Raw genomic sequence first — 72,089 nt, 5'->3', positions numbered from 1 at the left:
TTGACTGCCTGAAGATGAGTTTCCTTTGGGTTGGCTTGAAATCTTCCAACAATTCCTACTGCATGTGTAATATCTGGTCGGGTACCCGTCAAATAAAGCAAACTCCCAATCATGGATCTGTAAGTGGGTTGGTGAACTGCTGCTGATTCATCATTTGCACTGAGGCTGCATCCTGTAACCATGGGTGTACATACTGGCTTTGACTCTTCCATGCCATACTTCTTCAAGATATGCTTGAGGTATTTGGTTTGAGACAAGAAGATACCTCCTTCATTTTGTTGGATTTGCAATCCAAGAAAATATGTCAATTCTCCAAGTAGTGACATTTCGAATTCTTTCTGCATAACCAAGGCAAAGTTTTGACTCATAGTCTCTTCATTGCTGCCAAAGATAATATCATCTACATAAACAACAAGAATTAGCAATTTGTTATTTTCAACTTTTATATAGAGATTGCTATCTGCTGATCCTTTTGAAAAGCCTTGTTGGTGAAGATATTTGTCCAACCGATAGTAACAAGCCCTTGGAGCTTGTTTGAGTCCATAGAGAGCCTTTTTCAATCTGCATACAAGGTTTGGATCATTCCCAAGAATGAAACCATCTGGCTGCTCAAGATATACTTCTTCTTCTAAGTCTCCATTCAGAAAGGCTGATTTCACGTTCATTTGAAATACCTTGAAGTTTTGAAAGCTTGAGAGAGCAAGGAACATTCGGATGGCCTCAAGTCTTGCCATAGGAGCAAAGGTCTCTTCAAAATCTATTCCTTCTTGCTGCGCATACCCTTTACAAACAAGTCTGGCCTTGTTCCTAATTACTTCTCCATTTTCATTCAATTTATTCTTGAAGACCCATTTTGTTCCTATTACATTCTTATCTTTTGGTCTAGGAACTAATTCCCAGGTGTTGTTCTTTTTGATCTGCTCAAGTTCTTCATCCATTGCTTTGACCCAACATTCATCTTTGCATGCCTCTTTCACATTTTGTGGTTCAGTGGAGGAGAGTAATGCCAAATAGCTTGAAGCTTCTGCAAGTGTCCTTCTTGTTTGTACTCCTGCTTCTTTCTGCCCCACAATCTGAGATTCTGGATGATTCTTTTGAACATATCTGGATGGAGTCTTCTCTTCTATTCTTGTCTGCTCCTCTGGTTCTTCTTGAGGTTCTTCTTCTTCATCATTCCGTCTTTGAGGGTAGCCTTCGTCTTCTTCAATGTCTTCATGATGAACTTGCCTAGGAATATATCCCTTCTCATCAACCACTACATCAATGCTGTCAACAATTCTGCCAAGTCTTTTATTGTAGCACTTGTATGCTTTGCTATGTGGAGAATAACCAAGAAGAATGCCCTCATCTGCTCTTGGTTCAAGTTTGCCAAGTTGCTCATCAGTATTCTTAATATAACATTTGCTCCCAAAGATTTTGAAGTGCTTCACCGAAGGAGTCTCACCACTCCAGAGCTCATGAGGTGTTTGAGTGCTGTTTACTCGGACATTTGTTTTGTTAAGAATAATAACCGCAGCATGTGCAGCTTCACCCCAGAAGGTTGCGGGAGTACCTGATTCATCAAGCATAGCACGAGCCATTTGTTGGATTGTTCTGTTCATTCTTTCCGCAACCCCATTTTGCTGAGGAGTTCTAGCTGTAGAGAATTCTCTTCTTATCCCATGTTCTTCACAGAAATCGAAAAATTCGTTTGAGGTAAACTCCCCACCTCTGTCAGATCTGAGGCACTTAATTTTGTGTCCTGATTCATTTTCAACCAAGGCTTTGAAGGATTTGAATTTTTCGAATGCTTCATCTTTGTGCTTCATGAGCCCTAACCAAACAAATCTGGAGAAATCATCAATGAATAATATCAGATATTCTTCTCCTCGAGGTGTCCTCTTCCTAAATGGACCACATACATCTGTATGGACTAGCTCGAGAGGCATGCTAGCTTATCCTTCCTTCTCTGGAAAGTTAGTTCTGGTTTGCTTTCCAAACTGACAAGATTTGCATATGGTATTGTCTGGAATTTTGATATCTGGAAGACCACGAACTGCCTGATATTTGCATGCTTTCCTTATTTGTGAAAAGCTTAGATGCCCCAACCTCCGATGCCACAGCCAATGTTCATCATCCTTGCTTAAGTAGCATTGTTGTCTTTCCTCAAAGATATATAGATTATTTGGAGTCCTTCTTCCTTTGATCACTGTTTCACCTGTATCAAGATCGCGAACACAACATCCATTTGATCTAAATATTACCTCAGTTCCTTGATCGCACATCTGACTGACACTCAGAAGATTATGCTTCAATCCATCAACATATAAAACATTTCCTGCTTTGACCTTCTCTTTCAACGGAGCAACACCTTTTCCTTTGATGGCTGCAGAGATATCGTTCCCAAAAGAAATTTTCTTCCCCTTTTCTAATGAGGTATATGACTCAAGCTTTTCTTTGTCCCCTGTCATATGCTTCGAACATCCACTATCAATGTACCATAAACTTTCTTGACCTTCTGCATAAAAGGCTATCCCACATCTTTCTGGTTGTGATTCTTTTATTCTCCATGTTCTAACATTTGAGGTTTGTTCCTTCTGAGTTGTCTTCCGGAACCTGCTCCTGCATTCAGAGTCTTCATGACCAAAGTTATTACAAATAGAGCATTCAACTTCATTTTCAAGAACCGAAAAGTTGTTATAAGTCCTTTTCATGGTTCCAGTCATTCTCCCTTGCTTTTGAGCTTCTCTAGTCATGATTGTTTTGTAGGCAACACATTGAGCTGCTTTGTGACCGAAGTTATGGCAAGAAAAGCATTGGCCATTAAAGAAACTTCTGCGATAATCAGATCTATCATCCAACCGATTGTAGCTTCTATTCATCCTTGGAGCAAATTGGGAAGATTTTACCTGTGGCTGATTGTAGCTTCTGTTTGTCCTTAAGGCAGTTTGTCCCCAAATTTCTTGATGGTCTTTATTTGTTCTTGAGGTAAACTGTCCCTGATTCACCTGATGACTTTTATTTGGCCTTTGCTCGCTTCTCCTTGCTGCATCAAGATAACTTTTAGAGGTAGAGGCTTGAGATGTTTCTCCATTATATCCAAGACCTGTCTTGATCAGAGGAGATCGCTGCACATTGATAATCTCATCCAAGGTTTCAGATCCTTTAACAAACTTAAGATTAATTGCTTTGGTTTTCTCAATCTCCTTTCTAAGACAAACAATCTCACATTCCAAATTTTCAAGATGTTTTTCCTTTTCAGCTAGTTGACATTGTAGAGAATCAATAATAGCACTCTTCTCTTCTAAACAAACTTTGAGATCTTTCATTTCTTCATAAAAGCCTTCTTCATCTATAGCATCCATGTAGTCATCATCTTCAAAAGCCATTAAAAGTTTATATCTATTACCTCGTTCATCTTCATCACTATTTGAAAGTCCATCACTATCTTCATGAGTGTAATAGCTTTTCTTCTTTTCATATTGTTTCTTGTTCCATTTAATAGGTTCCTTTCCCTTGTCATTCTTATCTTTGTGAGGACATTTGGCAGCATAATGACCTACTCTTCCACAAGCAAAGCATTTAAAAGGTAACTTACCTCTGAACCTTCCAGAACCCCTTTGAAGATTTCTGACAAAATTTGATTCCTCTTCTTCATCTTCTGGCAGGTGACTTGCTTCATAATAATCTTCTTTGCCTGAAGCCTTGAAGGCAGCTTCTCTTCTGTCTGATGGACCTCCCTTTCTCATTTCATAAGCGGTTAGAATTCCGTGAAGCTGAGACATAGTAAGAATTGGCAAATTTTCCTTTTCTTCTATGGCAGACACTTTAGATTCAAACTTGGGGGACAAAGATCTTAGAACCTTTTCAACCACAATAGCCTCTTTTATTTCTTCACCCAAGTTTTGCATGCAATTGACAATCTCATCTACCCTAAGGAAGTAGTTAGCCACACTTTCATCATTATACGTTCTGAGAGTCTCATACTTAATCCTGAGAGTTTGAAGTTTAGCACGCTTTACCTGATCGTCTCCTTCATAGCTCGTGACCATTTTGTCCCATATTTCTTTTGCAGATTTATAGTGCATTACCTTCATGAATTCTGATTGAGAGATGCATCCCAAAAGAGTATTGACTGCTTTCGCATTTGTTTCATATTTCTTTTTCTCGGCTGCATCTGTAGGAGTAGCTGAAGGAAAAGTGTAGCCTGTCTCTACGATGTTCCAAACTTCTGTACCAAGAGATTGAAGATATGCAGTAACTCTTACCTTCCAATAATTGAAGTTTGTCCCATCAAAAACCGGTGGCCTGATTGATGCTTCTTTCTCGTAGTTGCTCATGATGAACGATCTACCTTCAAGCGATCAAGCTTCTCTGAAGAACCTGGCTCTGATACCAACTGTTGGAAATAATACTGAGAGGGGGGGTGAATCAGTATTATCAGAACTATAAAACTTTTTCAATGCTCAGAAACATATACGCTACTTTCGTTAAGTGAACCAGCGTGTACACGCAACTGTGTCTAAAGAAAACAGCGTATAACCAGAAATCTTATAATTCAGTTAGTTTATCTTCAGTTAAGGACATTATTCACCATATTAAGAGTAAACAGATGCAGTAGAACAGATCACACAAAAACCACACACATGAACACCATGATATAAGGTGGAAACCCAATGTGGGTGAAAACCACCTGCTGCAAGTCGTCTCTATCTTTCTTTAATATGAAACTTCAGTTTACAATCTTTTTGTACTGGTGCAGCCTTATACCAGTACGCAGGCTACAACCTGCAGAAGGCTACAACCTTCTCTCATTCTCCAAACTTCCTTGGAAGGGAGCTCCAACCCCCTTTGCTCTTGTACTAGCCAAGATACTAGTACGTAGGTGCAGGCCTACAATCTTCTTTCTTTCAGGTACCACCTTTCATACATTTTCAGACTGGATATTCCTGAAGCATAACGTTACAATCTGAAGACCACAATTCATTCAACTTTCACAGCAGATCATTGAAGCACAAAACATCCAATACTAGCATCATCAATCACTGAACCACTGAAACCTTGTCAATCACCAGTTACCAGAACACAGAGCAGACTACAGAACTCTGCAATAACAGTCAGACCCAACTGTAAACCCAAAAATCAAGCTTCAAAATATATACGCTACTTCAATGAGAGAAACCCGCGTATACATGCGTTTTTACCGAATCCAACCTGCGTACAGATCTAAAAATAAATTCTCTCAACTTGCAGCTGTACCAGACATCAGTTAGACCCAGAACATAACATTGCGTCAGTATGCAGATCTAGAAATACGCATAATCAACCATATCATAATAGTACATTTCAAATCATTAGATCTCGATCTATCCTTAGATCTAGTCTTCCATCAACCGAAGTGATCTCTCCTTAGCTTAGATCAAGCAACCCAGAACCTGCATACCAGATCTCTTTCTTTTCAGATATTCAAGCCTTTTCCAAAAGATGTATTTGCCTAATGATCTTCTTCTCCTTATATAGCATTAGGCCTTGCTCAATACCAAGGGCCAAACCATAGAAATCCAATACCATCAACTTAGAAACTAGGGATCAACACGTCTGTCGAGATACTTTGGTCCAAATACATAGGCTCAAGTACCGAGGACTAACTACCACGGACCAAAGGGAAGCTTCCCGACATATACGCCCTTTTCTGTTCATATATCTGCGTGTATACGCGCCTTCGTATATATTTAACCTGCGTATACGCGACTTAATATGCAGGTAGACGGCGTGTATACATAACTTGGACTTAATTAACCTGCGTATCTTCATTCTGTAGTCTGAACGGAGATCTGTCATCAAAGAGAGTTGCCATCAAGGACAACACCTGTATCATAGCGCCACACCTGTGCCAAAATGCCAACATTAGAATTCATATGTAGGTAATTTCTGTACGGGGTTGAAACCTACATTTGGTATCAGAGATGTTTTGGCTTCAAGGGGACACCTTTGTTGCTGAGGGGTTTCGCTTAGGCCTGTGGTAGACCCTGTTCAGTGGGAGATATGCGGGATCGATTCTGGTGGTGAAAGAAGATGGCGAGCGGTGGAAAGATAGAGATCGAGAAATTTAATAGTCAGAGTTTTGAGTTATGGAAACTCAAGATGGAGGATCTGTTGGTGGATAAATATTAGTGGGTCACGGTAGACCCAAGTACTTAACCAACGGGAGTGTCCAACAAAGAATGGAAGAAGTTAGATTGGAAGGCTAAGAACACAATTCGATTATGTGTCTCAGATTCAGTATTATTGAATGTATCAAGGGAAGCTACGGCGAAGGCTTTGTGGGACAAGTTAGGGACTTTGTACCAATCTAAGTCTCTGGTAAATAAATTGTTCCTATGGAGAAAGCTATATAACCTAAGGATGAAAGATGGAGACTCAGTGACAGAACACCTGAATGCATTTAATATTATGGTAAGTCAGTTATTATCTATTGATATTAAAATTTCAGATGAAGATAAGTGCATCAATTCGTTGTGTTATATACCACATTCGTGGGATAGAATAGTTATTACAATAAGTAGCAATGCAATTACCTTGCAGTTTGATGAAATAGTTTCATCCTTGCTGACGGAGGAGATGAGACGGAAAAATATGGTGAGCCAGAATGGTGATGCCTTGTCTATACAAGGATAGTCCCAGAACAGAAAAAAAAATAAGTTATCGAGTGGGAGATCTAAATCTAAAGGGAAATCTAAATCTCTAGGAAAACCTGTCAAAGTGGTGTGCTGGAAATGCAGAAAGAAAGGGCACTACAAAATGAATTGTAAATCTAAATCTCCTGACAAAGGAAAGGGATTTTATGATACTCCTTCTGCAGAGGAAAAAACCACCTCAGATAAAGGTGGGGATGTGTACTTGGCTTCTTCAAGTACACATGTAGATCATGAGGCATGGTTGATTGACTCAGGTGCATCCTTTCACTTCACTCCCCATAGAGAGTGGTTCTGTGAGTATGAGAAATATGGTGGTGGTGATGTATTCTTGGGAGATGACAAGATGGCTAGAATCATTGGTCACGGAAAAGTAAAGTTGAAGTTGCAAGGTGGAAGGGTTAGAACACTTCCGGTTGTTTTGCATATTCCTGCATTGGCCAGAAATCTGATTTCCGTAAGCAAGCTAGACGATGCAGGTGTAAAAACAGTGTTCGAGAAGGATACCTACAAAATGGTTTGTGGAGCACTGGTATTGATGCAGGGAGTTCAGATTGAAACCCTGTACAAGCTGCAAGGTAGCATTGTTGTTGATGGGTGCAACAGTTCTGTGGTTCCTGAAAGTGGAGCAGAAAATCTAGTGGTCTCTGGAGAGAAGACCATGATGTGGCATCAAAAGCTTGGACATATTGGAGAGAAGGGCCTTCGAATACTTCATGGTAAAGGTATGGTATAAAGTATGAGTAATAGCTCTCTGGATTTTGATTTATGTGAAAATTGTGTATATGGGAAGCAGAATCAGGTGAGTTTCCCTTCTGGTGGTAAGAGGGCGAAACATATATTAGAACTTGTGCACAGTGATGTGTTTGGACCTGTGAAGGTTCCATCACTGGGTAAGTCTGTGTAATATGTATCATTTATAGATGACTTCTCAAGGAATACATGGATATATTTCCTTAAGAAGAAATCTGAAGTCTTTGACAGGTTTAAAGAATTTAAGGCTCTGGTGGAAAACCAGACAGAGAAGAAGAATAAGGTGTTGAGAATAGATAATGGTGGAGAGTTTTGCAGCAAGGAATTTGAAAAATTTTGTAAGAAGTGTGGTATAGCATGGCAGAAGACTACTCCATACACAACTGAGAAAAATGGAGTTGCATAAAGAATGAATAAGGCGTTGATGGAAAGGGCAAGAAGCATGCTAAGTGGTGCCGAGTTAGGACAAGTTTTCTGGGCAGAGGCGGTGGAGACAACATGTTACCTGGTCAACAGATCACCTTCATCAGCGTTAGAGGATAAGACTCCACAAGAGGTATGGACTGGTAAGAAACCCTCTCTTTCACATCTAAGGGTATTTGGATGTGATGCATATGTTCCAAAGGAGAAAAGAACCAAGTTGGATAGTAAATCTGAAAAGTGCATCTTTATTGGGTATAATGATAGTTTAAAGGGTTATAAGCTTTGGAACCCAGTAACAAGGAAGGTTGTGTACAACCGAAATGTGGTGTTTAGAGAGGTGAAAGATGTTATTAAACATGAATTCCAATCAAATGAACCTGAGAAGATATAGTTTGAGCTTAAGAATCGGACTCTACAGCAGAGGAGGAATCAGAAGATGAAGAGCCACAAATCCGAGTGTGAGAAGATTAGTTCAAGAAAGAAGGCAACCGGAAAGGTATAGTCCATCTTCTTTCTGTTTAAATTTTAATTTATCTATTACTCATGATGATCCTAGAACTGTGATGGAAGTAGTAGATTCAAAGGATGGCAAACTCTGGAAAGAGACCATGGTTGATGAAATGGCATCTTTACACAAAAATGAGGCTTGGGATCTAGTGGAGTTGCCGGGTGGAAGGAAACCCATTGGAAGAAAATGGGTGTTCAAAAAGAAGACAAATGCAGAAGGAAAGGTGGAGAAATACAAAGCTCGGTTGGTAGCAAAAGGTTATTCCCAGGTGTTGGGAATTGATTTTGGTGATATTTTTTCTCATATTGCCAAAGCAGATTCTATTAGATTACTTTTATCTATTGCTGCTACTTTTGATTTTGAGGTAGAATAGATGGATGTGAAGATAACATTTCTTCATGGGGATCTAGAAGAGGAAATCTACATGAAGCAACCTGAAGGTTTTGTGGTGAAGATTAAGAAAGAAATGGTCTGCAAGTCAAAGAAGTCTCTATATGGGTTAAAACAGTCACCAAGGATGTGGTATCAGAAATCTGATACATTTATACAAGGACTTGGCTTCACCATAAGCAAAGTAGATCACTTTTTGTATTTTAAATTAATTGGTGACCGTGTTATTTATTTGGTCTTGTATGTGGATGATATGTTGCTGGTTGGAAATGACAAAGAAATTATCCAGGATTTGAAAACCCAATTGTCCTCCAAATTCGACATGAAAGATCTTGGTGATGCAAACTATATTTTGGGCATGGAAATTAAAAGAGACTGAGCAAAGAGGAAGCTCTGGTTAAACCAGAGGAAGTATTTCGAGACAATACTACAGAGGTTTAATATACAGGATAGTAAACCAGTGAAGGTTCCTATTCCTGTAGGTGTGAGGTTATCTAGTGAACAATGTCCCAAGACACAAGAAGAGGAAGAGGACATGTCCCGTGTTCCATATGCAAGTGCAGTCAGTAGCCTAATGTACGCAATGGTCTGTACTAGACCAGACATTGCACATGCAGTGGGAGTATTGAGCAGGTTTATGTCAAAACCAAGGAAGGAGCACTGGACAATAGTGAAGCGGGTTTTCAGGTATTTGTGTGGCACTAGTGATTATGGTTTGTGCTACCAAGGAAGACTAGGATTGGACAAAGTGTTGGATATTCATGGCTTTTTTGATGCAGAATGGGCTGGATATTTGGATCAGAGAAGATCTACAAGTGGGTATGTGTTTAACCTATTTGGAGGTGCAGTCAGTTGGATGAGTAAGAAACAATCTGTAGTGGCACTATCAACTACAGAGGGAGAATACTGTTGGGTTGTGTTATATTCTTTCCACGACTAACCCATTTAGTTAACCGAGGGTTAGAGGGGGGGAGGTCATAGGGGGTTTTAGGTGTACCCGTAACCCCACTTTATGGGGTCCAGAGTAGCGCCACGCAAACTTTTGGTTTTGGACCCTATGTTAGGTTGGGCGGACCCACCTATGGTTTTGTGCATGATTTTTGCACGTTTTTGGATGCGATGGTTTTAGGTCCATGGTTTTGGACGCAATGGTTTTCGGTCCATGGTATTGGATGCTTCGGCATGTATAAATATGTATTATAACATTGAAAGGAATATAATGAAAAATCAAGCTGGCAGTCCCGGTTTTGGGATCCAGGGGAAAATCTCTGTGTATATTTTTTTTATGTGTTATGCTCTTGCATTGTTCATTTTCTGTGTTTTAGAATTCGTATGCAGGTAATTTCTATATAGGGTTAAAACCTACAGTTGATATCAGAGTAGTTTTGGCTTCAAGGGGACGCCTTTGTTGATGAGGGGTTTCACTCGGGTCTGTGGTAGACCCTATTCAATGGGAGATCTGCGAGATTGATTTTGGTGGTGAAAGAAGATGGCGAGGAGTGGAAAGATAGAGATCAAGAAATTTAATGGTCAGAGTTTTGAGTTGTGGAAACTCAAAATGGACGATCTGTTGGTGGATAAAGATCAGTGGATCGCGGTAGATCCGGGTACTAAACCAACAGGAGTGTCCGATGAAGAATGGAAGAAGTTGGATCGGAAGGCAAAGAGCATAATGCGATTGTGTGTCTCAAATTCAATATTGTTGAATGTATCAGAGGAAGCTATGACGAAGGCTTTGTGGGACAAGTTAGGGACTTTGTGCCAATATAAGTCTCTAGTGAATAAACTGTTCCTGTGGAAAAAGCTGTATAACCTAAGGATGAAAAATGGAGACTCGATGACAAAGCATCTAAATGCATTTAATACCGTGGTAAGTCAATTAGCGTCTGTTGATATTAAAATTTCAGATGAAGATAAGTGCATCAGTTTGTTGTGTTCTCTACTAGATTCGTGGGATAGTCTAGTTATTGCAATAGGTAGTAATGCAACTGCCATGCAGTTTGATGAAATAGTCTCAGCTTTGCTGACGAAGGAGATGAGATGGAAAAATATGGAGAGCTAGAATGGTGATGCCTTGTCTGTACGAGGAAGGTCCCAGAACAGAAACAAAAATAAGTCATCGAGTGGGAGATCTAAATCTAGAGGGAGATCTAAATCTCCAAGAAAACCTGTAAAGGTGTTGTGCTGGAAATGCGGAAAGGAAGGCCACTTTAAAAGGGACTGTAAATATAAAGCTCCTGACAAAGGAAAGGGATCTGATGAGGCTCCTTCTGTAGTGGCGAAAACCACCTCAGATGAAGGTGGGGATGTGTACTTGGCTTCTTCAAGTATACATGTAGATCATGAGGCATGGTTAATTGACTCAGGTGCATCCTTTCACTTCACTCTCCATAGAGAGTGGTTCTGTGAGTATGAGAAATTTGATGGTGGTGATGTCTTCTTGGGGGATGATAGGAAGGCTAAAATAATTGGTCGCGGAAAAGTAAAGTTGAAGTTGCAAAGTGGAAGGATTAGAACGCTTCCAGGTGTTCTACATATTCTTGCATTAGCCAGAAATCTGATTTCCATAAGCAAGCTGGATGATGCAGGTGTAAAAACAATGTTCGCGAAGGATACTTGAAAGATGGTTGGGGGAGCACTGGTATTGATGCGGGGAGTTTGGATTGGAACTCTGTATAAGCTGCAAGGTAGCACTGTTGTTGATGGGTGCAATAGTTCCGTGGTTCCTAAAAGTGGAGCAGAAGATCTAGTGGTCTGTGGAGAAAATACCTTGTTGTGGCATCAAAGGCTTGGACATATTGGAGAGAAGGGCCTTCGAATACTTCATGGTAAAGGTATGGTAGAAGGTATGAGTAATAGCTCTCTGGATTTTGATTTTTGTGAAAATTATGTATACGGGAAGTAGAATAGGGTGAGTTTCCCCTCTGGTTGTAAGAGGGCGAAACATATATTAGAGCTTGTGCACAGTGATGTGTTTGGACATGTGAAGGTTCCATCACTGGGTAAGTCTGTGTAATATGTATCATTTATAGATGACTTCTCAAGGAATACATGGATATATTTCCTTAAGAAGAAATCAGAAGTCTTTGACAGGTTTAAAGAATTTAAGGCTCTAGTGGAAAACCAGACAGAGAAGAAGATAAAGGTGCTGAGGACAGATAATGGTGGAGAGTTTTGCAGTAAGGAATTTGAAGAATTCTACAAGAAGTGTGGTATAGCACGACAGAAGACTACTCCATATACACCTCAACAAAATGCAGTTGCAGAAAGAATGAACAAGACGTTGATGGAAAGGGCAAGAAGCATGCTCAGTGGTGCCAGGTTAGGACATGAATTCTGGGCAGAGGCGGTGGATACTGCATGTTACCTGGTCAACAAGTCACCTTCATCAGCATTGGAGGATAAGACTCCACAAGAGGTATGGATTGGTAAGAAACCCTCTCTTTCATATCTAAGGTTATTTGGATGTGATGCATATGTACATGTTCCAAAGGAGAAATGAACCAAGTTGGATAGTAAATCTGAAAAGTGCATCTTTATTGGGTATAAAGATGGTTTAAAGGGTTATAAGTTTTGGAACCTAGTAACAAGGAAGGTTGTGTACAATTGAGGTGTGGTGTTCAGAGAGGTGAAAGATGTTATTAAACATGAAGTCCAACCAAAGGAACCTGAGAAGATAGAGTTTGAGCTAAAGGAGGAAGAATCGGACTCTATAGCAGAGGAGGAATCAGAAGATGAAGAGCCACAAACTCCGGCTGTGAGAAGATCAGTTCGAGAAAGAAGACAGCCAGAAAGGTATAGTCTAGCTGCTTTCTGTTCAAATTTTGCTTTGTCTGTTACTGATGATGATCCCAGAATTGTGAAGGAAGCAGTGGATTTAGAGGATGGAAAACTCTGGAAAGAGGCCATGGTTGATGAAATGGCATCTTTGCACAAAAATGAGGCTTGGAATCTGGTGGAGTTGTCGACTGGAAGGAAACCCATTGGCATCAAATGGGTGTTCAAAAAGAAGACAAATGCAGAAGGAAAAGTGGAGAAATACAAAGCTCGATTGGTAGCAAAAGGTTATTCCCAAGTGCCAGGAATTGATTTTGGTGATATTTTTTCTCTTGTTGCCAATGTAACTTCTATTAGATTACTTTTATCTGTTGCTGCTGCTTTTGATTTTGAGGTAGAACAGATGGATGTGAAGACAGCATTTCTTCACAGGGATCTAGAAGAGGAGATTTACATGAAGCAACCTGAAGGCTTTGTGGTGAAGGGTAAGAAAGAACTGGTATGTAAGTTAAAGAAGTCTCTGTATGGGTTAAAACAGTCACCAAGGATGTGGTATCAAAAATTTGATACATTTATACGGGGACTTGGCTTCACCAGAAGCAAAGCAGATCACTGTGTGTATTTTAAATTAATTGGTGACCGTGTTATTTATTTGGTCTTGTATGTGGATGATATGTTGCTAGTTGGAAATGACAAAGAAATTATCCAGGATTTGAAGACCCAATTGTCCTCCAAATTCGACATGAAAGATCTTGGTGTTGCAAACTATATTTTATGCATGGAAATTAAAAGAGGCCGTACAAAGAGGAAGCTCTGGTTAAACCAAAGGAAGTATGTCGAGACAATACTGTAGAGCTTTAATATGCAGGATAGTAAACCAGTGAAGGTTCATATTCCTGTAGGTGTGAGGTTATCTGCTGAACAGTGTCCGAAGACACAAGAAGAGGAAGAGGACATGTCCCGTGTTCAATATGCAAGTGCAGTCGGTAGCCTAATGTATGCAATGGTATGTACTAGACCAAACATTGCACATGCAGTGGGAGTACTGAGCAAGTTTATGTCAAAACCAGGGAAGGAGAATTGGACAACAGTGAAGCGAGTTTTCAGGTATTTGTGTGGCACTAGTGATTATGGTTTGTGCTACCAAGGAAGACCAGGATTGGATAGAGTGTTGGATATTCATGGCTTTGTTGATGCAGACTGGGCTGGAGATCTAGATCAGAGAAGATCTACAAGTGGGTATGTGTTTAACCTATTGGGAGGTGCAGTCAGTTGGATGAGTAAGAAATAATAAATAGTGGCACTATCAACTACAGAGGCAGAATACATGGCAGCCACTCATGCAAGCAAGGAAGCAGCTTGGTTGCAAAGATTGTGTTCAAGTATGGGGTTAGTACAGGAAGCTATAAGGATAGACTATGACAGCCAAAGTGCAATTTTCTTAGCAAAGAACCCTGCATATCATTCAAAGACAAAGCACATTGATGTTTAGTATCACTTTGTCAGGGATATGATAGAAGACAAAAAGGTGTTGTTGGTAAAGGTGGACACTTTGAAGAATACTGCAGATGCATTGACAAAATCTGTGAGCTCTGAGAAGTTCTCTTGGTGTAGAGAAACAATGGGCATTGCAGGGCTGGATAAATGACTAAGCTCTCATGTGGCCCCCTGTAGAAAGAAAACAACAAGTGAGAGAATGTTGGGTTGTGTTTTATTCTTTCCACAACTAGCCCACGTTGTTAACCAGGGGTTAGAGGGGGGAAGGTCATAGGGGGTTTTAGGTGTACCCGTAACCCCACTTTATGGGGTCCGGGGCAGCGCCCTAGAAAATTTTGGTTTTGGACCCTATGTTAGGTTGGGCGGACCCACCTATGGTCTTGTGCATGATTTTCACACATGTTTTTGGACGCGATGGTTTTCGGTCCATGGTTTTGGACGCGATGGTTTTTGGTCCATGGTATTGGATGCTTCGACATGTATAAATATGTATTATAACATCGAAAGGAATATAATGAAAAATCAAGTTGGTAGCCCCGGTTTTGGGATCCAGGGGAAAATCTCTGTGTATATGTGTTTTATGTGTTATGCTCTCTCATTATTCATTTTCTGTGTTTTAGAATTCGTATGCAGGTAATTTCTATACAGGGTTAAAACCTACAAATACATGGCAGTCACTCATGCAAGAAAGGAAGCAGTTTGGTTGCAAAGATTGTGTTCAAGTATGGGGTTAGTACATGGAGCTATAAGGATAGACTGTGACAGCCAAAGTGCAATTTTCTTGGCAAAGAACCCTGCATATCATTCAATACAAAGCACATTGATGTTCAACATCACTTTGTGATGGATATGATAGAATACAAAAAGATGTTGCTGGTAAAGGTGGACACTTTGAAGAATATTGCAGATGCATTGACAAAATCTGTGAGCTCTAAAGAGTTCTCTTGGTGGAGAGAAACAATGGGCGTTGCAGGGCTGGATAAATGACTAAACTCTCTTGTGGCCCCCTGTGGAAAGAAAACAATAAGTGGGAGAATGTTGGGTTGTGTTATATTCTTTCCACGACTAGCCCACGTAGTTAACCGAAGGGTTAGAGTGGGTGGGGGGGGGAGCCCCACCCTTCATTACGCCAATTGCGTAGTGGGGGGCTCACAGGGGGTTTGAGGGGTGCAAGTAACCCCACTCTATGGGGTCCGGGGTAGCGCCCCGGAAAAGTTTGTTTTTGGACCCTATATTAGGTTGGGTGCACGGACCTATGGTTTTGTGCATGATTTTCGCACATGGTTTTGGATGCGATGGTTTTCAGTCCATGGTTTTGGAAGTGATGGTTTTCGGTCCATGCTATTGGATGCTTCGGCATGTATAAATATGTATTGTAACATTGAAAGGATTATAATGAAAAATCAAGCTAGTAGTCTTGGTTTTGGGATACAAGGGAAAATCTCTGTGTATATGTGTTTTATGTGTTATGCTCTCGCATTGTTTATTTTCTGTGTTTTAGAATTCGTATGCAGGTAATTTCTGTATGGGATTGAAACCTACGTTCTTGTCAAGAGTCAATATTGTAAAAGATCATCATTGTAAAATTGTAAGAGAGTCATTATTGTAAAAAGTCAATCTGCCTATAGTTGAAGAGGCATTGTTGGGAGGTGTAAAAGTCATTGTTGGATGATGTGATGGTTAGATTGCAGGTCATAGTGTGATTGGGTAATCAATCAAGTACAAGAAAATCATTGTAAATTATATTGTATGGTGGATCATTGTCCCTGGTACGGGAATCCACACTCTTGTTTCAATTATGGTCATTATAGGGTGGGAGGGAGGTGCTAGGAAGGTGCATGAAGTCACCTACAAGTTGGAGCCTGTGAACAATTTAGGGTGGTAGGTTGGTCTAGGATGTCGGAGCATCCATTCAGTTGAAAACTGAAGAAACCAGTGCATTGGGGTGTCCTTTCAGTGGCAGTTGGAGAATAATGTTTTTTAGAATTCTAAGAAGTTGTAACTTTCATTTCAGTTGGGGCTGAAGATTAAAGAATTTATTAGAAAATCGTTGGGTGGTTTTTGACCTGGAGGGGATTTTCTACCTAAAATTCTTGTGCCTATTGTGTTCTTTTGTTTACTTTTGTTATTGGATAAACAATAATAATAATTGAAGATTAACTAATGCTTTGAAAATATTTAAAAGTGTTAATTTCTAAGGAAACTTGATTCACCCCCCTCTCAATATTTTCAACATTTCAGTCCCCACCAAGTCATTGGTTCAAACCTCATGGGGTGTGGGTTGAGGATAGAAGTTAAAGGTTCAAAACTCATGGGGAGGGGTTGAGAATGAAACCCAATTTGTAGAATTAAACTTCCAAAAGAGCACAAATCATAAAAAGAATAAATTCATTCAAGCCATTAATTGCATGCATATTTGATCATGTATATATATAGAGTTTATCAAAATGCTAGTGTATTTGAATTTTCTTATAGATTAATTTTTTTTAAGAAAATCATATTTTTATAAGTTTATATTTAAATCAATAAAATTGTAATGTATTTAGGTAAAATTGTAAAATTTCATTTTTTATTATGTTGTATGGTGTTCCCTCTGGGAAGAACTCCCCTCCCATGCCATATGTACCTTCATATGCCATTGATTTGGGTGTTATACGATAGAAATAACTTGGGCCATTGGATTAATTTGACTAATCAGTTAAGAAATGGTTCTGTCAATTAAGAAATGGTTCTGACGACAAGAGAAATATCCAAAAAACCTTGGAAAGGATGGCACTGTTTACTCCCTACATTAAGTTCTACATTACCTGGTTCTGACAACAAGAGAAAGATCAAAACATCCTTGGAATGGATGGCGTTATTTTCTCTCCCGTGTTCAGTTCTGCATTACCTGGTTCTGACGACAACAGGAATATCGAAACAACCCTGGAATGGATGGCATTGTTTTCTCTTCCGCATTTAGTTTTGCATTACCTTCGCTTACCTCCTTGTTGGTGGTTGATCACTTATTATTTCCAACTCGAGTGGTCAAAAGGAAGAACATTACCATGGGAGAAAGCACTAATAAATGCCTGGGTGGAGGAGAGCAAGAAAAGACCAAGAAAATGGAGATTAGAGCAAAGGCACTTTATTACCTAGATACAGGAGTTATGCAGAGACATAAGCCCATCCAAAGGCATGCATAAGGGGAAAATTTATTTGAAGTAGAAAAATCATCGTACGTTGTCAGCGAATAAAACATCCTCATGTCCTCTAGTGGAGTTTCAGTTGACCAGAAGGCCCAATGGGCCAAAAATCTCTTTTTAGAATTTCTTAATAGGTAACTCCATCTCTGCACTAACTTATGTTCAATTTGGTCTCTAATTGTTGGTTTCGTGTTTTCTAAAATGGTTGTTTCTGGTATCAGGTTTACGGTGAACATCGGGGCTTCTGCTACAAGTGGAGAAGCATCAGGGAGGTAGAAGATGTACGAGGCAGAGTTGGATTCAATGAAAAGTATGGAGTCCACCACTTTATATGTTGATTTCAGTCATGTCATGCAGTTTGACAATACGCTGCAGCGAGCCATCTCGGACAAGTATTTAAGGTCTGTAAAAGAGGGAAAATGTTATTTTTCTCATTTTTCACGTATTTTAGCTTTTCTTTTACTAGGGGTTTGGCTTTGAATTTGGATGTGTTATTTAGTTGTTGGTATACCTAGCTTCTTTCATTTCATTGTCATGGATTTTATTTTTTTCGTCTTCGTTCTGTTAGGTATTCTAGGGTTTTGTTTCCTTATCTTTATTGTTTTGGACATTTTTTTTATTTAGAGCACTATTACAGTTACAAATCTGAGCACATCGTTTAGGCATTTATTTATTTATTTTAATATTTCTCCTTTAATTTTCTGTAATTTTATTTTATATAAATAATATTATGTACTTTTGTTGTGTGAGAGTATCATGTTACTTCTCCTCAATCTGGTTGTTTTGGTTCCTTACACTATGTCAGCTGTTATATTTTTTATTTTCAATTATTCACAATTTTTTACCATTTTTGTATTCAAATCTAAAATGGTTGTTGGTTTTTCACTCGTTCAACGTGTTGTAGGTTTGAGCCATTCCTGAAAAATGCATGCAAGAGGTTCGTAATGCAACATAGGCCTACATATATAGCAGATGTCGATCCCAACCAGGATGTCAATATTGCATTCTACAATATTCCTACTTTGAGGAGGCATATAAAACTCATTTTCGTTTCCCCATTGTGAATGATATTATGTACTGGGTTCTTGTCAAAATACAGAGTATCTTGCCTTAAAAATAAGTTTGTTAGGTCACATTTCCCCCAAATTTTATGTACTGTATTCTTGTTAAAATACAAAATATCTTGTCTTGAAAAGAAGTTTGCTTTAATATTTACCCCCAACCTGACACACATGTTACTAAAAGGGATACAGTTGCCATCCCTTAATAGATTACATGCTAAGCTTGGAGCCATTTTCACATCAAAATAACATTCTCCCTACCTATCCATGCAAGTAGAGCATAGGCATGGGGTCTTGATTTTCACAATCTCTTCTTAAATCAAATATATGAGCCAAATATTGGATAGCTATACTTCCGAAATCAAGAATCAATTAGTTTCAATGGCCCTTTCTCTGGGTAAAGCTTCCAAAGTTCTAGCACATCTTTGTGACCTTGGGAAGTGTAGAATGGCCATCGCAATTACCCGTCAAACTCTCCGGATAGATTTGTGGCAACATCAAGCACCCCAATGATAGTTTACTGGTAAATTTATGACGTGATGATATTTGTAAAACTATCTATCCAATACCAAACCTCCTTAGTAAACAGACAACTCTACAAGTGGCCAACATCTTTCAGTTTTTTGCAATATCTGCAATTTGTGGCAACATTATGATAATCCTTCTATTTAGAAAAGTTATCTTGTTATCTTGATGAAAATTTTGGTTTAGACTTGAGACTACTAGCATTTCAGCTCTTTTAATGCTTTTGAATCCCATGGTCACTCCACTTGTGCATGTAGAATAGATCTAAACAAAAGGTGGCATGCTTCTCTCATCATTTAGTGAAACAAGAGATTGTTTGGATTCTTACAATGGGGGTTTTGCATGTTGACAGGCTAAGAGATTTAACCACTGCTAAAATTGGGAAACGGGTATCTGTAAGTGGGGTTGTGACTCGAACTAGTGAGGTTCGTCTAGAGATTTTATAGGGAACTTTCAAGTGCTTGGATTGTGGAGTGATAAACAAATGTGGAACAATAATTTAAATACACATAGGTAGTACAATTCATTTGTATTTATCTTTTTCGCTATGAATTTTTGTTATTTAAATCTAGTTGTCAAATAAGACAGTGAGGACCATAGAGGGGAACTTCAAATGGTTTGGAGTCTGCTCCCGAGTCCCAATGCATGGTTGATAACATAATAATCGATGCTTATTTAATGCTAATATCTAGCACTTGTTTATTATTCCAATAAATCTAGTGGTAATTTGCATTGGCATATCAGTTGTTGAAATGTGTATTTGTTCATTATGTCACAATCCCTACATAGTTCACTGAAGATCTTCAGAATGCAAAGAATTTATATGAGAACAACTCACATTTATTTGAATTGCTTATAGAACATTCTGATTTTTTTCCCAAATTTATATTATATAGATATTCTATCTATTTGCAATTTCTAACCATGATCTTGCTTTTCATCCCATTATTTGTGTGAATGCTACTTATTCAAATCAAGATAGATGGGCTCTTCTTCGTCAAGAGAGCAAGTTTGCAGATTGGCAGAGAGTTAGAATGCAAGAGACATCCAAAGAGATACCTGCTGGTTCTCTTCCACAGTCTTTAGATGTCATTCTCTGACATGAGATTGTTGAGTAGGCAAGGGTTGGTGACAAGTAAGCTTTCTCATCCAGTGAGCTTTTAACATAAGGTTTTAAATGCTTCATTAAGTTCAGTCATGATTTCTAATTATTTTTCCTTTCACCACATCCAAGTGTAAACTGCAATCTATTTTATCATGTGCTTTGGGAAAATTGGGTTCTACATTGTCCTTGGCAGGTGACAACTGTCATTTAATGCCCTTGCATTTTCCATGATCAAATCTTTACCTTTTAAATCTACAACAAGGGTTCATCGGGAACTTCTTCTTGTTATTATCATTATTGCTTTTCTTTCATTTTATTTTTTTGGGTGGGACGGGGGTGCCACACAATACCTTTCAACTTAATCAGTTGTTGGGTAGTCTCTTCTTTTTGCAGCTATTGAGTTAATGGTTTCTTCTATTTCAAAGCGATATTCACATGCAGAGTTATTGTCATACTAGACATATCAGCCTTGTCCTCACTTGGTGACAGAGCAAAATCTTGCAGAGAAGGTCATCAAAACCAAAGTGCATCCAGTGGTTATGAAGGAGTGTGTGGGATTAAATCTCTTGGTGTACGAGATCTCTCATATCGTCGGGAATTTATTACTAATTCAGTGCAGGTATTATAGGTCTTGCTACATTTTACCGTAATAGATCAATGATTCTACTTACAAATTGTAACTTGTTATAGTGGTTTATTCAAGGAATTAAGTAGCTTTTTATCATCATGTGCATGTTCATGACAATAAAAGAGGTATTGATTTTAGGAGTAAATAAGGATGGTGAGGAAGATGAGACACCCCATTTTATGGTAAAATTCTCTCAATTTTCTAATCTGGTGTGTTAGAATGTGGTGGTGAACCTTCGGTGATTTAAAGCATCCAGTTGTATCCTTTTTTACCCGTCGTTTCTAAACCTGTCTTTCGCATGAAACATTTGTAATCCAATCCTTAGATCCTTGGACCTTTATCGACAATTTTGTTTTTTTTTTGTAGGATAGGAATTTTCAATAACACTGATAGCTCAATATTCTAGTTGGCTGCAAATGTAGGACCTGTGGTAGTTTTAATTTTCCCATGTTTTATTGAATCTCTAGTGCTGCTCGTCATGATCTTTGGTGTTCCATGTATAGAACTTATTTCTCTTCTCAAAACATGCGGAGCTCCTATGCTCATTATTGATATCTATTGGCTATTGCCTTCACAATTTCCATGCACTGCTTGTGTACAATTCATTTTAGTTTTAGCCTAATTTTTAGAGTTTCTTTTGGTTTGTTTCGGTATTTGCCTTTATTCGGTCAGAGTTGTAGTACCATGAGTATGTTCATGCTTAGATATTACACTGGTTGCACTACAAAATTCTCTTTATGATGTGTCGGCATACCTTATTCTTTGACTGGACTTTGACTATCGTGTCCGACTTCCACTATTAATTCGAGTGATATTGCCTCATTAAATTCTGAAGAAATAGAATGTGAAAATCCTAATGATTTCTCGATATGCTCTATCTACACATTGTATTCTTGTATGTTTTATGTGTGCTTTGCAATGTAAGTTTAGTTTCCTGAACAATGTGGAAATTCATCAATGAATTGTATTATGCACCCTGTGTTATTATGCTTGTCATAAACTACATATTATTTCTAGCTTATTTTATGGCTTCATTGAAACATTTATAATAGTATTTATGGTCTTCCCTACTTCTCAGTTCTGTGGCTTTTATATCTTATTCCATGTATCCATGCAATGGCTTCTAGACACATTCACGAGGACATGTTTGGATGTGAAAGTAATGATTTGGACACATTCATGAGGATATGTTTGGATGTGAAAGTAATTATCATGCCAGTGTTTTAAGAAGGGTCCATATATTTTTTCCTTTCTGTTATGGTCTTATAATATTTTCTTTTCTATAATTTTCCAAGAAGATATTTTGAATATCAACGAATGCAATCTGGAAATGAAAATTCCGATAATATGATTATACATTTATACGCTTCCACATAGAGAATTGCACCGAAGATGGAAATGGGATATTGTTTGATATTTTGGAAAATGAAAATCATTAATTTTATTATATATAGTGATTGTTGCTTTCAACATCCTTGAGTTCAAAAGATGCATATTTTGGCTTCAACTTGATCTTCTTATAATCTATCCAAAATCATTCAATGAAGGTCACTATGATCTTGTCCATAGAGTGATCAAAAACAAAATGATACAAATGTTTGAAAGATTTTAAATTGGGGAACAATGTAAATGGATATGAATGAAACCCAAAAGAGCTATATCAATTGCAAGAAATCTTGAATCCCAAATAAAGTTGGAATATTCAAATACGGTGTGGATAAATTCCAACCATTCAAGTAGAAAAGTACTTCAAACACAAGTGTTACGAGTGCAAACACATATGGATGTTTAACCAAAAGACCAAATTAGCATTTTTTGGTCAATAATAACTAAGGATATAGATATTTGCTATCTCTGCAATGCATTCTTTGGAAGCTACGCTATATAACCAAAAAGAAAGAGCCTGATACTCTGGATACTCTTGTCATGTCAATGATGCAATTTTTGAGACCTCCCTCTTTAACTAAGATCCAAAATTCTATTTACACCCTTTGGAAACATTTGGTGACACTTTCACTTTCATCATGGAAGATTAACATTTTAATGCTACTCTTTCCTTTACAACAACTAGTACAATTGCTAATGAAAATATACATTTATAAAATAAAAAATTATATAATTTACAATTTCTAAATTCTAATTAAAGATAAATATATTTATAAAATGAAAAAAACCATGAATTGACTTGGAGCATTGTTCTCGTTGTTGCTTAAAAAAAAAACATATAAGGTTGAAAAATAGTTATGGAATGTAATTAATTCAGTTTCTGGGTTAGAAAGCACAATTTTTTTGAAGACTGACAAGCATATACTTCCCCAATGGTTTTGTTCTCTCATGTGACCAAGCATTAGACTTGCAAGTAGAAACTTTGATCCTTAAAAAAATAAAATAAGAATCGTTTAATGGTGGAATTTGTAAATTTATTATCGACCCTTCTATATTTTGCATGTGAATGAATTTAAGCTAGGTTTTATCATCGTTGCAACAAAGACCCTCCCAAATTTTTGCCTAAGTCAATTTTGGAGCCTCTATGAATCGTCGTTTCAAGCCCCTTAATGTCATCACATTTTTTATTTAATTACCCTTATGATTTCTCCTAGTGTTACATCCTCCTAAGTTAATATTTCCTAAATGTCATCACCTAACCCTTAGAATCACTTGTGTTATCTAGCCCATAGTTAGGGGGACTTATGACCTTTCCTGGCTTAGAACATAGCCTTTTCACCATGCACACACTAAAAAGGCAAATGAACAAGACACAAAAGAAAAAAAAGCAAGAAAGAGCATCTTTTAAGGAAAACACACACTTCTAGTTGACAAAGACATGCTCTTCTATTGAGCGCACTCCTCTAGGTCAAAGAAGTGCACCCTCCTAGAGCGCACTCCTTTGGGTCAAAGAAGTGCACCCTCCCATAGCACACTCCTTCATGTTGAGAAAGTGAACCCTCCTTGAGCGCATTCCTTCTTGCCAAAGACATGTGCCCTTCTTGAATGCATGTATGCACTTCTTATTGCATGTGGGCGCACTCCTAGGAAATAGGAGCCCACATAAATTCCCTTAACTAACTCATGTAATTTCCTTTAAATCAACCCAACTAATCATTCGTTTTCATAACAATTCTCATTTGGGTTGGGCGCACAGTTTTGGATCAAGAAATTATTCATCAATCTATGTTAAAAGTACGTTTTGCATGTTGAATATATTGATTGCCTTTCATGATTTCACTGTCGATCTTGCTTTCCTTACTGGCATTTTTTATTTTGTTTTTATTTTTTATTTTTTTTCCAGTTTATTTACTAGCAATTATGTTCAATCTTATTTCTACAAGTATTAATTTGTTGTCACATGCTGAAACTCTACACATTCCTCAACTTTTCACATTCTCACCATGATTACGACATCATCCATACAAGCTTGTGGATCCTTCTTCTTCTCGTTTTTATCACGAAATATTGTTGTTAGATTTTTTATTGAGCCATCCTTAGGAAGAGCATACTTCTATAACCGAAAGCCCAATCAACTCTGAAAAGTGTGCCCAAATTAGACTAGTCTACCTCTTTAGTGCACTCCTTTAGCACGAAGAACTACACCCCCTCTTACCGCATGAGCACAACCCAAAGGCTTGAGTGAGTTTTTGTTGTCCCTTTAGCATGCGTTAGTGTACTCTCCTATCCCTTAGCACACAATGGAGGTTTGAAGGCCTGAAGACATCTCCCTTCATCCCTTTGAAGTGCTCTAGTGCACCCTCTATATCTCCTTGAGCGCATGAGAAAAACATGAAGGCTTGAGGCCTGAAGACCCATCCTTCATCCCTTCAGAGTATGTTGGTGCACCCTTGAGGGTTTTCCTTGTCTTGCTTCAATGCATGAGCGAACTACAAAGCCCCAAATGACCCTTGACCCCTCTTCGTGCTTTAGAAGTGCACCCTCCTTGTTTTCATGCCTATTTTCTTACGCATGAAAGTGATTATGTGTTGTCATTGATAGAATTACATTATTAGTACATTTAATGGCTCTTTGAATATGATTTGTTGAGATATTGCCACATATTTAGTTCCATAAAGCTAATCTTGTCATCATGAGTGTGTTGTCACAAACTGGTGTTCAAGCTACAAGTATTGTCACCCTTTCATCATCTGTTGGAGCCATGCCTCCTGCCACACATAAAGTGGCCTCTAAAGAAGCCTTAGAAGATAGAAATAAGGAAGTTGTTGAAGTAAAAAAGCTAACCATTCCCATTTATGTAGATGCGCAACGCTTCATTGATAAGTTTACTAAGGTCAGATGGAGCGGCATAAAAGAGACATTTATGCAAAAAAGGTTTCCTGAGAACTTGGTGGACTTGGAAGTATACATCAATATCAAGCGGTCCAAGATGCATAGAATCGCATGAAAATTCCCAGTCACCCCCTGTTCATAAGTGATTGAGTGGATTATCATGTGCTTCATAGTGAAAGGGGTGGTCACATTACCACCTATTATGGATGACTCTAATCATGTGCTTCATAGCGAAAGTGGTGGTCACATTACCACCTATTATGGAGAAGACATGTAGACTTACTACAAGATTCTTAGGCCCACGGAATATGAAAATAAATACTTATACACTAGATGGGCCAAACTTGACACAAGCGACATTATCAAATATTAGTGTCGAGAGTCTTCTAAGTTTCACCATCACTCATCTGTAGTGTATTCAACCAAGATTCTCAAAGATGTATATCAGTATCTGACTTCCATGTGTTGTTGGTTGCATGGGTGGAAGAAAGCTGACATGTTTGAGGACAGCTAGATATATATGCTCAATATGGTGGTAAACCATGGTAAAGTCTATAGTTGGGCAGATATATTGTCATTTGATTTCTAGCATCAGGTGGGGCAAGTAAAAGCATCTTTGAGGGCAAATTAGGCCCAAAAATTCTATATGTATGCATTTCTACTCGATGGAATCTATGCACAATATGCATTCCCAACAATGTACTAGAACTGGACCCCTCAAGACTAGTTCCTAGTTTATTTTCACAACAGAGTGTTATCAAAATAAAGCTTTAGAGGCACATATGACATATTGGTTGAGCACTTCTTTACAATTATTTTTCATGTGATATTTGATATCGATCCACCTTGTATGACCAATCAGGTGAATGATTCACTACGATGTATCGATATTGATTTGCAGTGATTGAGGGTACATACATTAGATGTTTTGGTTTTCATATATCTCATCATCTCATGTCATGATATGTGACCAATAAGGTGGTCTTGCAAGAAGTAGAAAATTAGTTGGACAAGGGATTGTCAGGAGTTCTTCATAGGAAGAAGAAATCCCCTTGGCCCACCTTCTCCTTGAGGACCAGACTATATGAGCTAAAGATCCACAAGTCAACAACGACAGAGATATAAGAGCTAGATCGCTTTCACTTCGCAACTAAATACTTTAATGGATATGATCCCAGGAGAGTGTGCAAGCAACATTGTGAAAGGATCGGTTCAATTCGGGGTATTCATTAACGTCCACAAAAAAATATGAGAAGGTGAAGAACTGGTATAATGAAATTAGAAAGACACACCTAGAAATGGAGAATAGGTCACCCCAAGATCCAACAACTTAAGACATGTAGGTGAAGGAGGCAGAATAGATAACCCCTCAAGCAAGGGAAGTAGCTCCTAAAAAGAGGATCATGTATGATTCGACATGCAAGAGTAGAAAGAAATGGAAATTTTATCCTTTTAACATAGGATCTATTCAAGGATAACATAAGAGGAGAGAAGCAGAAGAAGAGGAGAACAGGAAGCAATATGTGTTTCTTGAAAAGCAATGAGAAGAAGAAGAAGGAAAGGAGAGGAAAAACAAAGGTAGTCTCGGGATGAAGAAGAAGCACAAAGGTTGGAGGAAGAATAATTGAATCTGGAGATAGAAGAGGAAGATTTTGAGGAAGAGGATACCATCCAACCCATGGATTATGAACTAGGTTTTCTAGAAGAACCTCCTCTAATATGTGGTCATATTCCATTTGGAGAAATGGGAATCACACCTCCATTGGAAGACAAAGTCATGGACGTATGTATGGCCATGTTTGATAAAGTTAAGAAGAGGACCATGTAGTAGACGCAAACATACTTCCTGCATGATCCTCAGAATCTAGTCTCGGTTTCTATAGAAAAGGTGATAACTACCAACACCAAAAGGAATCTCGAAGAAATCATGGAAACGAATGTTTCTTTTGCTACAACAATGCATGACAAATATGAATATATGTTGAATGAGAATGCTATATTAAGGAGAGAATTTGCTACAGTGAAACAACAAGTGGAACATCTTGCAATGGAGAATCAACAATTATCTTCACATATATCTAACACCATAGAATGAAAGTCAATCATGCAGGAGGAAATGGGGTCAATGGAGGACAACATGGCACAATTATATGATGAGATAATACTTCTACAACAAGTGGTGGCTCCTCTTGTTGGAATTTAGAAGAAATCACAAGAAGTGGTAAAACTCTTGAAAGTAGCAAACAAAGTGATTGACCAGATCTAGGAGTGGACTACCAAGTATCCATATGCTCTACAACATTTGGAAATAAAAGACAGGATTGCCATAGAGATAGACACAGTTCAACTAAGACTCCACCATCAAAATTATATGCATGTTTCTGAATAGTCAATTAGTATTATTGTTTCTTATAATCGACTGCAGAATGGTTTCAAGTCTCTAGCACATAAACATGGCATGCCTTCAATAGGAACACTTGAAGCAATCAGAGGCAAAGAAATCATCTTCTAGGAGATCAGGAAACACATTGAACAAATCAAGAAAGCAACAAAGAAGGAAGGCTTGGAGGTCACCAAAGACATTATTCTATAATACACCATCACACTAATTAAAGCTCATATGAAACTTTCATGGTTGTGGAATAATGTATAGTCAAGATGCAAGACCATATTGATGGAGGCACTGGAGGTGAAGATGTGTTATGTAGGGCACTTGTTAGTTCATGTCAAAGCCATCTCAATGGAGTTTAGAGCATGACACACATACATTACACATGAGCTCCATGAGGAAGCAAATGATTTTTCAATTTGATGAGACTTTGTCCCATTATCAATTTTGTCTTATGTAGCCACCGTCTCATATGTAATTTGTGTTTTGTAATAAATTATATGTAATTAAGTCAAAGAGACAGATGTGGAATGCGAATAGACACGTGGAATGTAATAAGTGATATATAGAATATGAAAAGTCATAGGAGTTGAAGATTCATGAGGAAGCTCAAAGGTCATTGTTATTTGTTATAAATAGCTCCTCATAACTACAACTAGGGGCTTGGATTCTTGGAGTATTTGTTTGGCTTCTCTTGTAGTGCATAGGAGATAGATCATTCACTGGAGAAGCAAGTTGTGGCTTCATGTTCCACTACTGGATATAGTGTTTCATATATGTAACAATCAACTTGGGGTCTTCCATTCCTAATCATAAGCTTTATGAGTCAACACTTCTTGATATATGTATCATAGATATAGTAGGACTATTCTTGTTATATTTATGGTATATGTTGATTTAGTTACATACTAAGTTAATGAACTAATTCATTGTTTAGTTATGGTTATTATCGAATAAGTGTTATGATTTCATGATTGTTGTTTATTATTTGGACTAATCTACAGGGAATCAACAATCCTTTCTCTTCCTTCCCATGTACAACTTTAGGATAGTACTACTACTCTTCTAACCAGAGGTTCATTTTACTTTTACCATTTGTGGATTTTCCCTCATGCACCTTACATTGGGTGTCTCACAAAGCTTACATACTTGCTTCCCAAAGAGGTGTTGTGATCTCTTGTGTGTTTGTAACCAACACATAACTTTGAAACCTTTCCAACGATGGCTAGACCGTATAGCTAGATGGGACTCCTACACCAAATCGTGTGATGTCTAATTGGGACTTAACATAGGGTAGATCCCCTTACATGTCGGAAACATCCAACACATACAACATTTTTTATGCTCAAAGGAGGGCTAGATGACAAGATGAGCATATGAAGTCTGTTTGAATCTCTTACCTTTAAAGGCTTCATCCCAAACCATAATCCTGAGATGTTTTTCCAGAGCTTTAGATATTTCGATCCCCACAAACTTTTTACATAACTAATCACATTTTAAATTCGATGGAAAAGGTAAAACAACCATCCTTGATTATGTAATTGATTTTTTTTTCAGTTTTGTTTCTTGAATGGTGTTTATTCTGAAGAAATACTCACGTGATTGTCTACCCTTACACTGGATGGTCAAGTGATGCTATGGTGTTATTCTTTACCCACTGCTTCTATTTCATCTTTGAAGAAATTGATTAACGAGCTTTGTCGCATTTTAGACAAATATGAATATCAATATGTTCTTAATTATTTTGATCATCTCAAAATGGAATCGAATGAATCACTCAAACATTTTGTTCACTGATTCCTTTATCTTTGTTATGAATTTTCGGATGAGGATGTGGACTAGAAGTTCTTAGATGAAAAGTTTTATTTTTTAGTTTAGATGTCAAGAAAATCTTTTGAATCTGATTCATTATACCCTCCCAATCAAAAATAATTTCATCATCTTAAGGAAGAACCGAATATGCCTTTTATTACATGTCCCCCTCCTTTTGATGTCCTGTGTTTTGAACCTAAGCCAATCACTAAATTGGAAGATCAATTTTCTAATGAAGAATTGATTTTTCTTTCGCATCCATCCCTCTATGATGATTCGTCTAATCCTATCAATCAACCATATTCCAATCTTGATATCTCACTAGTTGGTCCTCAACCCATTAATGAAATTGAACCATTGGACAACCATCACCCTGATGATTTCATTTTTTCTGAATTGTACAGTGATGATTGTTCAAGTAACATGGATGAATCTTTGTTCCTATAAGAAGATTTAGATTTGCAAGAATTTCAAATGGAACCTGATGCGTTCATCAAATATTTTCTTTAAAGTATATCTCTTTTGATCAAGAAGATGCTATGCTTATCAATGGGGATCTATGTGGAAATCTCAAAAATTTATTTGATCAATCTCAATTTTCCTTTAAATATCATTATTTGAATGATGACTCTTATTTAGATAAGGAGATGACCATGTTTTCTCATAATTCAAAGTCAAGTCAGGTGAGTAGGACACTCTAACCTACAATGATGGTTATGTCAGGTTCCTCTCACCTTGACAGTATTTGCGATTTTGGTCAGTTCAAGATTCTCTCACAAGATCATGTTGTTATTGTCGTCTCATTGAATCTCAACTCTCTATTGATGGATTTTTCTTCACATTAATTTTTTTAACTGTCAAGGAAGAAATTTTAATTTGATTATTGAGCTTCAACCGCCACACCCTACCTCTAGGGAATATTTAATATGCGATGCGGAAGAAAAGAGTGATCTTAATGAATGTTAAATTCTTCAATCTAACCTATCTTCTGCATCATCCATCAAAGAATCTCACTCGCATGACAACATGGATTGTGGTCAACCTATGGATATCACTTATGATGTGGATCTGTCTTTGATTAGTTTTTCCTGTCAAAATTTCCCTAATGGTTGTTTCCATGATCCTATTATAGATTCCCTCGAGGAATCTTATCAGTCAGGACCTATTTCTCATGACATGTACTTGCATGCGCTTCTTCGAGTCTTGTATGGTGATAGATCTGGTAATTATTGCTATTCTTGAGTCTCTCATTTGATAAAACAGTCGAGTGTGTTACACCATTGTGATTGCACTTCCTATTTCTATGTGTCAGTGTGCATGGTTTATCCTTGTCACCGCATTACATTTTATTTTGATCTCACACGATCACATCCCTCCACCCAAAGGCAAGGATCAAATTCTATGGACGCATTGAAGTTCCATTTCACATGACCTAACCCTGTACTATTTAGTTTAGGATAGGATAGGTTTTATTTATTCTTGAATAAACCTAGTTGTGAGCTTCAAGATGATGTGGATAAAATTTTGTAAAATGAAAGTTGTGGCAACACACAACCCTTAGCTTATCTGTTACCCTCTTCCTTTATTGGTTTACATATTTCAAATCAATGATCATCAGATTGAAAATATGATCCTTCAGTCGATAAGCCATAAGAAAACCATGAGGACGATATCTATTTAGGATTGTCATTCCTACACTTAGTCCTGTTATGAATAATGTGTTCTTTCTTATATATCTGAGTAGAGTAAGATAAGGGTAAAACATTTAGAAAATAAAGCATCAAAGGTCTTAAACCTGTCTCTAAAGGAGAAACCTCTTATGCTCTCAATAAGTCGAGATCCCTCTTTTGCCCGTGAAAATAATAAGTGCCTATGAACATTCCTATGAAAAAATGAGAAAGGATTTCTGCATAGAGAGGTGAGGAAAGCGAGTTCGTCAGGGTATTGTCCAGGCTCGCTAGTAGCCAAGCAACATTTGTGTTCTTGAAGCGACTCTGTTGGGGTATTGTCAAGGCCTACCGGTAGTGGAGCGACGCCAAAGATGTAAAACTCATACTTTGATTCTTTTAACTCGTCATACTATATTACCCTTACAATGACACGATAATGCTATGGATTGCATTATGTTGTGTTACAACGAGCAGTGGAACTAGGAAGACTATCTTTAACTGGGAAAGAGCGAGGAGCTAAGGTAACTCACTAATTGAATCAGTACTTCCTAAATAATTGAGGCTTCGTGCCTAAATGAAACTTTTTCAAAGAAGCTGGGGTTCTCCTAATGTGTCGTCAAGTGTTTTCGTTGTGATAATGACCCTCCAAAAAGTTTTCCTAAGTCAATTTTAGAGCGTAAGTGAACCGTTGTTTCAAGCCCCTTACTGTCGTCGTATTATTTGTTTTTTTATTCTTATGTTTCCTCCTAGTGTCGCATCCTCCTAAGTGAATGTTTCCTAAGTGTTGTCACCTAACGCTTATAAGAACTTGTGTTATCTAGCCCATGGTTAAGTGTAATTATGACTTTTCTTGACTTAGAAACTAGCCTTTTAACCATGCACGATCTAGGCAGCTCTAGACACGCTCAGAATTCAACAATCGTTATGGAAAGCCTAAAAAATAAAGTTGTCGGATTGAAGTCAAACTAATACCAGATCGTAGTGCTCTTCAGCCTGGTTCCAACGATGCAAACAACACTCAAATCCGAGTTCGTACACTTAGGATATAGCCGATCAAAGTTCTAGTCAAACTAGGCCTAGTGGCAACCACTAACGAGGCAACAATTTGGAAATTTCCCCGCACATGGAATCTGATGGTTGGAAAAGGAAAAATTTTCACCTCTTTAAAATCGCCAATGACCTCTGATTTTTCAACCAAAGACTTTTAACTTATATATTATAAAATATATAAAAAGTTAAAAATAAATAATAATTTATGATGGGTTGGCGGCCACCCTGCCAACATGTCATATTAATTATGGGGTGATAGGCGGTCAAACCTCGCCACCCTCGTTCGTTGACATAATCATGACCATATACGTTGGGGTAGGTGAGTGTTGAACCGCCACCAACCAGTGGGTTGGCCTGTCGGCAACGACCCCAAAATAAACCAACACCATAAATTGTCGTTAATAAACCACCAACAGATTTGTTAATATACCAACAATGCCATAAATTGAACGCCATATGAAATTCAAACGACTTTCCAACGTTGAAACAAAACACGTAATTTTTAAATGGTCGAGCGAGGGTTCGATCTTAGGATCTCCACCCACCAATGGACCAAGTGGGCCTTGCCTTATGAAGTCTGCCCATCCCACACATATTTAAAACTTGTTTGCTCATTCGATCGAGGGAACCAGACGTGACTAAAGCGGGAGTGGAACAATGCACATGTGGAACTACCCCCATGCTGGGAATGATTATCGAGGCCTGTGTATTCAAGGGGAATATTCCACAAAAGATTCTCTGATGCAATGAGGAATCTAAAAGATTCCACGGGGGATGATTTTTCACACTGACAAAAGCATGTCAACTTTCAACTTTATACTTAATTAGGATCGCATTGTAGCATAGTACCTTCTGGACACATTCACGAGGATATGTTTGGATGTGAAAGTAATTATCATGCCAATGTTTTTAGAAGGGTCCATATATTTTTTCCAATCTGTTATGGTTTTATAATATTTTATTTTCTATAAATTATGTATTTCCAAGAAGATATTTTGAATATCAACTGATGCAATATGGAAATGAAAACTCCAATCATATGATTTTACATTTATAACCTTCCACATAGAGAATTTCACCGAAGATGGAAATGGGATATTGTTTGATATTTTGGCAAAATGAAAATCATTAATTTTAATATATAGTGATTGTTGCTTTCAACATCCTTGAGTTCAAAAGATGTATATTTTGGCTTCAACTTGATCTTCTTATAATCTATCCAAACATTCGATGAAGGTCACTATGATCTTGTCCATAGAGTGATAAAAAACAAAATGATACAAATGTTTGCAAGAGTTTAAATTGGGGAACAATGTAAATGGATCTGAATGAAACCCAAGAGAGCTATGTAAATTGCAAGAAATCTTGAATCCCAAATAAAGTTGGCATATTCAAATATGGTGTGGATAACTTCCAACCATTCAAGTAGGAAAATACTTCAAACACAAGTGTTACCAGTGCAAACACATACGGATGTTTAACCAAAAGACCAAATTAGCATATTTTTTGGTCAATAATTACTAAGGATATAGATCCTTGCTATCTCTGCAATGCATTCTTTGGCAACTACGCTAAATAACGAAAAAGAGTGAGCCTAATACTGTCGATACTCTTGTCATGTCAATGATGCAATTTTTGAGACCTCCCTCTTTAACTAAGATCCAAAATTCTATTTACACCCTTTGGCAACATCTAGTGACACTTTCAATTTCATCATGGAAGATTAACAATTTAAAGCTACTCTTTCCTAAGCTACTGCTTTACAGCATTTTATTTACAACAACTTATACAATTGCTAATTAAAATATACATTTATAAAATAAAAAATTATATAATTTACCATTTCTAAATTCTAATTAAAGATAAATATATCTATAAAATGAAAAAAAAACCATGAATTGACTTGGAGCATCGTTCCCGTTGTTGCTTTAAAAAAACATATAAGGTTGCAAAATAGTTATGGCATGTAATTAATTCAGTTTGTGGGTTAGAAAACACACAAATTTTTTGAAGACTCACAAGCATGTACTTCCCCAATGGTTTCGTTCTCTCATGCGACCAAACATTAGACTTGCAAGTAGAAATTGGAAAAAAAAAAACACAAAATAAGAAAATGATTAAATTTTAGTAACAGGTAGTTAAACTTTTAGTAACAGCTCAGTCTATTTTATACTGTATAAGCCTATTTATATCATATACAGCTCAGTCTATTTATGTTGTATAAGCCTATTTATATCATATATTGCACATGATATGATGTTCAACATACTGATATTGCACAAGGTATGATGTTCAAGATACTGATTGGAAGGTGAAACAAAATAAGATAACAGTTAAATTTTAATAACCATATTGCAACTAAACCTCTATTTATATGGTATATCGCAGAGGGTAAGATGTTCAATAATACCATTTTTGGACGCAAAATCACTTTCAATCTACGTAATTTTCTTTCTTTAGTAGGTGTACCATGTGTCATCTTCATGCAAACGGGTTAAAAATGTGTTTAAATGAAAGTCTAGATATTTCAATTTGTTAAAATTTAGCTTTCCCAAACATATGAATGTATCGTTATCTACAGGATTTATAAAAGTATCACCATTTCCAAATTTATAGAAGAAAGTTATCACCTGTACTTAAAAAAACATATATCTAATTATACTATCTTCATAATTTATTAAAGATCATTATGACTAATTTGAAGACCTCCATTAATGTTTGGGACATGTAATTTCTACTGGTATCCATATTGAATATGAACTGTGGTCACATTCTTCCTCTTTGATTTTCAAATGTAGAGCATACCTTCCTTCAATCGTTGGGGCAGCTGTTCCAGTACTCTCGCATGCCAGTGCAAACGGGGACAGTCAGATGCATCGAGCATTTCCACCGACCTCAAATGTTCAACACCTTCCAGCTCTTCTATCTCGCTGCATCCATGAACATCCAGTTGTTTAAGTTTTGTCAGCTGCCCCAAACCCCGTATTCTCTTCAGATTTTCACATCCAGATGCTCGCAGCTCCTCCAGAGATACCAATGTTTCAATACCTGCCAGTTCCTCCACTTCTGTCCACCCGCTAAGGTTTAGCGTTTGAAGTTTGGCAAGACCAAAAAGGCCCAGATCTATTTTCTTCAATTTAGGACAAGAAATCAAGCTCAGCTGGATGAGCGTAGTCGGCAATGTTCTAACATCAACAAGACCAGGACAACATTTGACTTCCAACACGCTCAACTGTCCGAGGGAATCCGGCAAACACTTCAATCTCGGGCAATTAACCAGTCTCAATTCCTTCAAATTACTTAGGACGCTGAGCGAAGGCGGCAGCATTTTCGAGAAAGAGCCATCCAATTCCAAAACTTCCAGATTGCAGAGGTTTTCAAAAGTGCTAGGTAATTCCTTTATATGTAATTCTTGGAGAGACGGTGGAAGTTGGAGAGGCGATGGTCGTGGGTTCATCATCACCGCCCCTCGTGCCTGCTCACCCTCTTTTAAGTGTCTCCAGAAGAGCTTAAACCACCACGCATGCTGGTCACGCCTCACCCTCGCCTGAGCCCACTCCATCTTCCACCAGACCTCCGGTTTTGTCTCACTGTCCGCCCTCCACTCTTTCCACACCCTCTCCTCCCACTCCATCAACGCCCTCCATCCACTCGGTCTCTCCACCGACTTAAACCAATACTGCCTCTGACACTCCCACCACTTGCGTTCCCACTCCCTCTCCAATCCGTCCCACTTGTCCCAATCCAACCTCACCCACAACCTGTACTCCATCTGCCTCTCCTTCTCCATCCTGGCCTTCCTCTCCTTTCTCCCCTCCTCCCACTCCCTCCTTTCGTCCTCCTCCCTCTCCTCCCACAGATCCCTCTCCTCCGCCTTTTTTCTCTCCCTCGTCTCTTCCTTCTCGCTCTTTTCCCTCTCCATCCGGCGGCACGCGTGCAATTTTAGCCACCCTGTTGGGTATTTTTCAGTGGGGAAAATACCAAAACCAACTGAATAACCAATAGAGAGACAATGCTCTGTTTCCTCTATCTCAGGATCTTTATGCATAGGGAAGCTTTGAAAAAATCTCAGAACAAACCATTACACAGCCATAAAACATTTCTATTAATTAAAATATAAAGCCTCATACAAACTTCATCCTCTTTCACTCAGAGGGATTTACAAAAATTACTTTCACCCATCAAAAACAAAACTCTGTCTTTTCTCTCTACCTGACAGTTCACTGTGTTGGGTTTACTGCTGTAAAACCCATTCTTACATTCACTCCAGTGAAAAACAACTTACTGCTGTAAAAACAAAATTTACACAGACTTACAAAAAATTCGCTCAACCATTTTCTTTATGCACTGCTGTGCAAAACCACACATGGTTTTTGGCTTTTACTGCATCTTCGTTTTACAGTGCTTCACTCAAAAATTTAACCCACGAGCCCTTTTCATTTGGCTCACACTATTCGTTGCTGCGCTCTTACATATCTCCCATGATACAATGTTAACTCAAAGAAAATATATATATGTGCTCCACAGATTTTCCATATGCACTGCTGTGCAATCATACATGGCTTTTCGCTGCTCCTCTGGTTTTTAATGGTCAACACATTACAACTCCTGAGCACCTTACAATGACCACCTGCGGGCTTACATAATATATATATAAAACATATAAAAAAAATGTATAAAACTATACGCCCATACCCATTTAAAACGGGCCACCAAAAATTACGTACAGCCACCAACTCCATTAATTTCATCACCTACGGCGGTCAACCAATAGGACAAACACTCCACGCAATGTGATTAATTTGCTGCAGGCCCGTGCACCTTCAAGAGATCGACGGCTGACAACACGCAACCAGATCGGACGATGGAGAGGATATCGGAAGGCACTTAACTGCTGAGCTTTACCTCCCGATGGGTCAAAGTTGCCTACGTCAGGCGAGAGCCACGTGCCTGCACCAAAACGCATCGGAGCTCAACAATACGGAAACCACTTTTCATGGATGGCGGTGCGATGAGCTCTGGGCGGTTTTGTGGTTTTCAGTCTGGCGGTTTTGGAGAGCGCAGTACGGCTGCGTTGAAATTATATTTTCAACACTCCCCTTTAATTTCAACTGCTGGGCTTTCAATCTTACCCAAGCACTTCCTCTCATAGAGGGATTCACTAACTGCTTCTGCTGCAGTTCATAAATAAACAAAGTTGTCTTCCTCTTAATAGAGGGATTAACCTGAAACTGTGCTTAAGAGCACCTTCCTCATGACAGAGGGATTCACCATTACAATGTGCTGAAGAGCACCTTCCTCATGACAGAGGGATTCACCATTACAATGTGCTGAAGAGCACCTTCCTCATGACAGAGGGATTTACCAAACTATGCTAGAGAGCATCTTCCTCTGAACAGAGGGATTCACCAATGACTATGCTGAAAAGCATCATCCTCTTGATAGAGGGATTGACCAAATGACTGCTTCAAATGCAGTTCCAAAACAAACAATCATTGCACTGCTGTGTGTGCAAACTCATTACAATGTTCTTTTATGCTGCTGCATATTCTCTGCTGCACTGTTGTGCCATCTTCTTTACTGTGTCTACCCCACACTGTTGTGTCTACACTTGTTGTTGTGTTGCTGCACTTCTCTTACATTTCTTTGCAAACTCTGCATTGCTGTGCCTTCCCTTTCTCACATTCACACTGTTGTGTGAGAATTCTTTACTTACGCACTTATGCGTGCTTCCCTTCTTCACAATGGGAAAACTTTTCTTCACGCTCCTGCGTTTTTCACATTTGCATTGTTGTGTGCTTCTCCTTCTTGTCATCATGTTGCTGTCCATAACTTGCTGCTGCATTGCCTCTGCAATTTGCACTGTCGCTACCTTTTGTTTCATCATATTGTTGTGCCCATACTCTTGGCACTTCATTCTCCACACAAAAAATAACACGGGCTGCTACCTTTTCTTATGCACCCTTGCTTCACACAATCTTCAGTTTCATTTTTTTAACACAATGCACTGCTGTGCAATTCCTTTCATTTTTCTGCTGCCACACATTATCATTCACCCATGTGCATTAAAAGTCTGCTGCCCCTATTTTTTTTATGCATTTCTTTGCATGCTGCATTGCATAAAAAAAAATTACATTTTTTTTCTGCTGTGTAACAAAAATTTCATTGCATTCTCAGCCACTGGGCATTTACGCACTGCTGCGTTTTGCCTTCTTCTCATTTTCTTCTCATTGCTTTGCATTTTCATTCCCAATACAAAACATTTCCATCTGCTGTGTATTATACTCACTCTGCTGTGAATATATTTTCTCACTTTTCATAGAAGGAAACTACCTTCCATAGCTATGCATTTCAATGCATGTGCACCACAAAAAGAATTTTAAACTGCTGTTCATTCTAATCCATGTGCTCAATTTTTTTTTTCAAAACTGTTGTTTTGTATTTTGTCTTCCCACTGCTGTGAGGGTTCTCTTGCTTTGCATACTTCTTATTGCGCTGCTGCACTTTACATTTGAGCGCTGCCCCTTTTTCTTCTCTGCTTCTATGGCAGATTTAACTTCATATCTTTCCCTTATGAAAAGGTCTTCATCAAAGAGTGACTGTTAAAACAGTTCAGCAACAAAAAAAAAATTACAAGCTCCCCTTTAGTGTATGCTTGTCTTCTTTTGGCAAGTTTTCTCAAAACAAACTTAGATCAGCTGCGTTGCTTAAGGAGCTTTCACACTGTATTTCTTTTCTTCTCCATACTTGTGTAACTTTCTTCTTTTGCATGGGTCTAGCTTGTGTAAGAGCCCATGTCAAGTTACAGTCACGTGCCATATGCCCAATGTTATGACACTTGAAGCATTCAACTTCATTCATGAATAAGAATTCATGATTTCTTCTTGTGAAATTATTTCTTGGAGATTGTCGGGGACCACAACATCTATCTTTATGAAATGCTCTACAGTCTTTTGCCATATGACCATAGTTTGAGCAAGCATAACAATAACCATAAAATGAACTTTGGTACCTGTGAGATGGAGGTTTCCTTGATGCACTTCTGAAGCCTTGCTGCCTTGAGATCCTTTGATGATGACCATTGCATCTTGCCTCTTTGCCATCAGCTACATTTCTTCTTGGAGCTGATTTTCTACTTGGAGAAGGATCTCTTCTATTGCTGCCTTCATTTTTCTCCTTGCCTTTGCTGGAACTAGGAGCATCACCATCTCTTTCTGGCTTCTTCACATCTCCTTTGCTTAAAGCATCTTCATCCTTGTTTGAGGGTTCACCTACATACCCAAGTCCTGATTTATCAAATGGGGATCTGTGATAGCTGAGCATGTCATCCAGAGCTTGAGAGCTCTTCATGATCTTGTTCATCCCTTCAACCTTCTTCCTGAGGAGGACAATCTCTTCTTCTAACTTTTCACACTCATTATTTTTCTTTGCTAGTTGTTCCTCAGTCTCTTCTTTGCTACGAGTAGCTTCAGCTGCTACTACTTTGAAGGAGATAATATCTGTCTTCATTTTGGAGATTTCTGCTTGACTGCTCTCCATTTTCTTTTCAGCTCCTTGTGCCTGCTTCCCGGCTTCTTGTAGTTCGGACTTAAGGGAGGAGACCTCTACCTTGTACTGTCCAATCTCTTCCACAAGTTTGTTCACTCTCTTGTGTCTTTGTTCAAGTTCACTTGTCAAGACATCTGCTTGCTTCTTTGCACTATTCAGCTGATTTGTCATGGATATGACTTCTTCATAATGTTTCTTCTTGCATTGATCAAGCTCCTTCTTGAGCTTGGCAAGCTCTTCATCCCTTTCTTTTACTTGAAACTTGATGAGGTCAAGCTTTTCACTTTCAGCTTCTATGATGGGTTCTTCTTGACTCATTGTCATGGTCAGTGCTCCCTTTGCATGAAGGTCATGCAGTCTGTCCCAAATATCCTTTGCTGATGAATATTTCCCTAGATTCTTCTTCACAGAATCAGGCAGTCCATCCAAGATAGTCTTTGCTGCTTGTGCATCATACTCCATGGATTCTTTATCCTTCTTGCTGTCATCAATCACTGACTCCCAGACTTCAATCCCCTCAGACATTAGGAAAGCCCTCATCATTATTTCCCATACATCAAAGTTTCCATCAAACTTTGGAACCTCAAATACAATGCTTTCAAATAGATTCCCTTCTAGTTTAGTAGAGGAGGGAGACACATTTTTAACAGCCCTGGAGGCTTTCTTCTTTGACCTTGCCATTCTTATCTAGGCTTTAAATACTTGACTGTGTTTTCTTTTAAAATCACTGACTGTTCCTTCAACAGTAACACAAAGAAAAGCTTTGAGAAATACCTTAATCCCTTTTGGCTGAAACTTCACACTGCTGGAGAGCCTTCACTGCTGCAACAAGAGTCCTTCCTTCAGCATCTTTGAGCCTTCAAAGAGCCTGGACTAGCTTTGATACCACTGTTGGGTATTTTTCAGTGGGGAAAATACCAAAACCAACTGAATAACCAATAGAGAGACAATGCTCTGTTTCCTCTATCTCAGGATCTTTATGCATAGGGAAGCTTTGAAAAAATCTCAGAACAAACCATTACACAGCCATAAAACATTTCTATTAATTAAAATATAAAGCCTCATACAAACTTCATCCTCTTTCACTCAGAGGGATTTACAAAAATTACTTTCACCCATCAAAAACAAAACTCTGTCTTTTCTCTCTACCTGAGAGTTCACTGTGTTGGGTTTACTGCTGTAAAACCCATTCTTACATTCACTCCAGTGAAAAACAACTTACTGCTGTAAAAACAAAATTTACACAGACTTACAAAAATTCGCTCAACCATTTTCTTTATGCACTGCTGTGCAAAACCACACATGGTTTTTGGCTTTTACTGCATCTTCGTTTTACAGTGCTTCACTCAAAAATTTAACCCACGAGCCCTTTTCATTTGGCTCACACTATTCGCTGCTGCGCTCTTACATATCTCCCATGATACAATGTTAACTCAAAGAAAATATATATATGTGCTCCACAGTTTTTCCATATGCACTGCTGTGCAATCATACATGGCTTTTCGCTGCTCCTCTGGTTTTTAATGGTCAACACATTACAACTCCTGAGCACCTTACAATGACCACCTGCGGGCTTACATAATATATATATAAAACATATAAAAAAAATGTATAAAACTATACGCCCATACCCATTTAAAACGGGCCACCAAAAATTAGGTACAACCACCAACTCCATTAATTTCATCACCTACGGCGGTCAACCAATAGGACAAACACTCCACGCAATGTGATTAATTTGCTGCAGGCCCGTGCACCTTCAAGAGATCGACGGCTGACAACACGCAACCAGATCGGACGATGGAGAGGATATCGGAAGGCACTTAACTGCTGAGCTTTACCTCCCGATGGGTCAAAGTTGCCTACGTCAGGCGAGAGCCACGTCCCTGCACCAAAACGCATCGGAGCTCAACAATACGGAAACCACTTTTCATGGATGGCGGTGCGATGAGCTCTGGGCGGTTTTGTGGTTTTCAGTCTGGCGGTTTTGGAGAGCGCAGTACGGCTGCGTTGAAATTATATTTTCAACACACCCCCCCACCGTTGCCGCTAGCGTTTCCGACGGGATATTTCCATGGTGCCCCACCCTTCCCGCTAGCCTTCCCCAGGGGATATTTCCATGGTTTCTGGTCGAGATAATTAAATTGTCGGTACCTCTTAAATCGAGATATTTAAGGCAAATTAGATCCTCGAAGGAATCTGGAAGCCTCTCCAAATTGCGGGAGCCCGACAGATTGAGATATTCCAGCTTGACCAAATTACCAATTGAATCTGGAAGTGACTTCATTTTCCAAGCATTTATTAACTCAAAACGCTTCAATGATAACAGCTCACAAAATTCCTCTGGCAATGAGCTCATATTATTCTGCTCGGGTAACGAGATGTAAATCTGTTCGAGGTGCTTCAGCCGTCGAATAGACTTCGGAAACTTTGAGAGAGGAGCCAAAATCTCCAACTCCCGCAGCTGCAAAGGTGCCTGCAAAATATTAAAGTATTTTAACTATAAGAAAGATATAGATATTCAATCTTGGGGTGCGATATATCCATAGTGATAAAGCAGAAACTCCTTGACAAATTTCTTATTTACCTGCGCTTTGCATTGCCACAATGTTTTCAATGCTTTCCCGGCTACGTATAGGACTCTTAGATTCTCCTTTGGAATCCAGGAAGGCAGAGAAGAGTGGCCACACTTGTACCAGCGAAGCCATCTCAGATTTGGCAAAGCCACCGTCCTCAAAATGCTTTCCAAAAGATGATCTTCGGTAACAAGAAGATGCAAGTGGGTCATAGTAATGCCAGGATAAAGAGTTTTGTGCCATCTGTTGGAAAGTTTCATCATGCGCTTCCCCAAAAGCTCATGAGTCCTCCTTTTGAACCATGACATATCTGACTGCAACGATGCATAAGACTTTAACTCGTGTCCAACATCTGCACTAGGAACCATCCTAATTCCAAGAACATCGCGATTCTGCAAGTACAGACAAGAATTTAAACATCGCAATTTTGTAAAACAGACCAAATTTGAAACACTGTGTTTCTCTAAAAACATTGAATTTTGAACATCGAACCCAAATTTCTATTGCCGTTAAAATTGAATAAACTCTTTAAAGGCTTGAATGACTGAAGCACTTACGGTTGATTGCTTTAACATCCGCAACAAGACAGCAATGTCGTTCTCCGTCCGATCCCACAAGCGAGGATTGTGGAATCCTGAACTCTCAGCGCTCTCTCTTCCCAATTCTCTTAGGTGATCATGCATATGTATACAATTTTCACTGTCCACCTCGACAAGAGATTTGTTCTGTAGATTTTGAAATACAAAGCATTTCCCCGCTGATTGGTCCCATATTTTTATCGCTGTATCCCTTTTTTCTCCTATGAGAAAACAAGAAATATATAAAAACATATGTTTCTCCTCTTCATTTAGTGAATCATAACTAATTCGAAGGGTTTTTTTTATATCGGGAAGTCCATGAACCCTGCTCAATATGCCCTCCCAGTAAGTATTATCGCTGTTTACACGAAATTGACTCCCTAATACTTTTAGGGAGAAAGGCAATCCATCGCAAATCCTTAAAATGCTCTCTAACAAATTTTGAAAACCGGGGAGTGGATCGGGCTGGCAAAAAGCATGGCGGCAGAAGAGCTCCATTGAGTGTTTTCTATTAAGGCCACTTAACTTGTAAATAGATGAATCTTGTATTCTTGACCTTAGAAGAACATTCTTGTCCCGGGATGTAATCAAAATTAAGCAATATGAGGGAAAGGTATATTTAACTTCATCTGGCAAAAGTGCATCCAACTGATCCACATGATCTACATCATCAAAAATTAGCATGCAGCTGTGAGAAAAGGATTGCAAATGCTTTATAAGCAACCTTTTACCTTCATCAATACTGTCTATTTTCGCATCAAATCCCAACAATCTCTGAAGAAGTTTCTTCTGCAAACCAACTAAAGAGCTTCCTCCGCTTTTAGCTGCATGTTTAACATCAAATAGAAAGCAGGATTTACGATAGCGGGAACTCCTCCGATTGAAGAGTTCTTTTGCCAGTGTTGTCTTTCCTATTCCACCTAACCCTACAATGGCCGCGACCTTCGGTCTATTTTCAGGCAGTTTCGATAAGAAACTTTCGAAATGTTTCACCTTCTCCTCCAAACCCGTTGGATAATCGGCCACATAGACCTCTTTCTCTTTCTTTTTGACCTTTTTCAACAGAAGTTCAACAAGCTTCTCCAGCAGCACGCCCTCGTCGCTGGTTATTCAAAACAAAATATATATATAACTAGTAAGAAACGAGCAAACATCCATTTGTATATTTAAGATATCTAGCATAAAAAGTAATATAATACCGCGAGTGTTCAGTTCTCACCCATTACAAGCGTCCAGCTCAAAACCGCTTATTTTTGAAACAGTAGCAAGAGCCTCTCTCCAATTTTCGATAGTGTTGGAGCTGTGGCGTGGCTTCTTTTCGAGCTCACGTATGGCTTTAGCGTACACTCCATCTTTGCCCCGAAGATCACCAGGTTTAACGTTATAGAACACTGGAATGATTGGAGCCTTCGATTCCAACATGTCGACAAGCTCATTGAGACACCAACTAGACTCCGCATAACCAGGGGAGAAAATAGCCACATGAACAGCGGCTGTTGCAATAGCATCTTTTATCTGAGCACTTATGTCTTCTCCCTCTTGCATTTCTTGGATGTCTAGAAAGGCTTCAACACCATGGTCACGAAGGCGGTAGTAGAGATGACTGGCAAACGTCTTCTTCACATCGGGACCGCGATGGTTTATAAACACATCGCGCCCATAATATTTGCTGCTCTTGACATTGATATCATCAGCGGTGGAGGCGGAGGTCGATGCCTCAAAGTCATTAGCAGATGGTGGGTGATAGGGAGGAGGAGCCGGACTTTCAATTTCAATTTCAGAGAATGAAGTTGCAGGTGATGGGTATGCCATTGCTATCTGGGAGGTCGATGCCACAAAGTCATTAGCAGATGGTGGGTGATAGGGAGGAGGAGCCGGACTTTCAATTTCAATTTCAGAGAATGAAGTTGCAGGTGATGGGTATGCCATTGCTAATTGGAGTATGAAAATAGATACAGGAAGCAAATTGCCGAGGAAGGAGCCTAGTTATGAATTGGAGGAAAAAATGTAGAAAGAATGCAGAGACGTATATACAGACACATGAAACGCTTTAATTTTGGTCGTCATTATTAGAGGCCACTACATTATTGACTCATAATCGATAAGGTTTTGGATTTTTTTAATAATATATTTTTAAATTTTTTAAATTATAATTAAAAATCATTAAAATTGTAAATACTAATGATTAAGATTAAATATAAATTTAAACATCTTAAAAAAGTATAATTCCGCTCATTCTTCCCTCAAAATTCCAAATCATTCAGAAAAAAAAAAATGGAAACCCTGTCACGTTTAAACTTTTACCTTTCTTTAATGTCTAATGTTTCACGGTAAATTCTTTAACGCATAGTCTATATATTTGTACCACAACTTGACCAGGGTGGGTGTTTACTAAAAAGACAACGACCGCAACGGCACAGATGCGAACAGCGTAAAAGCTAATCTGTACGATCAACTCAATATGGTTTGAAATTTGACACGCAACAATGACCAATAACATCTTCATCAATACTGATGTATGATGTTATTGGTCATTGTTGCGAGTTCAATTGGTCATGCCACGCTTATCCATGCCCCATTTTTATTGTGCATAGAGACGTTTACAGGTTTACAATTCAGTATAGAGTAAATAAAAAATAAAATAAAATAATAGTGATTTTTTTTGATAATTGACTTGAATTAATAATAAAAATTTAAAAATTTAAAGTAATGAAAATAATAAAAAGTTAAAGTAATGAAAATAATAAAATGTAATTTGTTATATTTTGATTTTGTTATTAAATTGTGAATAAGATTTATGATAATATTATGGTTTATTAATATTTCATAATAAAAAAATTTAACTTATTTCATAATCAAAATATTTTATAACAATACAAAAATATTTTTAATTATGGATATTCATCCCCATTTTACCAGATAATACAATACTATGGGTCAATATCATGACTTATCAATACTACATACCCAAAAAACATCATTTATTTCACAAAAGATTTAATAAAAATATAACATGATTTTTAATTATGGATATTCACCCCCACTTTACCATGAATAGACTTTGTTACAATAGCATGGATATTATTACTTTGAAAAATAGGCTTTGTTACAATACCATGGGCCAATACCATGACTTATCAATACAACATACTCAAAAAAAACATCACTTATTTCACAAATCAAAAGATTTAATAAAAATATAACAAGATTCTTAATCATGCATATTCACCCCCACTTTGCCATTGATATTATGAACTTGTGAATAGACTTTGTCACAATAGCATGGGCTAATACCATTGCTTATCAATGACGCATGCCAAAAAATAATAACTTTTTTCATAATCAAAATATTTTATAACAATATGACAAGATTATTAACTATGGATATTCACCCTCACTTTACCATGGATATTATTAACTTGTAAATAGGCTTTGTTACAATACCATGGCTTATTAATACCACATGCCCAAAAGTCGTTACTTATTTCACAATAAAAATATTTTATTTTATTTTTATTAAAAAAAATTAAGCTAAAAGGAAAAAGGTTATAATTAGTTTTGAGATATATCTAAACTCTCTATCCTCAGTGCTAAAAAAATTCCCATAGAAATTAAATTAAGGTTTTAATATAATTAAAAATGAGCATACTTTTATATTGAATATGTGAAATATATACAAATAGTATTAGTAAGAACCAACATATATCCATCTTAACTAAGGATCCAAGAGATGACAGCAACCAAAGTGAAGGGAAGAGAGGGGGAGGGGAAGAGAGGGAGGGAGATAGCAACGAAGCTAGAGAGAGAGAGAGAGAGAGAGTTGGAGGGGAGAGAAAGAACAAAGAACAAAGACATAGAGAGATAGAGGTGGAAAGAGAGAGGAGTGACAAGGGAGAGATGGGCACAGAGTGAGGAAGAGGGGAGGGGAGGGAAAAGGTAAAAGAGGAGGGCAAAGACACAGGGAGAGAAGGGCAAGAGAGAGAAATGAAGGCACAAAGATCGAGGGGAGAGAGAGTGGGAGGCACAGAGATGGAGGGGAGAGGGAGAGAGAGTGAGATAGAGAGAGAGAGTGATGGCGAGGAGAGACAAAGGGAAGAGGGAGAGAAGGGGGTGAGAGAGGGAAGGAAGAAGAAAGACATAGAGGTAGAAAGGTAGAGAGAGAGGGAGTGACAAGGGAGCGATGGAGAGAGAGTGAAGGAGAGAGGGTAGTGGGAGGGAGGATAGAGAGAAGGAGAGAAAGGGAAGAGAAAGAGAGAGAGAAGGGGAAGCGAGAGACACAAAGAGGAGAGGGAGCGAGAGAGTGTGTATGTTTGGGGGTTGAGATAGAGAGAGGAAATAAGAAAGAGACACATAGATACAAATACATGTATTATATAGTATTATATAACCAGCCAAGATCCATCTTAACCTGGATTTATTAAGTTGTGAGAGGGATCAAATCTCTCAAGGTGCAAAGCTTTCCAGAAGTAATAGGTTTGCACTTTGAGAGATTGGATCCCTCTCGACCCTTGATAAATCTAGGTTAATATGGATCTAGACTGGTATTAACTTTCATAAATGACTCATCAAAATTAACTAAAAAAACCATTGTCAAACTTGGTTATTTTCTCTTTTTCTTTTAAATACAAAATAATACAATTTTTTAAACCCTAATTAAAATAATCTGAGTTTTTTAAACATTAATTATTTTTTAGCTTATTCTAAATATTTTTGTTACTCATATTATATATATTTTTGTTATTTGTACTTTAAGTGTAGTGTGTTTTTAGTTTGTGTTAAAGTTAAAGTATCTTTAAAGATCAATATTCTTTCTTATGTTATTGAAGTTTGTAATAATGATGAATTACATGTTTTGAGTAATTACTTGAAATTAAAAGATCTTTAACTAGCAATTGCACCAGATGTTGCAAAGGATATGTTGTAAGGCATAAATTTGATAAGAATTGTGCATATAAAAAATGATTGAAGATAAAAATTAATAAACGAAATGCCATTTAAAGTTAAAAGATAAAGAATAAAGAGATGGAGCACTAGGGTTTTCGTGTTTCTGCTAGGGTTCTGAGAAACCTAACATCTCTTCTTTACGTCGTCGAAAACTTTTCCCTGAGCACCTGACCGGCTTCAGATTGTCACGCTGACACATGGAATGAATGTAACTGCAAGGGGGGAGAGACCCCCTCCTACCAAAATATTGTGAGTGGTGAAACAAGTTCACACGGTGCGCAAACCGCAGGCATACAGAACTATCACGGAAAAGGACCCCCTATCCTCGGAATCCAATGGCAGACTAGCATGTGTGGCCATTGCCTCCTAAGGGAATCAAGGAAGCCTCACTTTGTCATACCCAAGAACAAACTAGAGAACTACAGGATATATATGAAAGACCACGCAATGATCTGTAAATTTATAGGAGTCTAGCCAACTAAACAGGATCTAGTTAAGTGGATTAAGCATAAATGGAAACCAAAAGGCCACATCAAGTTGAAATTGGGGGCTAAGAGATTCTTTACAATAATTTTCTCCAATGTGGAGGACAAGGAAATGGTGTTCGATGCTAGTATGTACTTCTGTAACAATTGAGGGCTACTCATGAGACACTGGGAGGAGTGTTATAATCTAGATCTAGAAAAATTCGTAGCGGCTCTGGTATAGGTTCACCTCTTTGGCCTCCCAGTGGACTTCAAGGATTCGGACATCCTAGAGGGTATCAGGAACTCCATAGGAAGTTTTGTGAAAGTTGCAGACTCCATGAGAAGGGGAAGGTACACATCTTATGTAATGATTTGTGTTTATATGAATATAACAGAACCTTTTCCGGAATCCATTGAACTGGAATACCATTAGGAGGTATGACAACAACCCATTGACTACGAGCATATCCCCTTCGTAGATGCCATGAATATGGCCATCTGTTCCGAGACTGCCCGATGAACCAGTCTGGGACCTAGGAGTCATCCAAAGTCAATATGTTAGGGAAATCACAAGAAGGGGAGGAGGGATTTCAAGAAGTACAGAGGAAAAGGTGAACTCAAAAGAACCCTCATACCTCGACCCAACCATGGCCAAGAAAAGGTCCACAAAACAACAACTGGTATGACATCCTGCAAGAAGAGGAAGAATCAAGGGAAGGCCAGATGGAAGCAACAGGTCCAGATAACCAACCAGAACAACAAAAGGAGGGAAATAGCGCCGAAAGAAAGGCCGAGGAGGAAATATCTTACAAAGAGGTTATGGAACAACCAATGGAACAAGCCAACATGGAAATTGACAGTCCAAGAAAAGATATAAGCAATAAAGAGCAAGTCTTATGCAGGTTGTTAAATGAGTGGAGGCATTTGGATGAGCATTTCATACCAAAGGACCATAAGCAACTTTACAAAGAAACATTCCAACAATACAAAGAAAAACAGGGGACAGGTGGATCAGTTCAACCAGAGCAACTGGGATCATAAATCAGTTGGGGGGGCCAAGGATCCCCAAGGAAAGGAGGGAAGAAATGAGGAAGGAAAAACTTAAATGAGACAATCCAAATGATAGGAGAAGTGTCGGTGAACTCTGGAAGGGTGGTGCCGCTGTCAGCATATTCCCTTAACTCAACAAATTGTCCAAATAATAATTACATCCTAGAATATAAGAGGCCTTAACAACAAAGGCAAACAACGTTGCTTGAAAGAGATACTTAAGAAAGACAAGCCCAATATCATGGTGATCCAAGAAACCAAGATCTCGGAAGTCAAACTCAAAGACATCATAAAGACCTTCAAGTCGCACTACGAAGTCATAGCCCAGGATGTCAGGGGTAGTGTAGGCGGACTTGCCATCTTATGGAACTTGATGGAAATATGTTTTGAAGATTGGGTCGGAGATTTAGACATATTGGATCTAAAGATTGGGCCTTGCTAACAGGATTCTGTGGACCTCATATTCCTGGAGACAAAGGGGTTTTCCTTCAAAACCCATAAAATATGAGCAGAGATTATCGAGACGACTTATGGATTGTTGGGGGAGATTTCAATACGATTACATCCCTAGAGGAGAAAAAAGGGGGAATCAGATGTCACAACTTAGACATGCAAATTTTTAGGACGTAGGCATGGAAATGTTCAAATACCTGATCACCAAGCTCCACCTCGTTGAAATTCTGACCAACAATGGAATCCACACCTGGAATAATATAACAAGGGGAATACACCAGATTGCATCACGTCTGGACCGTTTTCTCAGTTCTGGTTTCTGAGCAGGTAATCAGCCACGACATCTTGGAAACATCCATTCTCCCTTGTATGGGATCGGATAACCAGCCAATTCTGTTGGAGATTGACCTAAAAGCAGGTCCCAAAAACCGTCCCTTCATATTTGAGTCCTTTTGTCTCAGGGACCCTAAGTTGATGCAGAAAGTGGAAGAATGGTGGAAGGAAAGCGAGGAACTTGGCAGGAACCATATGCACACGTTCCAATTGAAGCTTAAGGAAATAAAAAGAAAGATTAAGAAATGGAACCGGGAAGAGTTTGGGCACATTATGAGAGACCAACACCAGCTGACTAACAAGATGGAAAAAATCCAACAACAAATCATAAGCCAAGGCAGGGTAGAACACCTAGTGGAAGGAGAAGGGAGGATCATCAACCAACAGGAAGAATGACGAAAAAAGGAAGATATCATATGTAAGAAAAAATCCAGAGTTAACTGGCTATGATAAGGGGAAAGAAACACCCGTTTCTTTCAAAAATCAATTATCCAACATCGCCATCACAATAGGATTTTCTCTCTAAAGGATGAAGCTTGAAACAAAATAGTCCAGCATGAGGAAATGGAGGACTTGGTCATGAACCATTTCCACTCTCTTCTCTCAAAACTAGCTCATGATAGGACTGAGGAAACTCAAAGAATCACTCAAAACATCCCCCATCTGGTCTCCAGGGACCAGAACTTGGGCCTTATGAGGGTGTTTTCCTTAGAGGACGTGGAGGAGGTGGTTAAAGGAATGGAGAAAAATAAATCCCTTGGCCCTGATGGATTCACAACAGAGTCATTCCAAGCAGCTTGGAAATTCATTGGAAAAGATGTGTTGGAAGTGATGGAGGAGTCTATATGCAACCAAAAGGTATGTCCAAGCCTAAACACTAGTTTATTGCTTTAATTCCTAAAAAGGAAAAATCGGAGGATCCCCAAGGGTTTAGACCAATTGCCTTGTGTAATGTCATCTACAAGATTATAACTATTATCATTGTTAAATGCCTCAAACCTCTTCTTCCTAACCTCATTTGACAATAGAAAAATAGGATTTGTAGAGGGTTGCCAGATCCTGGATGGATTCATCACTTCCAAGGAGGCAGTTCGCTCCCTAAAACATCTCAATGTGCCTGGTATGATGATCAAGATAGACTTATAAAAATCCTATGACCATATTAGCTGAACCGTCCTTACCAACATTCTCAAATCCTATGACTTTGATTAGAGATGGATCAACTAGATCCTTGCCATGGTGTCCTCCCCTTGTTTATTCCATCCTCCTAAATGGCTCTTCAACCAGAACTTTCAACCCCTCCCAAGGCTTGAGACAAGGCGATCCTCTATCGTCATTCCTATTCATCCTCGAAATTGAAGGCCTAGACACGTACCTGAAAAAGGAAGCCCAATCTCTGAAAATCCGAGGTTTACGACTATGCGGAAATGACCTCCCTATCATGCACCAACAGTTTGTAGATGATATTATGATCTTCTACCATGTCTCCTTGTGGGAAGCCTACCGTATAGAAGAAATTCTCCAAGACTTCATGGAAGCCTCTGGGATCCTGATAAGCAATGACAAATCCTACATTTTCTTTTTCAACATGGAAAGGAACATTCAAACCCTCTTAACTCGTGTGATAGGATTTGGAATTAGCTCTCTTCCCACCAAATACCTAGGGATGCCCCTATCTTTGAAATCTTTAAAAACCTCTTGCTGAAACTCTCTCCTCCATAAAATCCAAATGAAACTCAGTAACTGGATATTCCATACCCTCAACTTGGTCAGTCACACAGTCCTCCTCATGGCTATCCTCCAATCCATATCGTTTTACTAGCTCTCAAGTATGGCTACTCCTAAAAAATCTTGAACAAAAATGGCTGAGACCTTTAAAAAATTCCTTTGGGGAGGGCTCATTAGCTGAAGAAATGGGCTCTAGTTTTGTGGCCCAACTTAAGTAAGCCCAAAATGGAAGGAGGATTGGGTCTTCGGGACCCTCACACCTTGAATCAAGTAATTAGATTTAAACTCTAGTGGAGGTGCATAAGAGGAGGAGTTGATTTATGGAAACAAATTTGGGCACGTAAATATGGCATGCCCACCCACACAGAAGATATCCTCAGGTACCGTTACCCGCCCAAAGGATATGTAATATGGAACCTGACAGCTCAAAACAGTGACCTTATCCATCAACACTTCTTCTGGGAAATTAGGAATGGGCAGATAACCCGCTTTTGGCAGGATCCCTGGCAGTAGAGACGAAAGATTTTTGCTATACAAGATCTGAGTGATTTTTTCCTCTATGCCTTAGACAGAAAATATCATGTAGTGAATCAATATTGGAAAAAAGACTCACCAACAGAAGGATGGAGAAGATGGAAAGGCCGTGAGGACTAGCCAGAACCTCCAAAATCAGACCAATGGATTCAGTTGGGAAAAGAACTAGAGAATAGAAGGATCGCTAGACAAGAAGGACCAGACATTTTGAGGTGGGGATACACTACAAGGGGCACATTCAACATCTAGGAGGCATACATATTAAAGGCAAGATGGAGGCAAGAGAACCAACAAACTATTTGGAAAAAAATCTACGGGGGAAGGTGGTGGTCGAAAGTGGCCTTCTTTCTTTGGCTAGTTTGTAGGGGCAAAATCCTAAATTGGGATCAACTCCAGAAAAGAGGTATCTACAGACTCTCATAATGTATCCTCTATGTTTTTCTTACTAAGGACCTAGAACACCTTATAAATTTGTGCTCGTTTTCCACTCAAAAATGGAATCAAGTGGAAGATCTATTTGGCAGAATGTATCAGGATCCCCAAAGCATTAGAGAATCCATTCTTCTTTAGCGACAAGGTCTCTTCTCTATCCTAATCCTTAACCGGGCCTGGGACTTAGTTCCAGGCTTTACTCTTTGGGCCATCTGGAAAGAGAGAAACAACAGGATCTTCAAGAGCACGGGACAAACTCAGGAGCTAGTGTGGGAAGCGATAGTTCAAAACATTCGTGAAACCATCCTGGTAGATAAATGACTACTAGACGACTAGAAAGTTACTCTCCAAGAGGCTAGAATTCTTAAACGCCTAAAACTTGCATCAACTATGATTTCCCTAGACTCCTGGAAATTGATTCCAAGAATAGTGGCTTTAGCTAAAATCTTCATCACCCCACTAGATGGATTCACAAAATTAAGTTTTGATGGAGTCTCCAAAGGAAAACCAAGTCCTGTAGGATTCGACAGACTCTTTTGAGACTATAAAGCGAAGACCAGACTCATTTATGCATACTAATGTGGTCATGCAAGTAATAACGAAGCGGAATTTTCTGGTAACCGTCAGGGCCTAATCCTAGCCATCAAGCTGGGATACCGAAAGATAGTAGTGGAAGGAAACTCCCAACTTGTAATAATTACTCTCAAGAAATTCAGTCGGAGGACTAATTCAGATAAGATTAGCCATAGTTGGAGGACTTCCAGGTTGGTGTTGGAGATGGGGGATCTTATTCAAAACTTTTACTATGTCATACAATGCATGTGAGGTGGGAAGGAAATCACGCTGTTGACTTCCTCGAAAACTGGGGATGTTCACACAAAACCAAACCTCTGGAGTTGTCCTTGCCCCTCAACTTAGGGAAGGTCATCTGGAACCACGCATGAAATTCTTCAAGAGGACAAGATTAGTAGTACACGGAGCCCCCTGGCTCCTAAACAGATTCCTCGATGAGGGTGTGTATTGGATCCTCAGCGCATTCACCTTAATTAAATGTGGGGTACCTCGAAGGACAAACCCATCACCTTCCACATGCATGGAAAGGCTGACAACGTCGCCTCATGCATGAGGGGAGATAATAATATTGCGGGTGGCGGTAGGGGGGGCCACTCAAGGCGTAGGCATCTGTTAGTTTTCATGTAGTGGTTCAAAGGCGAGTTGTTGGTCCTGACTCAAAGGGAGTTGGCGGACGGTGTTAGCTGCTATGGAGAAAGACCTGAATTGGTATGCCTTCATCCTCCCTTAGCATTGGATATTTGGTATGTAGTCTGCTACCTTTCCTTTTTCTCCTTGAAGAGATTCTTCTGGGTAAAAGACTTGGGTTTGTTGAAATATGGCAACAAGAATATTCCAATTTAATTTGTCCTTGAATTAAATTGTGAATTAAAATAGAATTTAGTCTTAACAGCTGCTTGGAAATAATTAATCAATTTATTTTAAATTAATTAGTTGGAGAAATTCAAGTTAGAAGTCTTTCTGAAGTCATGAAAGATTTATCCCTTAAATTAAGGAGATAAGATTGAGTTATATTTGAGTTGTAATTATTTAACTCACTTTACTGAGTTAGGTCTAGTTAAATTAGTTCCAAACTGTTTGAGGAACTAATAGAGAGTTAACAGTCAGTTGATGCATGCATGCACTCTACTAGTTCTACTCTAGTTAACTGAAGATTCCCTCATCAGAAACTCATGCATGTCTATTATGAGAAAGACCTAATTGAGAGTAATGTCAAGGATAGTTTACTATTAGTTGCATGTGTTTTCTCAAAGAGAAAACTCATGCATGCAGTCAAGGATTTAATCTTTGAGGATTGCGCAGTTTTGGTGAGGAATATCATCCACTGGGTAGGAGATCATCCACTTGGTAACATGAGAATCAACCCAGAGGAACAATGCAAGGAAATAGGAGCTTGGAGGGTAGAGAAGAAGGCTTGAGAGAAGCCAAGATTTCCTGTGAGCATCTGTGAGGATTGTACTGAAAGCTGGCTAGCTGTGAGAGCTAAGGCTTTGTATAATTCCTATGTATTTCCACCTTGTATGATAATACAGATAGTGGGGTTTTTAGTTGAGGCTTTCCCCAAATTATTCTCATGTGTATTGTGCATTGATTCTTCTTCTTTTGGTTATGTTGTTCAGCTCGATCTTTAAGCTTCCGCAAATTGATAGTAGAAGTAGGTTATAATATTCTGATTTGATTTATATTTCATTATCGGGTTAACCTACATCATATTTTCTACAGGGTTGATCTGGTCTGAAGTCACGAAGATTATAAGGTGTGAGTCATGTTTTGATAGTGCATGCGTTTTTTCATTGATTAAATTATAGTAATTGGGCTAGTCATGCTTCTGTTTCTATTATGTTTAGCATCGTGTTGTCCTGAAGGGGACTAATTCAAGGCCTCCTCATGGTAATAGACCCCATGGCACTGTATCTGTCTAGGGTAGAATTTGTTGGGATTTGGGGTAGCCTAGTGAAGTCTCGGGCCTATGGCTATCATAATTCTGAGTCGAGTCAGGACAGGTTAGTGCTAGGAAAACAACGGTGGGGGGGCTATGATGTTGCCAAGACACCCTGACTGCCCAGTGGGAGCAAACCTTTAGGCCCTTTCCCTGTGAGTTGGTCTGTGTTTAGTCGGCCTCTTAAAAATGAAGGTCATAGTGGTGATCAGGTTCTTCGATTTTTAATCGAAAAGTTGGTGTCTAATTACTGGTTTCGGTATAAGGAGATGGAACCCCTTCCTGTTTTGGGGAACACTGTTAAACTTTTTTGCGAAGAAAGGAAGACCACTAAGACCCATGTTCTGATTTTACAGGTGTTTGTTGGTCTCTGGACAGGTGAGCAAGTTGGTATCAAGACTCGAAAGTTGGGTTGTTGTGGGTTTTGTATACCACCTGCGAGTACTTAGTAAAACATATATTTTGGCTGAAAAATGACAACCATGGCTCGTGCAGCGACTTGAACCCAAGGCCCTGCCCCGCGGGGATGTGGCAAAAAGAATAAAGGAAAACAAGAAGAGGGTTGATCTAGTTCACCCGAAGGCAAACCTAGAGGCTGAAAGCCTACTTTGAGCCTCATAAATGACGTAGCAGAAGCCTACCATGAAGGCACAATTGAGGAAATACGACAATTGATTGAGGAATGGGAGGAAAATCTAAACTGCGAGGCAGGTTCAATGGAAACTGATGTTGAGGGTTGGCGGATCTTGTTGCCCGATCTTGGGCATACACAAGGCCGAGTAACCCATTTTAAACACACCATATTACCTTAATGTTCTACGAAAGGGATTATGGGCAAGGAATTGGAAAAATTAGAAATGAACATGGCCATGGCAGTGCACGCTTTCCTGAACTACAAGAAAGACTTCCAAAAACTCCAGTTCCAAATGCAGAAGAGGGATGGGCACCTCCGGTGCATAGAAAGCCACCTAACTTGCATCCTCTCTTCAACAAAACTCCCGGGGTCTACTACAAAATACCCGCACCGTTGGAATTTTCTTCAGCTGAGGAAGTAGAGTAGTTATTATGATGTCCCTTTCTGAAGTTTTTTATGATGTTTACAAGTATGTGAATATCTTTTACTTTTCAATGTACAGATAGTTATGCCATTAAGCAAGTAGATGGTAGGATAAGAATAAACATACAATCATATTTAGCGTGGTTAGAAAGACTAAAGACTTGTCATTTTTGGATGGCATACCATGCTGTTAGCTGGCCAATAGACTTGGTTTCTAGTAGGGCAAGTTGAGGCCACCTATCTATCTTTAAAACTAGTTGTAACTTGTTGTTAAATTAATAGAAAAAGGAGGTAATACCAAGCTTAACAAAAAAAGAAGTTAAAAGATAAACAAAAATCACTTACGTTATGCCAAATTGATAGATTCTATAACCTTTCCAACATAGATTGCCTCTTAATCTTCAAGGATGGTCTTTCAAGTTCCAATGGAAAACATTTGATAGATTTTGAAAAAGAATAGGTAGTAGATGATATCCGATAAACTAAATAAAATAATATCAATTCAAGAACAATATGATGGCTATCTTTCCAAATCTAAGTTTTCATCACAACCCCCACAAATTTCAGACATCACCAACTATTAGATGAAAATGAGCCAAACTCCCAATTATTCATAACTTTTGGTGTAAAATCTGCAACTTTAATGCGAAACTTTAGTGCACTGCTGTTGATAATGTTCAATATCTCCAATGTTTCCTTTGAGAATATCATCTCTGAAATTGTAAAGAAACATTTTGAATTGCACTAACACTAACAACCAACTATTTTAGCATTTTGCATTTCCCTCTCAAAAGTACAGGGTTTACACCTCTTGGTGGCAAAAATTCTAATCTATGTCATAACTTCTTATGTATATCATCGATTTATATTGAAAATTGCAACATAACATTGCAACAATTTACATGGTGAAGAACCCTCTACATGGTTGAAGATACTCATTATTCACACAATCCAATAAACCATCAACCACCTATAACTTGACCAACTCAAAACTACCCAACAAGAATTAATTAAAAAAAAAACAATAGCTTAAAAAATTTATTTTAACATAATATTTTTTATTTTTATTTTTATTTCAAATTTATCTTAACTATTGAACAAAAATTGATAAAACAAAATAAAAGTCAAAAATTATTTTAAAAATAGAGTTAGTTTAGTTTATTTTATTTTATGATCACCTCTCATTGATTTTGAATTTATGACAATGTTTACCTGAAATTTGTTTCTTTCTAACAAATAGTTCTCCCTTTTCCGACAATTTTGTAAATTATTTTATGCTAATAGGGATTATTTTCATTTGTGTAACATTGGCAAACCTTCGATTTTAAACTACATTTTTGTCATATTTTTTTCATGAAGAATATTCTATTCTATGCAATATAAAAGCTTAGTATTTTTGTCACCCTCACTAATCCACACATATCTACTTTTAAGGTGTCATTAATTATCTTCTTTGTTAGGAAGATAATGTCTCTCTTATTCCAGTTCTCTAAGAGTGGGAGTGGTTAGTACATCCTTGGAGAAGCCCTGATTGCAATTAATATACAAGGATTTTATGCTATGTTCCACTTCATTTAAATAGGATAATTAATTTTCTTTATGATGTTGAGACCATCCTTTCACAGGAAGTTTTAGTCTCGAAATGTTTTTTGTGAAATTGAGCCATATAGTTGAGAGCAATTATTCTTTTGCAGGTTGAGCTCTTAGTTGGTGCAAGAAATTGTAATAGTTTCTCTATTCATCTGATTAATGCAAAGAGGTGCTTTTCCCAATTGGGTTACCATCGAAATCATTGTATATTTGTGGTTTTTCTTATTGCATGTCTATGCATGTTGTTATAAATTGTGATTTTCATTTCGCAGATCAGTTTAGTAGAATTGTGTCTCTTGATTTTAGATTAAATTTCTTGAGCAATTGCAATTCTATCAAAATTTATACATGGTATAAGAGCCCTAAAATCCCATTGGAACCAATATTTCGAACTTGTCTCTTAGGAATTTCAAAGTAGCAGCTTCAGTACCACAATTTTTCTTTAGGATCGAGAGAATGTCATTCAACGGACTGAGATTGGAGTATGCCATGGAGAGTAGCTCGAATTTCATATCCCAGAAGGATCAAATGGAGGCGGTGCTTGATGATAATGGTGTGTTAGAATATGTTAAATTTTATATTGCAAAACCCCAACATTCTGATGCACAACAATTAGCCCAGTGCAAGAAGGACGTTGAAAAGGCAAGAAGAATTATTTTGGAAGGTGTGAGAGACCATGTGGTCTCAAATGTCCACGACAAAGAGACAACATTTTCTATGTGGAAGACACTGACTGAGCTATTTGAAAATAATAGTGACCATAGAAAATTGACCCTTAAAGAAAAACTTTGAAACATCAAGATGCAAAAGAATGATACTATCTCGCAATATCTATCCAAATTTACACAAGTTCGAGATGAGCTTGGAGGGGTTTGTTATAGACATTTTTGTGCCTTACAGCATGAAGCATGAAATGTCCATAATCTAAGGGATCCAAAGTCCCTAAACATGTTGTTCCTACCCCTAGAGGAACAAGGTCAGCAAACCACAGCACTGAATAGCAGTTCTCCAACTAAAAACACTCAAAAACAAGGCAATTCTGGATCATGTCAGCTGCTCCACTGAGCATCTGCGCTCAATGTCAACTGCTCCACTGTCTACCTGCGCTGAATGTCAACTGCAAAGAAGGCTACCTGCGCTGGGCGAGTTGGGACATGTGGCACAGTCATTCCTCAAGGTGTCAATGCCCAGGAAGCTTCCAAAATGACACTTGGATCAAGGAATTCGACTGGTGATGAGTAAGAGGGTCTAGATATCCAAGTGGAAGCAAGAACCTCCAAGTGGACTCAAGAACTGAAGAATAACTGAAGTGGGAGAGGACACTAGTCAGCTCTCAAGCTGACTCATCCTTTCTCCAAAACTCCTATATATAGAGCTCTCTCATGAGGTCTAAGGGGGCTGGAATTTTGTGAATGTAAGGAAGTGTTGTTGGTTTGAGTTTAGAGCTATTGGGTGATTTGCTTTGAAGGAGGTGAAGAGGAGATTTCTTTCTGCTGGGAGGTGATGCTAGATTGGGCCTTCTATGGTTGTATCACTTCCTGAACTTTACTTCTTCCATTAATAAAGCATTTGAGGTTCTTCTATATGCATGTGTCTCAATGGTGTATTGTTATGCTTGTGTATTTGATTTATTCTAATCCTTGAATCAATTATGAATGTATGCTTCTTGTAGTTTCCCTCTCTTGCCATTTTGCAGGATCTTGGTGTAGCTGGGCCAGTGAAAGAGAAAGGAGCTGGGAGCAAGCAGCAAGGAGAGAAGATTGGATCAACCATTAGCGAAAGACATCGGTTAGTGGATCTCTTTCTCCCCTATTTTACTTTCATAAAGAAGAAATCTTAGATAGATTTGCTTCGATTGTTGCTGAGGTACTATCACCCTTAGAGTGGGATAGGGTCATTCCGTATTGGATACTTTTCCCAAAAAAAAATTGGCGACTCCGCTGGGGATCGTATCTTGTTGGTTGTTTGTGTTTTTGCTATTCATTTCATAAACACAGGGAGTACCGAATCGAACTGCATTTGAATCTTTCAAATGCAAAGTAGAGGGCAGCTACTCTAGCTCAGTTTCTGGGCATGTTTATGATTTGAAGAGCTGATCCACAAGGACTCTGAACAGCTCTTAGTGATAGCTTTTCATCCTCCTAATTACCCTTTAGTGTGTACTTGATTGATAGCTTCTGATTTGGCCAAAAACTGTGAATTTTTGAGCAATCTGTAACTCGGAAACTGAGAAAAACGAAAGTTTATCTCTTCATTGCAGGCACTGTGAAGGCAGTCTGCATTTCATCGCAGGTCCCGAAGGGGCTACCTGCGCTGAATGTCAAACTGACAATGTACTACCTGCGCTGATCTAGTTTTGCCTTGTGCAACTGGGGTTCCCTGCTGTTTATTGCCCTGTTTTCATCCTTGTTTTTGCAGCCTGTTATCAGTCAATGTGCCTATCTGAAACCAAATTTCCTTGCCACTATTCCGCCTCGGTTGTATAAAGAAACTGTATTTGTTCTTTGTGTATTTCTTACATCATTTGCGGTTTCCCATAACGAAAGTGAACTAGTCTTGCTGTGGCCTCTTAGATCTAGACCTGTGATAAGTGTCGTTTTGATCTTAAGAGTTAGTTTGTTTGCTGTTCATAGCTGATTGAGCTTTCGCTTTCGTCATATGGTTTGAATTTATATATTTCTAGTGTCGAAACAAGTAAATCTTAAGGTGTCTTTTGATATTGGACAAAGCTTGTTTGCTTTCACTTGAAATTGAATTCAAAGTTATACAACATCTTTCTTTTTGTAGTACATCAACATTAAGAAAGAGAAAAGAAATACCTGCATTGTGCATGTGCATTTTGACAGTTTGTATGTTGATTTAGGAAAAAGTGCATTAGTGTGTACTCTTTGATCTGTGTGAAAAGATGATGTCTTTCTTTTCCCTCACTAGTTAGGATTTTCAAAGTTAAAAGATTTGAAAAGCTTGCTTCTCATCTTAGACTGCATTTAGGAATTTGTATCATACATCTCGTGGTGAACCTTGAAAGGCAAACTTTAAAAAGATCAACTTAAAATATATTGAATGAACCTAACAACGCTTTGAAACATAACACAAACACATAGAGGTCTAAGCTAGAGACGTGTTCCAGCATCGTTAAACGTAGTGACTGTCGATCTCGAAGAAGGTGGGTGATTCCTCCTGAGAGTCGGTGGCACTAATATGGACTTGTGCTCCCACGTACCATCGCGTATATATTGGGAGACCCCTATAGGCATATATCTTTTATCCTTAGGAAGCTGTGTCGGCCGCCCTACTGATCGCAATGCAGTGAACACAGCATTCACGAAGATCGACCACCCGTACCGTAAAACGTATTCTGTGGTTTTGCGAAAGGTTTGGCACACCCTCTGCCTAGATCTCCAGAGCAGTTTCTTTTGGTCTTTTTCAAACTCTATAACTGAAAAAGTCCATCCGAGAATTTGTCACTTCGGGCTCGTTAAAACATCGAAGGAGACTAGAGTCATCTTTAGCTTTTTCTCGACTCTTAAAAAGTGAAAAAGCAAGTTGTGTCTAAAAGCGTCTAATAAAATTCATTCAATTCGGAAACACAAATTTCCCCTTTTAATATTTTGTTTGATCGCGTAATCCGCAATCGTGGAAGAAAGTCAATTGAAACCCCATCGTTCGCAGAGGCTTACGAGTCAACCGTCTTTGTCTCCGGAATCGAAAACAGTACGGACAAAGCGAACTCGTTTAACCGGTTCAAAATCTCCTATAAAAGTTAGAACAAGTGTTCCAACTACATCTGAGGTTCCGGTTACTCCAAACATTTCTGGAAACCCTGCCTCTATAGAAGAAGTTCAACAGCCATAGAAGGACAGTAATACTGATCCTAGTCTGGGGGCAAATACGTGTATAATTGAACCAGTTCCATCTGTAACCGGTCCAGAGAGTTTTGTTCCTCAAACAACTGTCGCTGTCGAAACGACCACTTCTTCGGCACCAGAAATATTTTACGGACCTGACGGTCTTCCTCTTCCACCGGGTTTGATTGCGATAGAGGAAATTGCAGAGGATCCACAAGCAAGTACTCCAACTCATTTTGGAGTCGGGGTCACTCTATTTCCTTCATCAGAGGTTAATCCACCACAAGTGGAAGTTCCTGTAGAATCGCTAGGCAATCTATTGGATAGACTTAAAATGTCTGAACAACTGTCATCATCTAGGACTGTGTCGAACGACACAGCGACAGCAGAAGCCCCTTCCGTCACTCTGACAATGTTTGCCGGCATACCAGCTGTCCCGACTAGCTCTCAACAGTTAGAAGGAGTCCACCAAGGGACTATTTCGACAGTATGGTCTGTTCCAGTTTGTTCATCCGGAGTAATATCCGGCAACTCTTATGTTGAAACTCGCCAAATTGATCCGTTTGGAGGTCAATCTGGGCAATCAATCCCCTTGGGTTCTGGATTGATACCGTATGGGGGGCAGTATGCCCTTTCATTACCCCCTCCGGGAGGGTACCCATGTGTGAGTTCACAACACTATTCAGGTTATACTGGAATTGCATCAAGTAGTTGGGTACCTATGCTACCTCAACAACCAAGGGTTGTATATTCTATGCAACAATGTGTACCTATAACGAACATCCCAACCACACCGGCTATTGTAACAGTGTCACAAGTTCAAGCGATGCCTGTTGCATGTCAACCTCAGATTTCTCAGGTTGTAATGCAACAGCCCCTTGAACATGGGTCACAACCACAATCGCCAACTGGTGGGGCGACACAGGTCCAAACGGGTACAATTACCCCACACCTTGGTCCAACGGTTAGCATAGCACAACAGAACATGGCTTCACAACCATGGCTTGTGAAATACCAACAACCGCAATTCCAGCAAGTATATCAAGGTTCTGAGCAGCAGATCTTTGCGAACAGTGGACAACCGTATATCCAAAACGGTCAAAACCAACCACTTTACAGTGGTCAAGTCCACCAACCGTATCAATCATACCAACATCAATTACATTATGCTGGTATGCAAATACCCACTGCTCAAGCGATTCCATCGTACCCTGGTTATGCTTCACCTAACCTGAATCAACAGTTACCATTCGTGGCGACTTTAGAGTTACCCGATTTACACCGGCTAACCAACGATCCGATTGCTTATGCCCCTTGGTGGCCAGCGATTCCTCACAAACTTCCATCTGACATTCCTAAATTCAATGGAAATCCAGGTGAAGACCCATCGAATCATGTGATGACTTTTCATCTGTGGTGTTCGTCGAACACCCTAAACGACGATTCGATAAGGCTTCGCCTTTTTCAGAGGACATTGACAGGTCCAGCAGCTAAATGGTATATTGAATTACCTAGAGCCTCTTTCGACAATTTTAGTTCCCTAGCCACTACTTTTTTAAACCATTTTCAATTACCGATAAGGTATGAAATGGGAACAAAAATATTAACCAACTTCAAACAGACAAATGCCACCCATATATCTGATCATATACATGAGTGGCGTCGTCGTCGTAGGATGGTGAAAACATATGTTCCCAATCAGCTGTTAGCTGAATGGTTTATAAAGTCGTTACTTCCTGCTATAACGGAAGATGTGGCCAAGGGGGGAGTCGTAACGAAGGAGCAAGTTATCGCTCGTGCACAGTATTTGGACTTAGTTTATACTCAGTCCAGCACGCTCTACGACAAAATACCTAACGCTCCTAGACCAGAATTTTCAATTCCTCCTCCTCCTAAATCAAATAGTGACTCTCATGCCAGTGATGGCGTGATTGGCACAGCAAACACGAAATCGACAAAGGCTTCGTCCAAGAAAGCCCGTAAGAATTCGGATCAAAATGCAAAAGAATAAATTCTTGCTTCGGAAGTAAATGCCGTATCAGCAGATAAGGGCAAAGAAACCAATCAACCAGGAAGCAAGAAAAAGAAAAACAAAGGGAAGAAGAAGAAACAGGGTGAGTCATCTCCTGGAAAAAATTCTTCAAACCCTCCTGGGAAAGGGAAACAAAATTATCCATGTCTAATATGTGATGATGAGGATCATTACACGAAGAATTGCCCATTCAAAGCTGAGTTAAAGAGGTTCTTTAAAAGTTCCCAAACTTCAGCTGTGTTAACTGATCCATTTCCCAACCCAGGTCAAAATCTGGTTGATAGTGGAAATGCTTCCCCATCGCAAGTACTTATGTTGTCGGTTTCAAAACAGCAGAATGATGCTTTGATTTCGACAAGGAACAAATATTACGGGAATCCTCAGCTGATGAACGAAAAAGGTAAAGATCAACCAAGTAGTTCGACGACAACTTCGACAGAAGTTGTACCACCCATCATTCCTGAATTAACAATAAAACCGCCAAAGGGTGTAGTACACAAGTCGACATTTAATCCTCGCGCCAGAGCGGCGTAGCATTATAACATAGTGGAAGATTTGGCGCAATCGCCATCCGCTATGTCGACTCTTGGGGTACTACAAAATTGTCCAACCCAAAGGCAGGCGTTGTTATCAGCAATTGGTGGGGTTGATCCTAAGGATTCCAATCTTGTATCCTTTGATCACAAAGGATACGATCCTCAGTTACCAGCTCAACTAGCTTTCCTTATTCAAGTGAAAGCCCTCAACAAAACTATTCACAGGACAATTATTGATGAGGGAGCATCAACATGTATTATGTCGATGAGTTGCTGAAAAACTTTAGGATCTCCAACCTTGTCGCGATGTTCGACGACATTAAAAGCTTTCGACGGAAGGACTTATACCCCATACGGTATCCTTAATAACTTGAAGGTTGAACTGGGGGGAAAAACAGTAGAAATTGATGTTGAGGTCATTGATGGAAATCTTGACTATAACATCCTACTGGGTAGACCATGGATTTATTCCATGGCAGCTGTTGTGTCGACTTATTTTAGGAAGATCGCATTCCCGTTTGAAGGAGGGATTACGGTCGTCGACCAACAGAACTTCCTCCCTAATGGTTCACAAGTTACAGGAAGCATTCCCATGATCCATGAGAGCAACCATTCGCTTCAAGATATCGGAGTAGGATTATTGAAAGACCCCACATTGATGGGAACCTTCGCGCTACCACCTCCTATTTACATAGGAAATGTACCGTTTGTAGCAACCTGCAACATGATATCTTCCACGAAGGTCAACATGGATCGTGCAATTGTTTTGCACCCAAGCTCTTTAGAAATATTGTAGCAATCAACGTTTCAAGCATGGGAGGCGAACCCAAATCAACGCTCGTCAAGCGTTTGGGTAGATAGGTCTAGAGAATATGGAACCCCATTAGATCCTTGGTCGAAAGTACATGGGACTGACGAAGGAATCTTACAATCAATGATGATTGAGGGGGCACCATGGAATGATCACCACCATCGTTCCCTTCTTCCGGAATATGAAGAAGATACTCAAAGTGACCTTTATCACCCTTCAGTTTTTCAATTCCTAACAAATATTGTAAACACGGTGGATTCCGAGCGAAACCTATCCAATATTGAAGAGACTATAGCCATAAATATCTCGACTAAAACAGATGTTGTAGAGAATATTTATGTCGGCAAAGGTTGTTCCCCTTCAGAACTGGAAATATATAACGCTCTTTTTCGCGAATTTAGAGATGTCTTTGCTTGGTCATATGATGAAATGCCAGGCATTGACTCGAGTATCGTTGAACATGAAATTAAAATGTATCCTGATGTCAAACCAGTAAGACAACAGCTTCGGCAGGTGCACCCCAAGAAAGCCGCTGCCATTAAGGCAAAAGTTGAAAAACTTCTCCATGCTGGATTCATCTACCCGGTTCCTCTAACCGATTGGGTATCGAATATTGTCCCTGTTATGAAGAAACAAGGGACGATTAGAGTGTGTGTTGATTATAGGGATGTAAACCAAGCTTGTCCGAAGGACAACTACCCTACACCCTTCATCGACCAGATAATTGATGAATGCACCGGATGTGAAATCTTTTCATTTATGGATGGATTTTCCGGGTATAATCAAATAAATATCTGCCCACAGGACCAGTCAAAGACTGCATTTATTTGTCCGTGGGGCACATTCGCTTATCGAAAATTACCCTTTGGTTTAAAGAACGTAGGGGCGACGTTTCAGAGGGCAATGAATTATGCCTTCCATGACATCAAGAACATTGTTCAACCTTATCTCGACGATCTTCCGGCTCATTCGCGAAAGCGGACTGATAATCCGCAACATTTAAGAGCGATATTTCTACGTTGCCGACACTACAAGATAAGACTCAATCCGCAAAAATGTGTGTTTTGCGTCGGTTCTGGTCGTTTTCTTGGCTTTGTAGTCTCTAAGGATGGGATTCGTCTTGACCCCTGTAAGGTTCAGGCAATCATTAATTTGCCTCCACCTTCAAATTTGCTTCAGATTCAGAAACTCCAAGGGAAAGTAAACTTTCTGAGGAGGTTCATTCCAAATTACGCAGAACTTGCTAAAGGTTATACTCGTCTTTTGAAAAAGGATGTACCTTTTGTCTGGGACCAGGTGGCGCAAGCTTCCTTTGATGCTCTGAAAGAATGTCTAGTAAAAGCATCATTAATGTACGCCCCAGACTATCAAAGAGATTTTAACCTGTATCTGGCTGCAGCGGATACGACCATTGCGATGGTTTTAGTTCAAGAAGTCAATGGAATTGAACATCCTATATATTATTTAAGTAAAAACTTAAATGATACAGAAAGTAAATATTCTTATGTTGAAAAACTAGCGCTTGCAGCTGTTCAAGCGATTCAAAGGTTTCGACATTATGTCCTCTTTTTGAAAACTACCATCTTGTCAGATTGCAACCCCATGACTTATATACTGTCGCGACAGTTGCTGGGGGGCAAATATTCAAAATGGATAGCGATCCTTCAAGAGTTTGATCTGGAATTTGTAAAATCCAAATCAAAGAAAGCTCTAGTTTTCGCGGAATTATTGTGCGATCTCCCATCGTCGTCCAACGATGAAACATCAGAAGAGTCAATCGTGGACGAAAGTCTGTTTCTAATATCTACAAGCGATGAGTGGTATGGAGATATCGTAGTTTATCTCCAAACCCAAAAAATTCAGGCCAAACACCTCTCACTCCGAACAAAAACGTATACGATACCAAGCAAAAGACTACATGATCGTCGGTGATACACTTTACCATCGTGGTATCGATACAGTTCTGAGGAGGTGCCTTACCCATGAGGAGGCCGAAAAAGCCCTGAATGAGTGTCATTCAGGCGTGTGTGGGGGGCATCAATCTGGATATGCAACAACACAAAAAAATCTTACGAGCAGGATACTTCTGGCCAACCATGTTCAAAGATTGCATAACCGCAGTCAGAAGTTGCCATGCTTGTCAAATTTTTGATAGCAAAACCAGATGACCACCTACACCTTTATAGCCAATAGTTGCTGTTGGGCCCTTCGCCAAGTGGGGCATTGATTTCATGCAATGTAACCCCACCTCAACCGGGGGGCATGGGTATATTATAGTCGTTGTCGACTATTTTACCAAATGGGCCGAAGTGATGCCTACATTGGATAACATTGGTGAAACAGCTACCCTTTTCTTTTTCAATCATGTAGTCGCCAGGTTCAGCGTACCACAGGCTATAGTTACAGATCATGGGTCGCATTTTCGCAATCACATGATGGTCGAATTAGCTGCCAAGCTAGGGCTATCTCACAACAGCTCTACCCCATATTATCCGCAAGCCAATGGACAAGTTGAAGCAATCAACAAGGTCCTGAAGCGTATGTTGCAAAGGATGATCGAAGTTCATAAAAGAAGGTGGCACCTAATCCTGTACTCAGCCTTGTGGGCTTACCGAACGTCGGTAAAGAACGCAACCGGGTTCACACCTTTTCAACTGGTGTATGGCCTGGAAGCAGTCTTGCCGATCCAGTGTGAAATTTCGTCGCTTAAACTCGCAATCGATCTTCTCCCCGGAACTTCAGAAGAAGAGGCTCGTTTCTTGGAATTAATCCAATTGGATGAAACTCGTCGTGATGCCACTTTGGCTAACGAAGCTCATAAGAAACGAGTCAAGGCTCAGTTCTACAAAAGTGTCAAACCCCGTGTCTTCTCAGAAGGTGATTTGGTCTTGCTTTATGACCAAGAATCCGATAAATTGGGAGCAGGTAAATTCAAATCCTTATGGATGGGCCCCTATATTGTTAAAAGGGTGTTAGCAAAAGGAGCCTACGAGTTAATGGATTACGACGGAATTCCACTGGCGCAGCCCCGTAACGGGCTGTACCTCAAGCGTTACTATGCTTAAATAGTAACCTACATGCTTTTGTTGTATTTTGTTTTCGCTAAAGTATTTGTTCTGGTCGAGTGATCCACCTTTTCCATTTGTTGCAGATGTCGAACCTTCTGGAGACATGTGTTGGATATGCCGACGAAGCGAGTCGTAGTTCGCGAAACCTATCCTCCGCAGCCTGGGCCATTTTTGATCCAAGCGGCGAGCTAGTAAGTTTCAGAGGTGTGTGTATTGGGAAATCAACGAATAATATCGTTGAGTATAGCGCGTTGATAGAACTACTCTCTGATGCCATCACACGTGGCATACGCCGACTAATTGTCAGGCTAGACTCACAGCTCGTAATACTACAACTCAATGGTATATATTCTGTTCGCAATCCAGCTATTTATCGCATGTTCCTAAGGGTTAAGATCTTGGAAAGACGATTTGATTCAATTCAATATCAACATATTTCCAGAAACTTAAACACATTAACTGACTCATTAGCGAACTATGTGTTAGATAGACATTTGCAACATTTATAAAAAGGACACATCATCAAAGATTGTACATATGGATCATATAACTCAAACAGAATAAAACTCGAAAATCAAAATATATATAAGCTGTTTATAGTTCATACATAATGTTCTGTAACCAAGACAAAATTGGTCATATGACCTAAAACTCAAAAAGATGCTAGGGGGCATCCTAGCCTAGTGGTGCTCATGATAGCACGTCACGGCCTGTGCAATCATGCGCAAGAGACGAGTCCATCGTCTAAGCACACCAGTAGTGTGTCGCTGCACCTGTAAAGGTAACTCATCAATCCTCACATCGGGAATGCCGAGAGTAAGGCTCTCAACCTGCTCTTGCACAGCTGCAAGGGTCTCAGTATCGTCAAGGTCACGGAGGATAGCTCTCCTAGCAGGCTCCACTGCCGGGGCAGCAACTGGCGGTCTCGGACGAACTACTGGACGGACAGGACCAACATCTGCATGCACCCAAGAGTATGATTAAAAGTCTTGATAGAATAAAGCACAACAACATTATGAATAAGAACAGTAAACAATGATATGGTCAAAGAGTTTACCAATAGCGCCCCACTATTCGCCATCCGGTAGCACCAAATCCGGATCACCTCGGAAATCCATACCCACATATGGATACTCGGAAAAGAGAAAATCTAGTAATGGTAAAAAATCAAAATTTGACCATATAATCGAGCAGTTTTAGCATAAAGTTCATGCTCGTTAAAAAATAAATGCAAGATCCGAGAAGTTTTAACGCGGTCTTCATGCTCGTTAAAAAATAAATAAAAGCAGTGAGCAATGTTTCCCCCAGAGTTTAAGCTCATTTTTAAATAAAAAATGAACCTATTCCGGTAAATAACCTCTGTGACCGTAAATATATCAGCCATAAAAATCCTTGGTCGTGTTTGCACCTGCCACCTCCACCGTCATTTGGCCGATCGTTCACCTCCATATGATTGTTTACCCATTTTGAGGAACAGCTGCGAAGAGTGATTTCACCTAGCCATCCTTGTGACACTGCCGTGATTGGAAAATTCCAACCTGTACCTGGAATCTGCTGCTATCCCTGTTTATCACTCGTTCCTCAAAAGACGAGTCTTCTTTGAGCTCTTTTCATCTGACTCGTAAAATATAAAAAGTTTGCCGAGTTTTGGCCTTCCAGCTCGTTAAAGTGACCGGAAGAGCTATCCCTCCTCTAGATTTTAATCTTTTTGGACCTGAGGGATTATTACACAAAAAGGTCGAGCGCTTGTTTTATTCGGCTTGTTAAAGTTATCGAAAACTCATCCCTTTTGTATTGTTTTATACTTTTTCGGACTTAAGGGATTAGATGACGAAAAAGGAATTTTGGAGTTAACTTTCTGTACCTTTTCAGACTCTCTAAAAATGAAAAGGACCGAGTTTTCCTTGTTGTTAGACTCGTTAAATTGATTAAATAGCGACAAACTTGTCTTTAGATGAGAACGAGTTTCCCTATCGCTAGGCTCGTTAAAACATAGCGATGGGCTTGCCCGAAGGGCAGGTTATAGAACACGCATATGTTATCCTCCTCAAGCTTGACAAAAATAAAGAGGTACTGGTCAGAAATGACTAGGGAAAAATTGGGAGAACCTCAAAGCTTTAATGGTAGCAAGTCGCTCTTGAACATGACACTTTTCCTTCGTACCACATCGGGTTGGGTTGTTTCATTCACCGGTCTCATCACCATGGTCTTGCCAAACCATCCACATTTGGGGTAATGCTACCGATCCATCGCATCAGTGTCGTTATATGTTCAAGAGATGTTGTTCAGAAAGAGTCAACTGTGTCCCATCCACTGCCATACATTATCCTTCATCCATCCATGATCGCCACCCTGAATCATATGTCACAGACTGTTTTCACCTCCATTAAAATCATTAGCTTTGTTCCGTGTCACTGATGTGGGATTCATTAAGGCCCTACTGTGACGGATCGCTCCTTGTCGACATCAGCTCATTATCCAAGGAGTTGATCTAGGAACAACCCCCTTAGTACTTTGAAGCTTGCATGCCTCAATGGCAAGTTTCTCACTTCCGGCGACAGGTATACATCTATGACCTTCGACCGAAAGATTTTGCGTGGTGTTCGATGCCAAGTACTTTATTCACACCACGTGAATTGTTCTGCAGTACCTTGAGGGTCATTATCATTATCGGTGATTCCTCTCGCGCTTGTTAACGGTTTACATCATTGACCGGTAATCAAGCGATGTATTTCCATGTTCGACTTCAGCGCAATTCTCACATGGATCGACTTGTACTTAGAGTGAAGATCGAACGAGTTTGAAGACCCCGGATCTAGTTTCATCCATCCGGGCTGCGATATATATTCAGGAAATATAAAGACATTTGACATGTACATCATTGCAGCAGATGATCATCCTACTCAAAGGATGATAATTTCAATAGAGAATTATTAGTCTACCATCAGACGATCGTCTGTTCTATGTACCAAAATGAATTTATAAAGCTGAGCATGGGAATGCCCGCCTTAGCTAGATCATGAAAGCAGAATGAAAAATAATGTATTGTATTGTATTTTATTACAGGTCACCTCTCAGCGATTGAATGAACTTCGGATCCTCCTAATAAAGCATTTCACCCGATAAACGACCTCATACTTTAGGGGGCAACTGTTATAGACATTTTTGTGCCTTACAGCATGAAGTATGAAATGTCCATAATCTAAGGGATCCAAAGTCCCTAAACATGTTGTTCCTACCCCTAGAGGAACAAGGTCAGCAAACCACAGCACTGAATAGCAGTTCTCCACCTGCAAACACTCAAAAACAAGGCAATTCTGGATCATGTTAGCTGCTCCACTGAGCATCTGCGTTGAATGTCAACTGCTCCACTGTCTACCTGCGCTGAATGTCAACTGCAAAGAAGGCTACCTGCGCTGGGCGAGTTGGGACATGTGGCACAGTCATTCCTCAAGGTGTCAATGCCCAGGAAGCTTCCAAAATGACACTTGGATCAAGGAATTTGACTGGTGATGAGTAAGAGGGTCTAGATCTCCAAGTGGAAGCAAGAACCTCCAAGTGGACTCAAGAACTGAAGAATAACTAAAGTGGGAGAGGACACTAGTCAGCTCTCAAGCTGACTCATCCTTTCTCCAAAACTCCTATATATAGAGCTCTCTCATGAGGTCTAAGGGGGCTGGAATTTTGTGAATGTAAGGAAGTGTTGTTGGTTTGAGTTTAGAGCTATTGGGTGATTTGCTTTGAAGGAGGTGAAGAAGAGATTTCTTTCTGTTGGGAGGTGATGCTGGATTGGGCCTTCTATGGTTGTATCACTTCCTGAACTTTACTTCTTCCATTAATAAAGCATTTGAGGTTCTTCTATATGCATGTGTCTCAATGGTGTATTGTTATGCTTGTGTATTTGATTTATTCTAATCCTTGAACCAATTATGAATGTATGCTTCTTGTAGTTTCCCTCTCTTGCCATTTTGCAGGATCTTGGTGTAGCTGGGCCAGTGAAAGAGCAAGGAGCTGGGAGCAAGCAGCAAGGAGAGAAGATTTGATCAACCATTAGCGAAAGACATCGGTTAGTGGATCTCTTTCTCCCCTATTTTACTTTCATAAAGAAGAAATCTTAGATAGCTTTGCTTCGATTGTTGCTGAGGTACTATCACCCTTAGAGTGGGATAGGGTCATTCCGTATTGGATACTTTTCCCAACAACAGGGTTGGGGTGAATGTAGCAGAGGATGACTTGGTGAGCCTATCTCTTCTAAGCCTTACAAAAT

General features: G+C 39.2%; 2 protein-coding genes across 2 annotated transcripts; both read right to left on the bottom strand.

The window, feature by feature from the left end:
• Positions 1-34,241: 34,241 nt before the first annotated feature.
• LOC149212821 (uncharacterized) lies at positions 34,242-35,647 on the bottom strand. The gene has a single exon (XM_089388831.1). It carries the CDS (start codon positions 35,645-35,647, stop codon positions 34,514-34,516), a length of 1,134 nt encoding a protein of 377 aa, XP_089244957.1. The 3' UTR covers positions 34,242-34,513.
• Positions 35,648-41,203: 5,556 nt separating this feature from the next.
• On the bottom strand, positions 41,204-44,459 carry LOC149212820 (disease resistance protein Roq1-like). The gene is made up of 4 exons (XM_089388830.1): positions 43,647-44,459; positions 42,407-43,529; positions 41,861-42,241; positions 41,204-41,749 (listed from the first exon to the last, which is right to left on the bottom strand). The coding sequence occupies exons 1-4, from the start codon at positions 44,354-44,356 to the stop codon at positions 41,204-41,206; spliced, it is 2,760 nt and encodes a 919-aa protein (XP_089244956.1). The 5' UTR covers positions 44,357-44,459.
• Positions 44,460-72,089: the final 27,630 nt, after the last annotated feature.

This window comes from Pinus tabuliformis, chromosome 1_1, assembly GCF_031772625.1.
Source record: "Pinus tabuliformis cultivar Carrire ecotype Pingquan chromosome 1_1, CPIR1, whole genome shotgun sequence".
NCBI lineage: Eukaryota > Viridiplantae > Streptophyta > Pinopsida > Pinales > Pinaceae > Pinus > Pinus tabuliformis.
This window is presented reverse-complemented; position numbering and strand designations above follow the sequence as displayed.

Excerpts from the sequence above, each read along its gene's own strand:
- LOC149212821 (XM_089388831.1), bottom strand. The coding sequence starts at position 35,647 with ATGGAGAGGGAAAAGAGCGAGAAGGAAGAGACGAGGGAGAGAAAAAAG.
- LOC149212820 (XM_089388830.1), bottom strand. The coding sequence starts at position 44,356 with ATGGCATACCCATCACCTGCAACTTCATTCTCTGAAATTGAAATTGAA. Across the intron at positions 43,530-43,646 it reads GAGCTGGACGCTTGTAATGG|CGACGAGGGCGTGCTGCTGG; the intron begins GTGAGAACTGAA and ends TTGAATAACCAG. Across the intron at positions 41,750-41,860 it reads TGTGGCAATGCAAAGCGCAG|GCACCTTTGCAGCTGCGGGA; the intron begins GTAAATAAGAAA and ends AATATTTTGCAG.